This window comes from Myxine glutinosa, chromosome 4 (assembly GCF_964187855.1).
Source record: "Myxine glutinosa chromosome 4, kmMyxGlut1.1, whole genome shotgun sequence".
In the NCBI taxonomy this organism is placed as follows: Eukaryota; Metazoa; Chordata; class Myxini; order Myxiniformes; family Myxinidae; genus Myxine; species Myxine glutinosa.
In genome coordinates this window covers 98,691,515-98,763,603 of record NC_136264.1, presented here as the reverse complement: position 1 = coordinate 98,763,603, position 72,089 = coordinate 98,691,515, and the positions used below count along the sequence as shown (strand labels likewise).

The 72,089-nt window shown below is 42.2% G+C and overlaps 1 pseudogene; it reads left to right on the top strand.

The window, feature by feature from the left end:
* The first annotated feature begins 50,295 nt into the window (after positions 1–50,295).
* Positions 50,296–56,655, top strand: LOC144891637 (voltage-gated potassium channel subunit beta-2-like; annotated as a pseudogene).
* Positions 56,656–72,089: the final 15,434 nt, after the last annotated feature.

Here is a 72,089-nt window from a genome sequence, read left to right as displayed (position 1 = left end):
TTGAGCTAATTTTGCAGAAGAACTTTTTTTCTTGTGTTGGTGTTGCGTGACCACTTTCCACACTTCTCTTATTAGAAAAACCACTTTCCACAAATGTGCTGGCATTGAAAGCCAATATCCGCGCTTCCCCTCGTTTTGCAAAACCACTTTTTGCTCTTGTGCTGGTGTTGAAAACCACTTTCCGCACTTATGCTAGCATTGGAAACCACTTTCCACACTTAAGCTAGTGTTGCAGAACCACTTTTTGCACTCCTCTTAGTGTTGAGAAACACTTTTCGCAGTTGCGCTAGTGTTGCAGAACCACTTTTCTTTCGCACTCCTCTTAGTGTTGAAAAACACTTTTCGCACTCGCGCTGGTGTTGCAAAACCACTTTCCACACTCATGCTAGTGTTGAAAACCACTTTCCACACTTGTGCTGGTGTTGAAAAACACTTTTCACACTTGTGTTAGTGTTGCAAACCCACTTTTTGCACTTGTATTATTGTTGCAAAACCCACTTTCCGCACTTGTGCTTGCTTTGAAAAGAACTTTTCGCACTTGAGCTGAGGTTGAAAACCACTTTTCGCACTTGCGTTAGTGTTGCAGAATCACTTTTTGCACTCTTCTTAATGGTAATAACACTTTCCGCAATTGTGCTAGCGTTGAGTAGCACTTTCTGCTCTTGTGCTAGTGTTGCAGAACCACTTTTCGCACTTGTGTTAGTGTTGAAATCCACTTTTCACACATGTTTAGTGTTACAAAACCGCTATTCGCACATGAGCTAGTGTTGCAGAATAACTTTTTGCTCTTGTGCTAGTGTTGAAAACGACTTTCCGCACTAGAGCTGGCATTGCAGAACCACTTTCTGCACTTCTCTTATTGGTAAAAACACTTTCCGCACTTGTGCTGGCGTTGAAATCCATTTTCCACACTTGCGCGAGTGTTTCAAAACTATTTCTGCACCCGTGCTCATGTTGAAAACCACTTCCCACACTTGTGCTAGTGTTGAAAAACACTTTTCACACCTGTGCGAGTGTTGAGAAGCACTTTTTGCTCTTGTGCTAGTGTTGAAAACCACTTTCCGCACTTGTGTTATTGTTTGTAAAAAACACTTTCCGCACTAGTGCTGGCTTTGAAAACCACTTTCCACACTTGTGCTAGTGTTTCAAAACCACTTTCCACACACGTGTTGGCGTTGAAACTTTCCATCCGCGCTTGCGCTAGTGTGGCAAAATCACTTTTTGCCCTCATGTTAGTGTTGAAAAACACTTTTCGCACTTGCGCTAGTGTTGCAGAACCATTTTTCGCACTCCCCTTCATGTTTAAAAACACTCTTCGCACTTGTGTTATTGTTGAAAACCACTTTTCGCAATTGTGTTAGTGTTGCAAAACCACTGCTCGCAATTGTGTTCGTGTTGCAAAACTACTTTCCGTACGTATGCTGGCGTTGAAAACCACTTTCTGCACTTGAGCTAATTTTACAGAAGAACTTATTGCTCTTGTGTTAGTGTTGCGTCCCCACTTTCTTCGCTTCTCTTATTGGGAAAACCACTTTTCACACTTGTGCTCGTGTTGAAAAACACTTTTCACACTTCCGTTCGTGTTGCAAAACCAATGTTTGCACTTGTATTATTGTTGCAAAACCCACTTTCCGCACTTATGCTGGCTTTGAAAACCACTTTTCGCACTTGAGCTAGTGTTGCAGACCACTTTTTGCTCTTGTGCTGGTGTTGACAACCACTTTCCGCACTCAGGCTAGCATTGAAAACCACTTTCCACACTTAAGCTAGTGTTGCAGAACCACTTTTCGCACTCCTATTAGTGTTGAAAAACACTTTTCGCACTTGTATTAGTGTTGAAAACTACTTTCCACACTTGTGCTAGTGTTGAAAACCACTTTTCACACTTGTGTTCGTGTTACAAAACCACTTTCCACACATGTGCTGGCATTGAAAACCAATATCCGCGCTTGCAATCGTGTTGCAAAACCACTCTTTGCCTTCATGTTTGTGTTGGAAAACACTTTTCGCACTTGCACTGGTGTTGCAGAACCACTTTTCGCACTCCTCTTAGTGTTGAAAAACACTTTTCGCACTCCTCTTAGTGTTGAAAAAAACACTTTTCGCACTTGTGTTAGTGTTGAAAACCACTTTCCACATTTGTGCTCGTGTTGAAAACAACTTATCACACTTGTGTTCGTGTTACAAAACCACTTTCCGCACTTCTGCTGGCGTTGAAAACCACTTTTCGGACTTGTATTGGTGTTGAAAACCACTTTTCGCACTTGTGTTAGTGTTGCAAAACCACTTTTCGCACTTGTGTTCGTGTTGCAAAACTACTTTCTGTACGTATGGTGGCGTTGAAAACTACTCTCTGCACTTGAGCTAATTTTACAGACGAACTATTTGCTCTTGTGTTCGTGTTGTGTGACCACTTTCTGCACTTCTCTTATTGGTACAACCACTTTCCGCACTCGTGCTAGTGTTGATAACCACTTTGCACTCTTGTGCTCGTGTTGAAAAACACTTTTCACACGTGTGTTAGTGTTGCAAAACCACTTTTTACACTTGTGTTAGCGTTGCAAAACCACTTTTCGCACTTTTGTGCGTGTTGCAAATGTACTTTCCGCACATATGCTGGCGTTGAAAACCACTTTCTGCACCTGAGCTAATTTTGCAGAAGAACTTTTTCTTCTTGTGTTGGTGTTGCGTGACCACTTTCCACACTTCTCTTATTAGAAAAACCACTTTCCACAATTGCGCATGTGTTGCAAAACCACTTTTCGCACTCGTGCTAGTGTTGAAAACCACTTTCACACATGTGCTAGTGTTGAAAAACACTTTTCACACTTATGTTGTGTTGCAAAACCACTTTTTGCACATCGTGCTAGTGTTGAAAACCACTTTCCACACTTGTGCTGGTGTTGAAAAACACTTTTCACACTTGTGTTAGTGTTGCAAACCCACTTTTTGCACTTGTATTATTGTTGCAAAACCCACTTTCCGCACTTGTGCTTGCTTTGAAAAGAACTTTTCGCACTTGAGCTGAGGTTGAAAACCACTTTTCGCACTTGCGTTAGTGTTGCAGAATCACTTTTTGCACTCTTCTTAATGGTAATAACACTTTCCGCAATTGTGCTAGCGTTGAGTAGCACTTTCTGCTCTTGTGCTAGTGTTGCAGAACCACTTTTCGCACTTGTGTTAGTGTTGAAAACGACTTTCCGCACTAGAGCTGGCATTGCAGAACCACTTTCTGCACTTCTCTTATTGGTAAAAACACTTTCCGCACTTGTGCTGGCGTTGAAATCCATTTTCCACACTTGCGCGAGTGTTTCAAAACTATTTCTGCACCCGTGCTCATGTTGAAAACCACTTCCCACACTTGTGCTAGTGTTGAAAAACACTTTTCACACCTGTGCGAGTGTTGAGAAGCACTTTTTGCTCTTGTGCTGGTGTTGAAAACCACATTCCGCACTCGGGCTAGCATTTAAAACCACTTTACACACTTAAGCTAGTGTTGCAGAACCACTTTTCGCACTCCTCTTAGTGTTGAAAAACACTTTTCGCACTTGTGTTAGTGTTGCAAAACCACTTTTTACACTTGTGTTATTGTTGCAAAACCACTTTCCGCACTTCTGCTGGCGTTGAAAACCACTTTTCGGACTTGTTTTGGTGTTGAAAACCACTTTTCGCACTTGTGTTAATGTTGCAAAACCAATGCTCACACTTGTGTTCGTGTTGCAAAAGTACTTTCCGCACGTATGCTGCCGTTGAAAACCACTTTCTGCACTTGAGCTAATTTTGCAGAAGAACTTTTTTTCTTGTGTTGATGTTGCGTGACCACTTTCCACACTTCTCTTATTAGAAAAACCACTTTCCACAAATGTGCTGGCATTGAAAGCCAATATCCGCGCTTCCCCTCGTGTTGCAAAACCACTTTTTGCTCTTGTGCTGGTGTTGAAAACCACTTTCCGCACTTATGCTAGCATTGGAAACCACTTTCCACACTTAAGCTAGTGTTGCAGAACCACTTTTTGCACTCCTCTTAGTGTTGAGAAACACTTTTCGCAGTTGCGCTAGTGTTGCAGAACCACTTTTCTTTCGCACTCCTCTTAGTGTTGAAAAACACTTTTCGCACTCGCGCTGGTGTTGCAAAACCACTTTCCACACTCATGCTAGTGTTGAAAACCACTTTCCACACTTGTGCTGGTGTTGAAAAACACTTTTCACACTTGTGTTAGTGTTGCAAACCCACTTTTTGCACTTGTATTATTGTTGCAAAACCCACTTTCCGCACTTGTGCTTGCTTTGAAAAGAACTTTTCGCACTTGAGCTGAGGTTGAAAACCACTTTTCGCACTTGCGTTAGTGTTGCAGAATCACTTTTTGCACTCTTCTTAATGGTAATAACACTTTCCGCAATTGTGCTAGCGTTGAGTAGCACTTTCTGCTCTTGTGCTAGTGTTGCAGAACCACTTTTCGCACTTGTGTTAGTGTTGAAATCCACTTTTCACACATGTTTAGTGTTACAAAACCGCTATTCGCACATGAGCTAGTGTTGCAGAATAACTTTTTGCTCTTGTGCTAGTGTTGAAAACGACTTTCCGCACTAGAGCTGGCATTGCAGAACCACTTTCTGCACTTCTCTTATTGGTAAAAACACTTTCCGCACTTGTGCTGGCGTTGAAATCCATTTTCCACACTTGCGCGAGTGTTTCAAAACTATTTCTGCACCCGTGCTCATGTTGAAAACCACTTCCCACACTTGTGCTAGTGTTGAAAAACACTTTTCACACCTGTGCGAGTGTTGAGAAGCACTTTTTGCTCTTGTGCTAGTGTTGAAAACCACTTTCCGCACTTGTGTTATTGTTTGTAAAAAACACTTTCCGCACTAGTGCTGGCTTTGAAAACCACTTTCCACACTTGTGCTAGTGTTTCAAAACCACTTTCCACACACGTGTTGGCGTTGAAACTTTCCATCCGCGCTTGCGCTAGTGTGGCAAAATCACTTTTTGCCCTCATGTTAGTGTTGAAAAACACTTTTCGCACTTGCGCTAGTGTTGCAGAACCATTTTTCGCACTCCCCTTCATGTTTAAAAACACTCTTCGCACTTGTGTTATTGTTGAAAACCACTTTTCGCAATTGTGTTAGTGTTGCAAAACCACTGCTCGCAATTGTGTTCGTGTTGCAAAACTACTTTCCGTACGTATGCTGGCGTTGAAAACCACTTTCTGCACTTGAGCTAATTTTACAGAAGAACTTATTGCTCTTGTGTTAGTGTTGCGTCCCCACTTTCTTCGCTTCTCTTATTGGGAAAACCACTTTTCACACTTGTGCTCGTGTTGAAAAACACTTTTCACACTTCCGTTCGTGTTGCAAAACCAATGTTTGCACTTGTATTATTGTTGCAAAACCCACTTTCCGCACTTATGCTGGCTTTGAAAACCACTTTTCGCACTTGAGCTAGTGTTGCAGACCACTTTTTGCTCTTGTGCTGGTGTTGACAACCACTTTCCGCACTCAGGCTAGCATTGAAAACCACTTTCCACACTTAAGCTAGTGTTGCAGAACCACTTTTCGCACTCCTATTAGTGTTGAAAAACACTTTTCGCACTTGTATTAGTGTTGAAAACTACTTTCCACACTTGTGCTAGTGTTGAAAACCACTTTTCACACTTGTGTTCGTGTTACAAAACCACTTTCCACACATGTGCTGGCATTGAAAACCAATATCCGCGCTTGCAATCGTGTTGCAAAACCACTCTTTGCCTTCATGTTTGTGTTGGAAAACACTTTTCGCACTTGCACTGGTGTTGCAGAACCACTTTTCGCACTCCTCTTAGTGTTGAAAAACACTTTTCGCACTCCTCTTAGTGTTGAAAAAAACACTTTTCGCACTTGTGTTAGTGTTGAAAACCACTTTCCACATTTGTGCTCGTGTTGAAAACAACTTATCACACTTGTGTTCGTGTTACAAAACCACTTTCCGCACTTCTGCTGGCGTTGAAAACCACTTTTCGGACTTGTATTGGTGTTGAAAACCACTTTTCGCACTTGTGTTAGTGTTGCAAAACCACTTTTCGCACTTGTGTTCGTGTTGCAAAACTACTTTCTGTACGTATGGTGGCGTTGAAAACTACTCTCTGCACTTGAGCTAATTTTACAGACGAACTATTTGCTCTTGTGTTCGTGTTGTGTGACCACTTTCTGCACTTCTCTTATTGGTACAACCACTTTCCGCACTCGTGCTAGTGTTGATAACCACTTTGCACTCTTGTGCTCGTGTTGAAAAACACTTTTCACACGTGTGTTAGTGTTGCAAAACCACTTTTTACACTTGTGTTAGCGTTGCAAAACCACTTTTCGCACTTTTGTGCGTGTTGCAAATGTACTTTCCGCACATATGCTGGCGTTGAAAACCACTTTCTGCACCTGAGCTAATTTTGCAGAAGAACTTTTTCTTCTTGTGTTGGTGTTGCGTGACCACTTTCCACACTTCTCTTATTAGAAAAACCACTTTCCACAATTGCGCATGTGTTGCAAAACCACTTTTCGCACTCGTGCTAGTGTTGAAAACCACTTTCACACATGTGCTAGTGTTGAAAAACACTTTTCACACTTATGTTGTGTTGCAAAACCACTTTTTGCACATCGTGCTAGTGTTGAAAACCACTTTCCACACTTGTGCTGGTGTTGAAAAACACTTTTCACACTTGTGTTAGTGTTGCAAACCCACTTTTTGCACTTGTATTATTGTTGCAAAACCCACTTTCCGCACTTGTGCTTGCTTTGAAAAGAACTTTTCGCACTTGAGCTGAGGTTGAAAACCACTTTTCGCACTTGCGTTAGTGTTGCAGAATCACTTTTTGCACTCTTCTTAATGGTAATAACACTTTCCGCAATTGTGCTAGCGTTGAGTAGCACTTTCTGCTCTTGTGCTAGTGTTGCAGAACCACTTTTCGCACTTGTGTTAGTGTTGAAAACGACTTTCCGCACTAGAGCTGGCATTGCAGAACCACTTTCTGCACTTCTCTTATTGGTAAAAACACTTTCCGCACTTGTGCTGGCGTTGAAATCCATTTTCCACACTTGCGCGAGTGTTTCAAAACTATTTCTGCACCCGTGCTCATGTTGAAAACCACTTCCCACACTTGTGCTAGTGTTGAAAAACACTTTTCACACCTGTGCGAGTGTTGAGAAGCACTTTTTGCTCTTGTGCTGGTGTTGAAAACCACATTCCGCACTCGGGCTAGCATTTAAAACCACTTTACACACTTAAGCTAGTGTTGCAGAACCACTTTTCGCACTCCTCTTAGTGTTGAAAAACACTTTTCGCACTTGTGTTAGTGTTGCAAAACCACTTTTTACACTTGTGTTATTGTTGCAAAACCACTTTCCGCACTTCTGCTGGCGTTGAAAACCACTTTTCGGACTTGTTTTGGTGTTGAAAACCACTTTTCGCACTTGTGTTAATGTTGCAAAACCAATGCTCACACTTGTGTTCGTGTTGCAAAAGTACTTTCCGCACGTATGCTGCCGTTGAAAACCACTTTCTGCACTTGAGCTAATTTTGCAGAAGAACTTTTTTTCTTGTGTTGATGTTGCGTGACCACTTTCCACACTTCTCTTATTAGAAAAACCACTTTCCACAAATGTGCTGGCATTGAAAGCCAATATCCGCGCTTCCCCTCGTGTTGCAAAACCACTTTTTGCTCTTGTGCTGGTGTTGAAAACCACTTTCCGCACTTATGCTAGCATTGGAAACCACTTTCCACACTTAAGCTAGTGTTGCAGAACCACTTTTTGCACTCCTCTTAGTGTTGAGAAACACTTTTCGCAGTTGCGCTAGTGTTGCAGAACCACTTTTCTTTCGCACTCCTCTTAGTGTTGAAAAACACTTTTCGCACTCGCGCTGGTGTTGCAAAACCACTTTCCACACTCATGCTAGTGTTGAAAACCACTTTCCACACTTGTGCTGGTGTTGAAAAACACTTTTCACACTTGTGTTAGTGTTGCAAACCCACTTTTTGCACTTGTATTATTGTTGCAAAACCCACTTTCCGCACTTGTGCTTGCTTTGAAAAGAACTTTTCGCACTTGAGCTGAGGTTGAAAACCACTTTTCGCACTTGCGTTAGTGTTGCAGAATCACTTTTTGCACTCTTCTTAATGGTAATAACACTTTCCGCAATTGTGCTAGCGTTGAGTAGCACTTTCTGCTCTTGTGCTAGTGTTGCAGAACCACTTTTCGCACTTGTGTTAGTGTTGAAATCCACTTTTCACACATGTTTAGTGTTACAAAACCGCTATTCGCACATGAGCTAGTGTTGCAGAATAACTTTTTGCTCTTGTGCTAGTGTTGAAAACGACTTTCCGCACTAGAGCTGGCATTGCAGAACCACTTTCTGCACTTCTCTTATTGGTAAAAACACTTTCCGCACTTGTGCTGGCGTTGAAATCCATTTTCCACACTTGCGCGAGTGTTTCAAAACTATTTCTGCACCCGTGCTCATGTTGAAAACCACTTCCCACACTTGTGCTAGTGTTGAAAAACACTTTTCACACCTGTGCGAGTGTTGAGAAGCACTTTTTGCTCTTGTGCTAGTGTTGAAAACCACTTTCCGCACTTGTGTTATTGTTTGTAAAAAACACTTTCCGCACTAGTGCTGGCTTTGAAAACCACTTTCCACACTTGTGCTAGTGTTTCAAAACCACTTTCCACACACGTGTTGGCGTTGAAACTTTCCATCCGCGCTTGCGCTAGTGTGGCAAAATCACTTTTTGCCCTCATGTTAGTGTTGAAAAACACTTTTCGCACTTGCGCTAGTGTTGCAGAACCATTTTTCGCACTCCCCTTCATGTTTAAAAACACTCTTCGCACTTGTGTTATTGTTGAAAACCACTTTTCGCAATTGTGTTAGTGTTGCAAAACCACTGCTCGCAATTGTGTTCGTGTTGCAAAACTACTTTCCGTACGTATGCTGGCGTTGAAAACCACTTTCTGCACTTGAGCTAATTTTACAGAAGAACTTATTGCTCTTGTGTTAGTGTTGCGTCCCCACTTTCTTCGCTTCTCTTATTGGGAAAACCACTTTTCACACTTGTGCTCGTGTTGAAAAACACTTTTCACACTTCCGTTCGTGTTGCAAAACCAATGTTTGCACTTGTATTATTGTTGCAAAACCCACTTTCCGCACTTATGCTGGCTTTGAAAACCACTTTTCGCACTTGAGCTAGTGTTGCAGACCACTTTTTGCTCTTGTGCTGGTGTTGACAACCACTTTCCGCACTCAGGCTAGCATTGAAAACCACTTTCCACACTTAAGCTAGTGTTGCAGAACCACTTTTCGCACTCCTATTAGTGTTGAAAAACACTTTTCGCACTTGTATTAGTGTTGAAAACTACTTTCCACACTTGTGCTAGTGTTGAAAACCACTTTTCACACTTGTGTTCGTGTTACAAAACCACTTTCCACACATGTGCTGGCATTGAAAACCAATATCCGCGCTTGCAATCGTGTTGCAAAACCACTCTTTGCCTTCATGTTTGTGTTGGAAAACACTTTTCGCACTTGCACTGGTGTTGCAGAACCACTTTTCGCACTCCTCTTAGTGTTGAAAAACACTTTTCGCACTCCTCTTAGTGTTGAAAAAAACACTTTTCGCACTTGTGTTAGTGTTGAAAACCACTTTCCACATTTGTGCTCGTGTTGAAAACAACTTATCACACTTGTGTTCGTGTTACAAAACCACTTTCCGCACTTCTGCTGGCGTTGAAAACCACTTTTCGGACTTGTATTGGTGTTGAAAACCACTTTTCGCACTTGTGTTAGTGTTGCAAAACCACTTTTCGCACTTGTGTTCGTGTTGCAAAACTACTTTCTGTACGTATGGTGGCGTTGAAAACTACTCTCTGCACTTGAGCTAATTTTACAGACGAACTATTTGCTCTTGTGTTAGTGTTGTGTGACCACTTTCTGCACTTCTCTTATTGGTACAACCACTTTCCGCACTCGTGCTGGTGTTGAAAACCACTTTGCACTCTTGTGCTCGTGTTGAAAAACACTTTTCACACTTGTGTTAGTGTTGCAAAACCACTTTTTACACTTGTGTTAATGTTGCAAAACCAATGCTCACACTTGTGTTCGTGTTGCAAAAGTACTTTCCGCACGTATGCTGGCGTTGAAAACCACTTTCTGCACTTGAGCTAATTTTACAGAAGAACTTTTTCTTCTTGTGTTGGTGTTGCGTGACCACTTTCCACACTTCTCTTATTAGAAAAACCACTTTCCACAATTGCGCAAGTGTTGCAAAACCACTTTGCGCACTCGTGCTAGTGTTGAAAACCACTTTGCACACTTGTGCTAGTGTTGAAAACCACTTTCCACACACGTGTTGGCGTTGAAACTTTCCATCCGTGCTTGCGCTAGTGTGGCAAAATCACTTTTTGCCCTCATGTTAGTGTTGAAAAACACTTTTCGCACTTGCGCTAGTGTTGCAGAACCATTTTTCGCACTCCCCTTCATGTTTAAAAACACTCTTCGCACTTGTGTTATTGTTGAAAACCACTTTTCGCAATTGTGTTAGTGTTGCAAAACCACTGCTCGCAATTGTGTTCGTGTTGCAAAACTACTTTCCGTACGTATGCTGGCGTTGAAAACCACTTTCTGCACTTGAGCTAATTTTACAGAAGAACTTATTGCTCTTGTGTTAGTGTTGCGTCCCCACTTTCTTCGCTTCTCTTATTGGGAAAACCACTTTTCACACTTGTGCTCGTGTTGAAAAACACTTTTCACACTTCTGTTCGTGTTGCAAAACCAATGTTTGCACTTGTATTATTGTTGCAAAACCCACTTTCCGCACTTATGCTGGCTTTGAAAACCACTTTTCGCACTTGAGCTAGTGTTGCAGAACCACTTTTCGCACTCCTATTAGTGTTGAAAAACACTTTTCGCACTTGTATTAGTGTTGAAAACTACTTTCCACACTTGTGTTCGTGTTACAAAACCACTTTCCACACATGTGCTGGCATTGAAAACCAATATCCGCGCTTGCAATCGTGTTGCAAAACCACTCTTTGCCTTCATGTTTGTGTTGGAAAACACTTTTCGCACTTGCACTGGTGTTGCAGAACCACTTTTCGCTCTCCTCTTAGTGTTGAAAAACACTTTTCGCACTCCTCTTAGTGTTGAAAAAAACACTTTTCGCACTTGTGTTAGTGTTGAAAACCACTTTCCACATTTGTGCTCGTGTTGAAAACAACTTATCACACTTGTGTTCGTGTTACAAAACCACTTTCCGCACTTCTGCTGGCGTTGAAAACCACTTTTCGGACTTGTGTTGGTGTTGAAAACCACTTTTCGCACTTGTGTTAGTGTTGCAAAACCACTTTTCGCACTTGTGTTCGTGTTGCAAAACTACTTTCTGTACGTATGGTGGCGTTGAAAACTACTCTCTGCAATTGAGCTAATTTTACAGACGAACTATTTGCTCTTGTGTTAGTGTTGTGTGACCACTTTCTGCACTTCTCTTATTGGTACAACCACTTTCCGCACTCGTGCTAGTGTTGAAAACCACATTGCACTCTTGTGCTCGTGTTGAAAAACACTTTTCACACTTGTGTTAGTGTTGCAAAACCACTTTTTACACTTGTGTTATTGTTGCAAAACCACTTTCCGCACTTCTGCTGGCGTTGAAAACCACTTTTCGGACTTGTTTTGGTGTTGAAAACCACTTTTCGCACTTGTGTTAATGTTGCAAAACCAATGCTCACACTTGTGTTCGTGTTGCAAAAGTACTTTCTGCACGTATGCTGGCGTTGAAAACCACTTTCTGCACTTGAGCTAATTTTGCAGAAGAACTTTTTCTTCTTGTGTTGGTGTTGCATGACCAATTTCCACACTTCTCTTATTAGAAAAACCACTTTCCACAATTGCGCAAGTGTTGCAAAACCACTTTGCGCACTCGTGCTAGTGTTGAAAACCACTTTGCACACTTGTGCTAGTGTTGAAAACCACTTTGCGCACTCGTGCTAGTGTTGAAAACCACTTTGCGCACTCCTGCTAGTGTTGAAAACCACTTTCACACTTGTGCTAGTGTTGAAAAACACTTTTCACACTTATGTTAGTGTTGCAAAACCACTTTTTGTACTTGAGCTAGTGTTGCAGAACCACTTTCCACACTTTTGCTGGCATTGAAAACCACTTTCCACGCATAAGCTAGTGTTGCAGACCACTTTTTGCACTACTCTTAGTGTTGAAAACCAATTTCCGCACACGGTCCAGTGTTGAAAACCACTTTCCAATCTTGTGCTCGTGTTGAAAACTACTTTCAGCAATCGTGCTAGTGTTGGAAACCACTTTCCACACTTGTGCTAGTGTTGAATAACACTTTTCACACTTGTGTTACTGTTGCAAAACCACTTTCCACACATGTGCTGGTGTTGAAAGCCAATATCTGCGCTTCCACTCGTGTTGCATAACCACTTTTTGCTTTTGTGCTGGTGTTGAAAACCACTTTCCGCACTTGTGCTAGCATTGGAAACCACTTTCCACACTTAAGCTAGTGTTGCAGAACCACATTTTGCACTCCTCTTAGTGTTGAGAAACACTTTTCGCAGTTGCGCTAGTGTTGCAGAACCACTTTTCTTTCGCACTCCTCTTAGTGTTGAAAAACACTTTTCGCACTCGCGATGGTGTTGCAAAACACTTTTCACACTTGTGTTAGTGTTGCAGAACCATTTTTCGCACTCCTCTTCATGTTTAAAAACACTCTTCGCACTTGTGTTATTGTTGAAAACAACTTTTCGCAATTGTGTTAGTGTTGCAAAACCACTGCTCGCACTTGTGTTCGTGTTGCAAAACTACTTTCCGTACCAATGCTGGCGTTGAAAACCACTTTCTGCACTTGAGCTAATTTTACAGAAGAACTTCTTGCTCTTGTGTTAGTGTTGCGTAACCACTTTCTGCGCTTCTCTTATTTGGAAAACCACTTTTCACACTTGTGCTCGTGTTGAAAAACACTTTTCACACTTCTGTTAGTGTTGCAAAACCAATGTTTGCACTTGTATTATTGTTGCAAAACCCACTTTCCGCACTTATGCTGGCTTTGAAAACCACTTTTCGCACTTGAGCTAGTGTTGCAGACCACTTTTTGCTCTTGTGCTGGTGTTGAAAACCACATTCCGCACTCGGGCTAGCATTTAAAACCACTTTACACACTTAAGCTAGTGTTGCAGAACCACTTTTCGCACTCCTCTTAGTGTTGAAAAACACTTTTCGCACTTGTGTTAGTGTTGCAAAACCACTTTTTACACTTGTGTTCGTGTTGCAAAAGTACTTTCCTCACGTATGCTGCCGTTGAAAACCACTTTCTGCACTTGAGCTAATTTTGCAGAAGAACTTTTTTTCTTGTGTTGGTGTTGCGTGACCACTTTCCACACTTCTCTTATTAGAAAAACCACTTTCCACAAATGTGCTGGCGTTGAAAGCCAATATCCGCGCTTCCCCTCGTGTTGCAAAACCACTTTTTGCTCTTGTGCTGGTGTTGAAAACCACTTTCCGCACTTATGCTAGCATTGGAAACCACTTTCCACACTTAAGCTAGTGTTGCAGAACCACTTTTTGCACTCCTCTTAGTGTTGAGAAACACTTTTCGCAGTTGCGCTAGTGTTGCAGAACCACTTTTCTTTCGCACTCCTCTTAGTGTTGAAAAACACTTTTCGCACTCGCGCTGGTGTTGCAAAACCACTTTCCACACTCATGCTAGTGTTGAAAACCACTTTCCACACTTGTGCTGGTGTTGAAAAACACTTTTCACACTTGTGTTAGTGTTGCAAACCCACTTTTTGCACTTGTATTATTGTTGCAAAACCCACTTTCCGCACTTGTGCTTGCTTTGAAAAGAACTTTTCGCACTTGAGCTGAGGTTGAAAAACACTTTTCGCACTTGCGTTAGTGTTGCAGAATCACTTTTTGCACTCTTCTTAATGGTAATAACACTTTCTGCAATTGTGCTAGTGTTGAGTAGCACTTTTTGCTCTTGTGCTAGTGTTGAAATCCACTTTTCACACGTGTGTTAGTGTTGCAAAACCGCTATTCGCACACGAGCTAGTGTTGCAGAATAACTTTTTGCTCTTGTGCTAGTGTTAAAAACCACTTTCCGCACTTGTGCTGGCATGAAAACGACTTTACGCACTTGAGCTGGCATTGCAGAACCACTTTCCGCACTTCTCTTATTGGTAAAAACACTTTTCGCACTTGTGCTGGCGTTGAAATCCATTTTCCACACTTGCGCGAGTGTTGCAAAACCACTTCTGCACCCGTGCTCGTGTTGAAAACCACTTCCCACACTTGTGTTCGTGTTACAAAACCACTTTCCGCACTTCTGCTGCCGTTGAAAACCACTTTTCGGACTTGTGTTGGTGTTGAAAACCACTTTTCGCACTTGTGTTAGTGTTGCAAAACCACTTGTCGCACTTGTGTACGTGTTGCAAAACTACTTTCTGTACGTATGGTGGCGTTGAAAACTACTCTCTGCACTTGAGCTAATTTTACAGACGAACTTTTTGCTCTTGTGTTCGTGTTGTGTGACCACTTTCTGCACTTCTCTTATTGGTACAACCACTTTCCGCACTCGTGCTAGTGTTGAAAAACACTTTTCACACGTGTGTTAGTGTTGCAAAACCACTTTTTACACTTGTGTTAGTGTTGCAAAACCACTTTTCGCACTTTTGTGCGTGTTGCAAATGTACTTTCCGCACATATGCTGGCGTTGAAAACCACTTTCTGCACCTGAGCTAATTTTGCAGAAGAACTTTTTTTTCTTGTGTTGGTGTTGCGTGACCACTTTCCACACTTCTCTTATTAGAAAAACCACTTTCCACAATTGCGCAAGTGTTGCAAAACCACTTTTCGCACTCGTGCTAGTGTTGAAAACCACTTTCACACATGTGCTAGTGTTGAAAAACACTTTTCACACTTATGTTAGTGTTGCAAAACCACTTTTCGCACTCGTGCTAGTGTTGAAAACCACTTTCCACACTTGTGCTGGTGTTGAAAAACACTTTTCACACTTGTGTTAGTGTTGCAAACCCACTTTTTGCACTTGTATTATTGTTGCAAACCCCACTTTCCGCACTTGTGCTTGCTTTGAAAAGAACTTTTCGCACTTGAGCTGAGGTTGAAAACCACTTTTCGCACTTGCGTTAGTGTTGCAGAATCACTTTTTGCACTCTTCTTAATGGTAATAACACTTTCCGCAATTGTGCTAGCGTTGAGTAGCACTTTCTGCTCTTGTGCTAGTGTTGCAGAACCACTTTTCGCACTTGTGCTGAGGTTGAAAACCACTTTTCGCACTTGCGTTAGTGTTGCAGAACCACTTTCTGCACTTCTCTTATTGGTAAAAACACTTTCCGCACTTGTGCTGGCGTTGAAATCCATTTTCCACACTTGCGCGAGTGTTGCAAAACTATTTCTGCACCCGTGCTCATGTTGAAAACCACTTCCCACACTTGTGCTCGTGTTGAAACACACTTTTCACACCTGTGCGAGTGTTGAGAAGCACTTTTTGCTCTTGTGCTAGTGTTGAAAACTACTTTCCGCACTTGTGTTATTGTTTGTAAAAAACACTTTCTGCACTAGTGCTGGCTTTGAAAACCACTTTCCACACTTGTGCTAGTGTTTCAAAACCACTTTCCACACACGTGTTGGCGTTGAAACTTTCCATCCGTGCTTGCGCTAGTGTGGCAAAATCACTTTTTGCCCTCATGTTAGTGTTGAAAAACACTTTTCGCACTTGCGCTAGTGTTGCAGAACCATTTTTCGCACTCCCCTTCATGTTTAAAAACACTCTTCGCACTTGTGTTATTGTTGAAAACCACTTTTCGCAATTGTGTTAGTGTTGCAAAACCACTGCTCGCAATTGTGTTCGTGTTGCAAAACTACTTTCCGTACGTATGCTGGCGTTGAAAACCACTTTCTGCACTTGAGCTAATTTTACAGAAGAACTTATTGCTCTTGTGTTAGTGTTGCGTCCCCACTTTCTTCGCTTCTCTTATTGGGAAAACCACTTTTCACACTTGTGCTCGTGTTGAAAAACACTTTTCACACTTCTGTTCGTGTTGCAAAACCAATGTTTGCACTTGTATTATTGTTGCAAAACCCACTTTCCGCACTTATGCTGGCTTTGAAAACCACTTTTCGCACTTGAGCTAGTGTTGCAGAACCACTTTTCGCACTCCTATTAGTGTTGAAAAACACTTTTCGCACTTGTATTAGTGTTGAAAACTACTTTCCACACTTGTGTTCGTGTTACAAAACCACTTTCCACACATGTGCTGGCATTGAAAACCAATATCCGCGCTTGCAATCGTGTTGCAAAACCACTCTTTGCCTTCATGTTTGTGTTGGAAAACACTTTTCGCACTTGCACTGGTGTTGCAGAACCACTTTTCGCTCTCCTCTTAGTGTTGAAAAACACTTTTCGCACTCCTCTTAGTGTTGAAAAAAACACTTTTCGCACTTGTGTTAGTGTTGAAAACCACTTTCCACATTTGTGCTCGTGTTGAAAACAACTTATCACACTTGTGTTCGTGTTACAAAACCACTTTCCGCACTTCTGCTGGCGTTGAAAACCACTTTTCGGACTTGTGTTGGTGTTGAAAACCACTTTTCGCACTTGTGTTAGTGTTGCAAAACCACTTTTCGCACTTGTGTTCGTGTTGCAAAACTACTTTCTGTACGTATGGTGGCGTTGAAAACTACTCTCTGCAATTGAGCTAATTTTACAGACGAACTATTTGCTCTTGTGTTAGTGTTGTGTGACCACTTTCTGCACTTCTCTTATTGGTACAACCACTTTCCGCACTCGTGCTAGTGTTGAAAACCACATTGCACTCTTGTGCTCGTGTTGAAAAACACTTTTCACACTTGTGTTAGTGTTGCAAAACCACTTTTTACACTTGTGTTATTGTTGCAAAACCACTTTCCGCACTTCTGCTGGCGTTGAAAACCACTTTTCGGACTTGTTTTGGTGTTGAAAACCACTTTTCGCACTTGTGTTAATGTTGCAAAACCAATGCTCACACTTGTGTTCGTGTTGCAAAAGTACTTTCTGCACGTATGCTGGCGTTGAAAACCACTTTCTGCACTTGAGCTAATTTTGCAGAAGAACTTTTTCTTCTTGTGTTGGTGTTGCATGACCAATTTCCACACTTCTCTTATTAGAAAAACCACTTTCCACAATTGCGCAAGTGTTGCAAAACCACTTTGCGCACTCGTGCTAGTGTTGAAAACCACTTTGCACACTTGTGCTAGTGTTGAAAACCACTTTGCGCACTCGTGCTAGTGTTGAAAACCACTTTGCGCACTCCTGCTAGTGTTGAAAACCACTTTCACACTTGTGCTAGTGTTGAAAAACACTTTTCACACTTATGTTAGTGTTGCAAAACCACTTTTTGTACTTGAGCTAGTGTTGCAGAACCACTTTCCACACTTTTGCTGGCATTGAAAACCACTTTCCACGCATAAGCTAGTGTTGCAGACCACTTTTTGCACTACTCTTAGTGTTGAAAACCAATTTCCGCACACGGTCCAGTGTTGAAAACCACTTTCCAATCTTGTGCTCGTGTTGAAAACTACTTTCAGCAATCGTGCTAGTGTTGGAAACCACTTTCCACACTTGTGCTAGTGTTGAATAACACTTTTCACACTTGTGTTACTGTTGCAAAACCACTTTCCACACATGTGCTGGTGTTGAAAGCCAATATCTGCGCTTCCACTCGTGTTGCATAACCACTTTTTGCTTTTGTGCTGGTGTTGAAAACCACTTTCCGCACTTGTGCTAGCATTGGAAACCACTTTCCACACTTAAGCTAGTGTTGCAGAACCACATTTTGCACTCCTCTTAGTGTTGAGAAACACTTTTCGCAGTTGCGCTAGTGTTGCAGAACCACTTTTCTTTCGCACTCCTCTTAGTGTTGAAAAACACTTTTCGCACTCGCGATGGTGTTGCAAAACACTTTTCACACTTGTGTTAGTGTTGCAGAACCATTTTTCGCACTCCTCTTCATGTTTAAAAACACTCTTCGCACTTGTGTTATTGTTGAAAACAACTTTTCGCAATTGTGTTAGTGTTGCAAAACCACTGCTCGCACTTGTGTTCGTGTTGCAAAACTACTTTCCGTACCAATGCTGGCGTTGAAAACCACTTTCTGCACTTGAGCTAATTTTACAGAAGAACTTCTTGCTCTTGTGTTAGTGTTGCGTAACCACTTTCTGCGCTTCTCTTATTTGGAAAACCACTTTTCACACTTGTGCTCGTGTTGAAAAACACTTTTCACACTTCTGTTAGTGTTGCAAAACCAATGTTTGCACTTGTATTATTGTTGCAAAACCCACTTTCCGCACTTATGCTGGCTTTGAAAACCACTTTTCGCACTTGAGCTAGTGTTGCAGACCACTTTTTGCTCTTGTGCTGGTGTTGAAAACCACATTCCGCACTCGGGCTAGCATTTAAAACCACTTTACACACTTAAGCTAGTGTTGCAGAACCACTTTTCGCACTCCTCTTAGTGTTGAAAAACACTTTTCGCACTTGTGTTAGTGTTGCAAAACCACTTTTTACACTTGTGTTATTGTTGCAAAACCACTTTCCGCACTTCTGCTGGCGTTGAAAACCACTTTTCGGACTTGTTTTGGTGTTGAAAACCACTTTTCGCACTTGTGTTAATGTTGCAAAACCAATGCTCACACTTGTGTTCGTGTTGCAAAAGTACTTTCCTCACGTATGCTGCCGTTGAAAACCACTTTCTGCACTTGAGCTAATTTTGCAGAAGAACTTTTTTTCTTGTGTTGGTGTTGCTTGACCACTTTCCACACTTCTCTTATTAGAAAAACCACTTTCCACAAATGTGCTGGCGTTGAAAGCCAATATCCGCGCTTCCCCTCGTGTTGCAAAACCACTTTTTGCTCTTGTGCTGGTGTTGAAAACCACTTTCCGCACTTATGCTAGCATTGGAAACCACTTTCCACACTTAAGCTAGTGTTGCAGAACCACTTTTTGCACTCCTCTTAGTGTTGAGAAACACTTTTCGCAGTTGCGCTAGTGTTGCAGAACCACTTTTCTTTCGCACTCCTCTTAGTGTTGAAAAACACTTTTCGCACTCGCGCTGGTGTTGCAAAACCACTTTCCACACTCATGCTAGTGTTGAAAACCACTTTCCACACTTGTGCTGGTGTTGAAAAACACTTTTCACACTTGTGTTAGTGTTGCAAACCCACTTTTTGCACTTGTATTATTCTTGCAAAACCCACTTTCCGCACTTGTGCTTGCTTTGAAAAGAACTTTTCGCACTTGAGCTGAGGTTGAAAAACACTTTTCGCACTTGCGTTAGTGTTGCAGAATCACTTTTTGCACTCTTCTTAATGGTAATAACACTTTCTGCAATTGTGCTAGTGTTGAGTAGCACTTTTTGCTCTTGTGCTAGTGTTAAAATCCACTTTTCACACGTGTGTTAGTGTTGCAAAACCGCTATTCGCACATGAGCTAGTGTTGCAGAATAACTTTTTGCTCTTGTGCTAGTGTTAAAAACCACTTTCCGCACTTGTGCTGGCATGAAAACGACTTTATGCACGTGAGCTGGCATTGCAGAACCACTTTCGGCACTTCTCTTATTGGTAAAAACACTTTTCGCACTTGTGCTGGCGTTGAAATCCATTTTCCACACTTGCGCGAGTGTTGCAAAACCACTTCTGCACCCGTGCTCGTGTTGAAAACCACTTCCCACACTTGTGTTCGTGTTACAAAACCACTTTCCGCACTTCTGCTGGCGTTGAAAACCACTTTTCGGACTTGTGTTGGTGTTGAAAACCACTTTTCGCACTTGTGTTAGTGTTGCAAAACCACTTGTCGCACTTGTGTACGTGTTGCAAAACTACTTTCTGTACGTATGGTGGCGTTGAAAACTACTCTCTGCACTTGAGCTAATTTTACAGACGAACTTTTTGCTCTTGTGTTCGTGTTGTGTGACCACTTTCTGCACTTCTCTTATTGGTACAACCACTTTCCGCACTCGTGCTAGTGTTGATAACCACTTTGCACTCTTGTGCTCGTGTTGAAAAACACTTTTCACACGTGTGTTAGTGTTGCAAAACCACTTTTTACACTTGTGTTAGCGTTGCAAAACCACTTTTCGCACTTTTGTGCGTGTTGCAAATGTACTTTCCGCACATATGCTGGCGTTGAAAACCACTTTCTGCACCTGAGCTAATTTTGCAGAAGAACTTTTTCTTCTTGTGTTGGTGTTGCGTGACCACTTTCCACACTTCTCTTATTAGAAAAACCACTTTCCACAATTGCGCATGTGTTGCAAAACCACTTTTCGCACTCGTGCTAGTGTTGAAAACCACTTTCACACATGTGCTAGTGTTGAAAAACACTTTTCACACTTATGTTAGTGTTGCAAAACCACTTTTTGCACATCGTGCTAGTGTTGAAAACCACTTTCCACACTTGTGCTGGTGTTGAAAAACACTTTTCACACTTGTGTTAGTGTTGCAAACCCACTTTTTGCACTTGTATTATTGTTGCAAAACCCACTTTCCGCACTTGTGCTTGCTTTGAAAAGAACTTTTCGCACTTGAGCTGAGGTTGAAAACCACTTTTCGCACTTGCGTTAGTGTTGCAGAATCACTTTTTGCACTCTTCTTAATGGTAATAACACTTTCCGCAATTGTGCTAGCGTTGAGTAGCACTTTCTGCTCTTGTGCTAGTGTTGCAGAACCACTTTTCGCACTTGTGTTAGTGTTGAAAACGACTTTCCGCACTAGACCTGGCATTGCAGAACCACTTTCTGCACTTCTCTTATTGGTAAAAACACTTTCCGCACTTGTGCTGGCGTTGAAATCCATTTTCCACACTTGCGCGAGTGTTTCAAAACTATTTCTGCACCCGTGCTCATGTTGAAAACCACTTCCCACACTTGTGCTAGTGTTGAAAAACACTTTTCACACCTGTGCGAGTGTTGAGAAGCACTTTTTGCTCTTGTGCTGGTGTTGAAAACCACATTCCGCACTCGGGCTAGCATTTAAAACCACTTTACACACTTAAGCTAGTGTTGCAGAACCACTTTTCGCACTCCTCTTAGTGTTGAAAAACACTTTTCGCACTTGTGTTAGTGTTGCAAAACCACTTTTTACACTTGTGTTATTGTTGCAAAACCACTTTCCGCACTTCTGCTGGCGTTGAAAACCACTTTTCGGACTTGTTTTGGTGTTGAAAACCACTTTTCGCACTTGTGTTAATGTTGCAAAACCAATGCTCACACTTGTGTTCGTGTTGCAAAAGTACTTTCCGCACGTATGCTGCCGTTGAAAACCACTTTCTGCACTTGAGCTAATTTTGCAGAAGAACTTTTTTTCTTGTGTTGGTGTTGCGTGACCACTTTCCACACTTCTCTTATTAGAAAAACCACTTTCCACAAATGTGCTGGCATTGAAAGCCAATATCCGCGCTTCCCCTCGTGTTGCAAAACCACTTTTTGCTCTTGTGCTGGTGTTGAAAACCACTTTCCGCACTTATGCTAGCATTGGAAACCACTTTCCACACTTAAGCTAGTGTTGCAGAACCACTTTTTGCACTCCTCTTAGTGTTGAGAAACACTTTTCGCAGTTGCGCTAGTGTTGCAGAACCACTTTTCTTTCGCACTCCTCTTAGTGTTGAAAAACACTTTTCGCACTCGCGCTGGTGTTGCAAAACCACTTTCCACACTCATGCTAGTGTTGAAAACCACTTTCCACACTTGTGCTGGTGTTGAAAAACACTTTTCACACTTGTGTTAGTGTTGCAAACCCACTTTTTGCACTTGTATTATTGTTGCAAAACCCACTTTCCGCACTTGTGCTTGCTTTGAAAAGAACTTTTCGCACTTGAGCTGAGGTTGAAAACCACTTTTCGCACTTGCGTTAGTGTTGCAGAATCACTTTTTGCACTCTTCTTAATGGTAATAACACTTTCCGCAATTGCGCTAGCGTTGAGTAGCACTTTCTGCTCTTGTGCTAGTGTTGCAGAACCACTTTTCGCACTTGTGTTAGTGTTGAAATCCACTTTTCACACATGTTTAGTGTTACAAAACCGCTATTCGCACATGAGCTAGTGTTGCAGAATAACTTTTTGCTCTTGTGCTAGTGTTGAAAACGACTTTCCGCACTAGAGCTGGCATTGCAGAACCACTTTCTGCACTTCTCTTATTGGTAAAAACACTTTCCGCACTTGTGCTGGCGTTGAAATCCATTTTCCACACTTGCGCGAGTGTTTCAAAACTATTTCTGCACCCGTGCTCATGTTGAAAACCACTTCCCACACTTGTGCTAGTGTTGAAAAACACTTTTCACACCTGTGCGAGTGTTGAGAAGCACTTTTTGCTCTTGTGCTAGTGTTGAAAACCACTTTCCGCACTTGTGTTATTGTTTGTAAAAAACACTTTCCGCACTAGTGCTGGCTTTGAAAACCACTTTCCACACTTGTGCTAGTGTTTCAAAACCACTTTCCACACACGTGTTGGCGTTGAAACTTTCCATCCGCGCTTGCGCTAGTGTGGCAAAATCACTTTTTGCCCTCATGTTAGTGTTGAAAAACACTTTTCGCACTTGCGCTAGTGTTGCAGAACCATTTTTCGCACTCCCCTTCATGTTTAAAAACACTCTTCGCACTTGTGTTATTGTTGAAAACCACTTTTCGCAATTGTGTTAGTGTTGCAAAACCACTGCTCGCAATTGTGTTCGTGTTGCAAAACTACTTTCCGTACGTATGCTGGCGTTGAAAACCACTTTCTGCACTTGAGCTAATTTTACAGAAGAACTTATTGCTCTTGTGTTAGTGTTGCGTCCCCACTTTCTTCGCTTCTCTTATTGGGAAAACCACTTTTCACACTTGTGCTCGTGTTGAAAAACACTTTTCACACTTCCGTTCGTGTTGCAAAACCAATGTTTGCACTTGTATTATTGTTGCAAAACCCACTTTCCGCACTTATGCTGGCTTTGAAAACCACTTTTCGCACTTGAGCTAGTGTTGCAGACCACTTTTTGCTCTTGTGCTGGTGTTGACAACCACTTTCCGCACTCAGGCTAGCATTGAAAACCACTTTCCACACTTAAGCTAGTGTTGCAGAACCACTTTTCGCACTCCTATTAGTGTTGAAAAACACTTTTCGCACTTGTATTAGTGTTGAAAACTACTTTCCACACTTGTGCTAGTGTTGAAAACCACTTTTCACACTTGTGTTCGTGTTACAAAACCACTTTCCACACATGTGCTGGCATTGAAAACCAATATCCGCGCTTGCAATCGTGTTGCAAAACCACTCTTTGCCTTCATGTTTGTGTTGGAAAACACTTTTCGCACTTGCACTGGTGTTGCAGAACCACTTTTCGCACTCCTCTTAGTGTTGAAAAACACTTTTCGCACTCCTCTTAGTGTTGAAAAAAACACTTTTCGCACTTGTGTTAGTGTTGAAAACCACTTTCCACATTTGTGCTCGTGTTGAAAACAACTTATCACACTTGTGTCGTGTTACAAAACCACTTTCCGCACTTCTGCTGGCGTTGAAAACCACTTTTCGGACTTGTATTGGTGTTGAAAACCACTTTTCGCACTTGTGTTAGTGTTGCAAAACCACTTTTCGCACTTGTGTTCGTGTTGCAAAACTACTTTCTGTACGTATGGTGGCGTTGAAAACTACTCTCTGCACTTGAGCTAATTTTACAGACGAACTATTTGCTCTTGTGTTAGTGTTGTGTGACCACTTTCTGCACTTCTCTTATTGGTACAACCACTTTCCGCACTCGTGCTGGTGTTGAAAACCACTTTGCACTCTTGTGCTCGTGTTGAAAAACACTTTTCACACTTGTGTTAGTGTTGCAAAACCACTTTTTACACTTGTGTTAATGTTGCAAAACCAATGCTCACACTTGTGTTCGTGTTGCAAAAGTACTTTCCGCACGTATGCTGGCGTTGAAAACCACTTTCTGCACTTGAGCTAATTTTACAGAAGAACTTTTTCTTCTTGTGTTGGTGTTGCGTGACCACTTTCCACACTTCTCTTATTAGAAAAACCACTTTCCACAATTGCGCAAGTGTTGCAAAACCACTTTGCGCACTCGTGCTAGTGTTGAAAACCACTTTGCACACTTGTGCTAGTGTTGAAAACCACTTTGCGCACTCGTGCTAGTGTTGAAAACCACTTTGCGCACTCCTGCTAGTGTTGAAAACCACTTTCACACTTGTGCTAGTGTTGAAAAACACTTTTCACACTTATGTTAGTGTTGCAAAACCACTTTTTGTACTCGAGCTAGTGTTGCAGAACCACTTTCCACACTTTTGCTGGCATTGAAAACCACTTTCCACGCATAAGCTAGTGTTGCAGACCACTTTTTGCACTACTCTTAGTGTTGAAAACCAATTTCCGCACTCGGTCCAGTGTTGAAAACCACTTTCCAATCTTGTGCTCGTGTTGAAAACTACTTTCAGCACTCGTGCTAGTGTTGGAAACCACTTTCCACACTTGTGCTAGTGTTGAATAACACTTTTCACACTTGTGTTACTGTTGCAAAACCACTTTCCACACATGTGCTGGCATTGAAAGCCAATATCCGCGCTTCCACTTGTGTTGCATAACCACTTTTTGCTCTTGTGCTGGTGTTGAAAACCACTTTCCGCACTTGTGCTAGCATTGGAAACCACTTTCCACACTTAAGCTAGTGTTGCAGAACCACATTTTGCACGTCTCTTAGTGTTGAGAAACACTTTTCGCAGTTGTGCTAGTGTTGCAGAACCACTTTTCTTTCGCACTCCTCTTAGTGTTGAAAAACACTTTTCGCACTCGCGATGGTGTTGCAAAACCACTTTCCACACTCATGCTAGTGTTGAAAACCACTTTCCACACTTGTGCTGGTGTTGAAAAACACTTTTCACACTTGTGTTAGTGTTGCAGAACCATTTTTCGCACTCCTCTTCATGTTTAAAAACACTCTTCGCACTGGTGTTATTGTTGAAAACAACTTTTCGCAATTGTGTTAGTGTTGCAAAACTACTGCTCGCACTTGTGTTCGTGTTGCAAAACTACTTTCCGTACGAATGCTGGCGTTGAAAACCACTTTCTGCACTTGAGCTAATTTTACAGAAGAACTTCTTGCTCTTGTGTTAGTGTTGCGTAACCACTTTCTGTGCTTCTCTTATTGGGAAAACCACTTTTCACATTTGTGCTCGTGTTGAAAAACACTTTTCACACTTCTGTTAGTGTTGCAAAACCAATGTTTGCACTTGTATTATTGTTGCAAAACCCACTTTCCGCACTTATGCTGGCTTTGAAAACCACTTTTCGCACTTGAGCTAGTGTTGCAGACCACTTTTTGCTCTTGTGCTGGTGTTGAAAACCACTTTCCGCACTCGGGCTAGCATTGAAAACCACTTTACACACTTAAGCTAGTGTTGCAGAACCACTTTTCGCACTCCTCTTAGTGTTGAAAAACACTTTTCGCACTTGTATTCGTGTTGAAAACTACTTTCCACACTTGTGCTAGTGTTGAAAACAACTTATCACACTTGTGTTCGTGTTACAAAACCACTTTCCGCACTTCTGCTGGCGTTGAAAACCACTTTTCGGACTTGTGTTGGTGTTGAAAACTATTTTCCACACTTGTGCTCGTGTTGAAAACCACTTTTCACACTTGTGTTCGTGTTACAAAACCACTTTCCACACATGTGCTGGCATTGAAAACCAATATCCGCGCTTGCAATCGTGTGCAAAACCACTCTTCGCCCTCATGTTTGTGTTGGAAAACACTTTTCGCACTTGCACTGGTGTTGCAGAACCACTTTTTGCACTCCTCTTAGTGTTGAAAAACACTTTTCGCACTCCTCTTAGTGTTGAAAAAAACAATTTTCGCACTTGTGTTAGTGTTGAAAACCACTTTCCACATTTGTGCTCGTGTTGAAAACAACTTATCACACTTGTGTTCGTGTTGCAAAACCACTTTCCACACTCATGCTCGTGTTGAAAACCACTTTCCACACTTGTGCTGGTGTTGAAAAACACTTTTCACACTTGTGTTAGTGTTGCAAACCCACTTTTTGCACTTGTATTATTGTTGCAAAACCCACTTTCTGCACTTGTGCTTGCTTTGAAAAGAACTTTTCGCACTTGAGCTGAGGTTGAAAACCACTTTTCGCACTTGCGTTAGTGTTGCAGAATCACTTTTTGCACTCTTCTTAATGGTAATAACACTTTCCGCAATTGTGCTAGTGTTGAGTAGCACTTTTTGCTCTTGTGCTAGTGTTGAAATCCACTTTTCACACGTGTGTTAGTGTGGCAAAACCGCTATTCGCACATGAGCTAGTGTTGCAGAATAACTTTTTGCTCTTGTGCTAGTGTTGAAAACCACTTTCCGCACTTGTGCTGGCATGAAAACGACTTTCCGCACTTGAGCTGGCATTGCAGAACCACTTTCCGCACTTCTCTTATTGGTAAAAACACTTTTCGCACTTGTGCTGGCGTTGAAATCCATTTTCCACACTTGCGCGAGTGTTGCAAAACCACTTCTGTAACCGTGCTCGTGTTGACAACCACTTCCCACACTTGTGTTCGCGTTACAAAACCACTTTCCGCACTTCTGCTGGCGTTGAAAACCACTTTTCGGACTTGTGTTGGTGTTGAAAACCTCGCACTTGTGTTAGTGTTGCAAAACCACTTTTCGCACTTGTGTACGTGTTGCAAAACTTCTTTCTGTACGTATGGTGGCGTTGAAAACTACTCTCTGCACTTGAGCTAATTTTACAGACGAACTTTTTGCTCTTGTGTTCGTGTTGTGTGACCACTTTCTGCAATTCTCTTATTGGTACAACCACTTTCCGCACTCGTGCTAGTGTTGAAAACCACTTTGCACTCTTGTGCTCGTGTTGAAAAACACTTTTCACACGTGTGTTAGTGTTGCAAAACCACTTTTTACACTTGTGTTAGTGTTGCAAAACCACTTTTCGCACTTTTGTACGTGTTGCAAATGTACTTTCCGCACGTATGCTGGCGTTGAAAACCACTTTCTGCACCTGAGCTAATTTTGCAGAAGAACTTTTTCTTCTTGTGTTGGTGTTGCGTGACCACTTTCCACACTTCTCTTATTAGAAAAACCACTTTCCACAATTGCGCAAGTGTTGAAAAACCACTTTTCGCACTCGTGCTAGTGTTGAAAACCACTTTCACACATGTGCTAGTGTTGAAAAACACTTTTCACACTTATGTTAGTGTTGCAAAACCACTTTTCGCACTCGTGCTAGTGTTGAAAACCACTTTCCACATTTGTGCTGGTGTTGAAAAACACTTTTCACACTTGTGTTAGTGTTGCAAACCCACTTTTTGCACTTGTATTATTGTTGCAAAACCCACTTTCCGCACTTGTGCTTGCTTTGAAAAGAACTTTTCGCACTTGAGCTGAGGTTGAAAACCACTTTTCGCACTTGCGTTAGTGTTGCAGAATCACTTTTTGCACTCTTCTTAATGGTAATAACACTTTCCGCAATTGTGCTAGCATTGAGTAGCACTTTCTGCTCTTGTGCTAGTGTTGCAGAACCACTTTTCGCACTTGTGTTAGTGTTGAAATCCACTTTTCACACATGTGTTAGTGTTACAAAACCGCTATTCGCACATGAGCTCGTGTTGCAGAATAACTTTTTGCTCTTGTGCTAGTGTTGAAAACGACTTTCCGCACTAGAGCTGGCATTGCAGAACCACTTTCTGCACTTCTCTTATTGGTAAAAACACTTTCCGCACTTGTGCTGGCGTTGAAATCCATTTTCCACACTTGCGCGAGTGTTGCAAAACTATTTCTGCACCCACGCTCATGTTGAAAACCACTTCCTACACTTGTGCTAGTGTTGAAAAACACTTTTTACACCTGTGCGAGTGTTGAGAAGCACTTTTTGCTCTTGTGCTAGTGTTGAAAACCACTTTCCGCACTTGTGTTATTGTTTGTAAAAAACACTTTCCGCACTAGTGCTGGCTTTGAAAACCACTTTCCACACTTGTGCTAGTGTTTCAAAACCACTTTCCACACACATGTTGGCGTTGAAACTTTCCATCCGCGCTTGCGCTAGTGTGGCAAAATCACTTTTTGCCCTCATGTTAGTGTTGAAAACACTTTTCGCATTTGCGCTAGTGTTGCAGAACCATTTTTCGCACTCCCGTTCATGTTTAAAAACACTCTTCGCACTTGTGTTATTGTTGAAAACCACTTTTCGCAATTGTGTTCGTGTTGCAAAACTACTTTCCGTACGTATGCTGGCGTTGAAAACCACTTTCTGCACTTGAGCTAATTTTACAGAAGAACTTATTGCTCTTGTGTTAGTGTTGCGTCCCCACTTTCTTCGCTTCTCTTATTGGGAAAACCACTTTTCACACTTGTGCTCGTGTTGAAAAACACTTTTCACACTTCTGTTCGTGTTGCAAAACCAATGTTTGCACTTGTATTATTGTTGCAAAACCCACTTTCCGCACTTATGCTGGCTTTGAAAACCACTTTTCGCACTTGAGCTAGTGTTGCAGACCACTTTTTGCTCTTGTGCTGGTGTTGACAACCACTTTCCGCACTCGGGCTAGCATTGAAAACCACTTTCCACACTTAAGCTAGTGTTGCAGAACCACTTTTCGCACTCCTATTAGTGTTGAAAAACACTTTTCGCACTTGTATTAGTGTTGAAAACTACTTTCCACACTTGTGCTAGTGTTGAAAACAACTTATCACACTTGTGTTCGTGTTACAAAACCACTTTCCGCACTTCTGCTGGCGTTGAAAACCACTTTTCGGACTTGTGTTGGTGTTGAAAACCACTTTTCGCACTTGTGTTAGTGTTGCAAAACCACTTTTCGCACTTGTGTTCGTGTTGCAAAACTACTTTCTGTACGTATGGTGGCGTTGAAAACTACTCTCTGCACTTGAGCTAATTTTACAGACGAACTTTTTGCTCTTGTGTTAGTGTTGTGTGACCACTTTCTGCACTTCTCTTATTGGTACAACCACTTTCCGCACTCGTGCTAGTGTTGAAAACCACTTTGCACTCTTGTGCTCGTGTTGAAAAACACTTTTTACACTTGTGTTAGTGTTGCAAAACCACTTTTTACACTTGTGTTATTGTTGCAAAACCACTTTCCGCACTTCTGCTGGCGTTGAAAACCACTGTTCGGACTTGTTTTGGTGTTGAAAACCACTTTTCACACTTGTGTTAATGTTGCAAAACCAATGCTCACACTTGTGTTCGTGTTGCAAAAGTACTTTCCGCACGTATGCTGGCGTTGAAAACCACTTTCTGCACTTGAGCTAATTTTGCAGAAGAACTTTTTCTTCTTGTGTTGGTGTTGCGTGACCACTTTCCACACTTCTCTTATTAGAAAAACCACTTTCCACAATTGCGCAAGTGTTGCAAAACCACTTTTCGCACTCGTGCTAGTGTTGAAAACCACTTTGCACACTTGTGCTAGTTTTGAAAAACACTTTTCACACTTATGATAGCGTTGGAAAACCACTTTTTGCACTTGAGCTGGTGTTGAAAACCACTTTCCGCACTTTTGCTGGCATTGAAAACCACTTTGCACGCATAAGCTAGTGTTGCAGAACCACTTTTTGCACTCCTCTTAGTGTTGAGAAACACTTTTCGCACTTGTGTTAGTGTTGAAAACCACTTTCCACACTTGTGCAAGTGTTGAAAACCACTTTCACACTTGTATTCGTGTTACAAAACCACATTCCGCACTTGTGCTGGCGTTGAAAACCACTTTTCGGACTTGTGTTAATGTTTCAAAACCACTTTCCACACATGTGCTGGCATTGAAAACCATTATCCACGCTTGCAATCGTGTTGCAAAACCACTTTTCGCCCTCATGTTAGTGTTGAAAAACACTTTTCGCACTTGCGCTGGAGATGCAAAACCACTTTTTGCACTTGAGCTAGTGTTGCAGAACCACTTTTTGCTCTTGTGCTGGTGTTGAAAACCACTTTTTGCTCTTTTGTTATTCTTGAAAACCACTTTTCGCACTTGTGTTCGTGTTGCAAAACTACTTTCCGCACGTATGCTGGCGTTGAAAACCACTTTCTGCACTTGAGCTAATTTTGCAGAAGAACTTTTTGTTCTTGTGTTGATGTTGCGTGACCACTTTCAACACTTCTCTTATTACAAAAAAAACACTTTCCACAATTGCGCAAGTGTTGCAGAACTACGTTTTGCTCTTCTGCTGGTGTTGAAAACCACTTTTCGCACTCGTGCTAGTGTTGAAAACCACTTTCCACACTTCAGCTAGTGTTGCAGAAAAACTTTCCGCACTTGTGTTCGTGTCAAAAACCACTTTCCGCCCTCGTGCCCGTGTTGAAAACCACTTTCCACTCTTGTGCTGGTGTTGAAAACCACTTTCCGCACTCGTGCTGGTGTTAAAAACTACTTTCCACACTTGTGTTAGTGTTGCAAAACTACTTTTTGCACTTGTGTTGTTGTTGCAATACTTGTGTTTTCACCACAGTGTAGTCACACGACAATATATACACTTAGTTATAAAAAATCTCTAGATATGGTAAATTTTGTCAGATTTCACTGCAGATTTGGACATTTATTTAGTTTACAAGATCCAATCCTCATATCCGAATCCAGATTTTGATGATAACCTTCAAATATGTAATGGTAAATCGATCGTGTTTCCAAGGCAAGGCACGTTTGAATAAGCCGAGAAAATGGTGGCTTAAGAACCCAGTGAGTGGCAGTGGGCTGACCAAGATGATGGGCCGCCATATTGGTAAGGCTTTTTGAGGTTTTTTCTTATGAGCACCTTGTTAATCATCTTCGAAAAGGGTGTTGTAATACACCCAAACACCCAGTATTCATCATTGCAATCTGTCGGAGGTTCAGGTGTATGCACGCAAAGTTTGGGGCCACTAGGTTTCATGGATTTGGAGTTACGGAGGAGACTGACAGATGGACGGATGGACACTTCCTTTTATTATTAAATATATCCCTGCAAATGTCTGCTGTTCTTCATCTGCTCCAATCGGTTAATTTGATCATTTGCTTGTTAAAGTGGACAATTTTCTGGCCATTCTCAGAGAGCCTCCTAAGTGTCGACGAGTCTGGTATATCACTCAGGCGGACTGGAATGGTCTTCAAGCAGCCCTCAAATATCTGGACTAGTCTCCCATCTCTACTGCCTCTGACATCAACTCATCCTGGGAATTTTTCCAAAGTAAATTGCTCTCTCTCTCTCATGCACAGATTTATCCCATCATGTCTTCAGTTTTCATTCCTGTCCTACCATCCATGGTACACTGAATCTTGTGGTGAGGCAGTTGCCCTGAAACAACTTCCCTTCAACTCATGGAAGGCAAATCCAAATGAAGGTTATCTCAGTTCCTTTCACAGCCAGGAAACAATGTCTTTCCACTCTCAAGACTGAACTCTCAAATCTGTCTCCCTCCTGCAAATCCTGGTGGCGTCTGATCAAATCTGTTTCTGGAGTTTATTCCCCTTCCATCTTCTCCTTTACCTCAAATAGACCATGGGCCGAACCTAATTTTTCTGCTTAGTTTTTGAGTTTCATAGTCTCCTCCTGGGGACTACTTGAAACCTTCCTTAATATATTCGTCATATGTGCCTGAACCCAAAATCAAATGTTCCCAAGCTTGAAAATTGAGTGTTACTGAGAATTTCACAAAAAAAACAAAGAAATACATAGAAATGGTTGCTAAGGTATTTTCACACTAGCAACGGTGACACATAGGCATTTTCTGTGGGTTTAGAGCACAGAAATGTAACAAATGGGCAGAAGAAATACTTGTAAAAGACTCCATTTATATAAACACATCCATAACATGATGTTAAATGTTGATGAGAGGGACTTTGTAGTGTCTTACACAATGAATTACGGGAGACATCAATGGCTAAATTAGTACAGTTCATAGCGGGTAGTAAACTAACTTGGAACACCACTGCCATCATCTTTTCACCAAACAGAATAGTTTAAAATGCAAACATCTCACAACCACGTGTTTAAATGAAGAAAAAACATACCCCTTATTTATTTTATATCTCTGTTCATCCAGTTTAATGTTTGCTTGAAAAACTTACACCCAGTACCATCCTCGCTTGTGCTCATACTTTATTACAAAATATTTCCCTCTTTTTACAGTTTTCAATTACTAAATTTTGTTTCTCCTATTTCATACCTCGTACACAGGCACTTTCTTTTCCCTTCCACTCCCTCCCCCCCCCCCGCCCCCCCCTCTTTCTCTTCCTTTTCCTTTTGTCCTTTCTCTCCGTAACTCTCCTCTCACATCTAAGTATTCGTACATGTAATGTTACAAACGAACTGCGTGCAGTGCAATGAGTAACTTGTGTCTTGGTTGGTGTCTTTAATACAAGCTGAAGACATAATAAAAATCATCAATTCGTGATAATGTCAATCACTGAAAAGAAGCATACATCATAATATTATGTTAAAACCTGCAAAGTATTTATAATGATGTAGCATTATATATTTCTCAGAACATTTAAAAGCAAGGTTTGGGTTGTAACTGGTCATCATTTACGCAATGAAGCAATCTTTGTCAATTTCATTAAGTCATGATGAAATGAATCCAGTAATGATGAAATGATCTTCAAGTCTTTTTTTTTTTTTTTTTTTTTTTTTTTTGTATACAATATCGAGGCTCGTGAAAGAGCGAACATTAATCACACAGAAAGACAAACCGACACATAAAACATATAACATAGGGAGCGGTAGACAAGATGGGGAGAGAGGGGGAAGGACACAAACACAACATTTGAGAGCAGGGACCGAGAGACATGGAGACATCGAGAGATCTGAGAGAGGGCGAGGGCTTTGGGGGGGGGGGGGCGTGGGAAGGGGGCAGTGGGAGAGGTATAAAACATATGGACACTGCCAGGACTTCCAGGAAAGAAGTTGGAATTTCAAACAAGGTGGATCTGGGGTGAATTAGCGGGGGTAGAAAAGATCAAGGTTTTGGATGGGGGAAGATAAGAGATGGTGGTGAACAGCTGTTTTAAAGACCTGGAGGGAGGAGTGGGATTGAAGGGAGTGAGGGAGTTTGTTCCAGAGGCGGGAGAAAAGAGGAATGAAAGAGTGAAGGTGAGCGGAGAGCCGAGATTTCGGCAGTTTAACCATCAGAGGGTTGCTGGCAGATCTTGTGCGACCTGTAGGAATATTTGGGGGACAGAGCACAGAGAGAGCTGGGGGTGCAAGGCCGGAGAGGAGTCGGTAGAAGACAGAAAGACCACCTACCTGCCTGCGGTGAGTGAGTGAAAGGCCCTCAGAGATAGCTTCATCGCGGGAGATTCCAATAATTCTGAAAGCTTTGGTTTCAACAGCGTGAAGCCGAGCTAGGTGTGAGGCAGGAGCACCGGCCCATAGGGGAGAACAGTATTCCATTGAGCTGCGGATGAAAGCCTTGTATGTGGTGAGGAGCTCAGGTGTGCCGAGGAAGGACTTCGCACGACGGAGGATGCCCAGTCGGCGACTGGCTTTGGAGGCCAGCTTGGAAATGTGGTTTTCCCAAGAAAGATCATGGCAGATAGTGAGACCCAAAATCTTGAGCGACAGAACTTCTTGGAGAGGATTGTTGAGAAAGTAGATGGGAGGGTTGTCCAGTCGATCTTTTCGGAGAGACATAGTAAGAGTGTGAGATTTGTCAGGATTGAAAGACATGTTCCACTTGTTTGACCAGTCTGTGATTTTGTCCAGGTCTTCAGAGAGTGAGGAGGCAGCAGACTGCCGATCTGAGGGAAGAGGAATGGAGCGGCAGAGAGTGGAGTCATCAGCAAAGAGATAGAGAGGATTTTCGAGAGAGTCAGAGAGATCATTGATGAAGACCAGAAAAAGCACGGGGCCCAGAACACTGCCTTGGGGAACTCCAGCCTGAACAGGAAGAGGAGATGAGAGAAACCTATTCAGGGCCACACGTTGACGACGACTAGAGAGGAAGTCCGCCAGCCATGCATGGAGATTTCCATGGATACCAAAAGAGGAGAGTTTGGTGAGCAGAGCGGGGTGCCAGACCGTGTCGAAGGCACGTGATATGTCGAGGGAGACAGCTCTAATTTCCTGTTTGGCATTGAGGACCTCCATCCATTGTTGAGACAGCAGAAGCAGCATGTCCAGAGTAGAGTGACCTGGTCTGAAACCAAATTGATGATCAGAGATCAAGCCATTGGAGAAGAGGAAAGATTTCATATCCCCTTAAAACAATTTTTAACACTATTGGTCTATTTTAACATACACTTGTTAACATACACTTAACACTATAACATACACATTTATTTAACATACACTATTTAACACTATTACGAGGAAATCAATAACACAAGTCTATTATTTTTGTTTCTACCAATCATTAACATAGTACATGTAGCTTAAATGTTTCCACAAAAACATTGCGTACAAAGTTGGTCACAGAACAAAGTGTTACAAATCATATACTGCTAGGAATATCATTTTTCAAGGTTTTCAATAGAATAGTACAAAATCAAATGATGAATAATAACTGAGAAAAAAATGATGTGCATAATTCATATTTTGTGTGGAACAACCAGTATGTATTAACTTTGATATTCTATTAAAAATAGCAAAAAGGAAACACCTACATGGGGCTATGCTAAATCACCTTCCTCCCTTATTTCTTTTCCCTCAGACAAAACGAAACAAAATAACAAAAGCAGTCATTGCACGGTGAAGGATGATGAAGACAAATCAAACAAACTATATCTCATCCTCTGAGTCAGGGGTGTCAGTTTCATAGTGTTCAAGTTCCTCTGCTGAAACTGAAACATTTTCACACCCTACACAAGAACAAAGGTCTGTGCAAGGAAGCTTGTTGGCCAAACAAGAACATCGCCGTTGTGAACACTGCATCTTCTTGCATGAGCAGTGTGACAACTCCATAACACTTGCAGGTGCAGGGGGAAGCCCCATCCAATCGACCACTAGCTCATCACCATCTGCTTTCCATCCATGATTTTTTGGAGATGGAATGTTTGGCATGGTCTCAAGACATTGCTTATGGATTGCTGCCTGATAGTTTGCACGTTGTATATGTTTGTGCAATGAATCCTTATTAGGTGGCAAACATTTCTCTACACATCTTCCTGTCTTGAACATCTGACACCTGGCCTGATTCACATCTTTGCAGTTAGTCTGGCCATAGAGTGCACAAGTGAACATCTCAAGTCCTGCATAGAGAGTTTCAGGAATCTCAAAAGCTGTTCCCAACTTCTCAAATGTGGAACAGTGCTCTTTACTTGCTATTAAGATTTTGGCAGCCTTCACTTTCCCCATACCATACAGGGCACTCACTGAGTCGCATCCAGAAAAGCAGTGAAATCCCACAAGAGCAGAGCACACCTCCTTTTTTCTTTTTTTCTTTTTTTTGTATACTGAATCGAGGCTCGTGAAAGAGCTAACATTTACTTCACAAACAAATCAACCAGACTAACAAAATATACAAAAAGAGGGAGCGGAAAACAAGATGGGGAGAGAAGGGGAAGTGATGGAAGATTTGCTGGATGTCAATGGTACGTTTGCTCTTTCCTTTTCCAGTGTGGAAATATAGCTTAGCATCAATATCTTGGCAGAATGCAACGCACAACACAAACACATCTGTTTCTGGGCTGTTGATGATCACATGATCACTTGATCTGGCTGCAAATGCACTATGCAATAAAAGTCGCGTGTCCGCTTCTTTTTGATTTGTGAAGAGAAATTGAATGGCGACAACTTCGAGGTCTGTTTTCTTTTTATTCTGACGAAGAGCGTGGCATTCACCCCCGTGTCCTACAATGAGTCTTACATCATCGATGACTTCCATTGCATTCTTGCACCAGTATTCAAAGAGGAACTGTAACAGATTCTCCTTATTCTGACCGCATGACAAAAACTTTGACCATTGTTTTGGTATCTTCTGTTCAGGAGAGAAAATTTTCATGACTTGCGTTCCTCCTACTGACCGTCTACTTCTCTCACCACATTTGATACTTTTGGTATGGTATCTGTCAGGGACAAAGTGCACCACTTTTGACTTATACGCTTTGGCTTGTCTCACTAGGCATGAAAGTACCTGAACAGCAAACTGGCCAAATGTTGATGGTGGCTTGAGAACTTGAATCAGTGCCATGGCATCCCAAACCCATGTTAAACCACTTGGGATAGCATTGATGGTAGGAAGTGGGTCTACTGCTTTCTCCATGAAGTGTAAGAGCTTTGCTTTGTTGGTCTTGATGAGCGATCCATCATAGTTCGCAAGAGGCAATGGTAATGGGCCCAGTGAATGAGTTAGCATCTCCTCAATATCAAGCTTCCTAACAGTATCAATCACGATTAACCTAGCAAAAAGATTCCTGTCAGCCTTAAGAGCAATCTCCTTCCCCTTCACGTTTGATACTGTAGGCTTGCCTGTGTCTTTGAATGTCTTCAATTTCATCTTCTTGACGGGATCGTGAAAGCTGATGTCTGAGGCTTGAAGTCGTTTCTCACAAAAGGTCTGAAATGCTTCTTCTCCTTTCTCATAGGCTTTTTGGAGATCTTTCACCACCTGGGTTGATGCAACCTTCCCCGAGGTAATATGATATAGCTGATCACATTCCAGAGAAGTATCAAAGGGATTTACTATGTTAATAATAGTATCCATGACACTTCTTACATCTTTCTCATCTCGTATTTTCCTTGTTTCATCCATAGTCAGGTTCACGATGTTTTTTCGTTCAAAATTTTGGTAGATTAGCAAAACTATACATTTTTGGAATATTCAGAGCATGAGGAATCCAAAAATTAATGTTGACATTTGCGTAGACACCTTTGCGAAAATGACACTCAGGACAGTGATGAAGATCTGTAAAAGCATATTCCTGAACGGTGTAGTCCTCGTAGATCCTGTGTATAGGACTTATAGTTCAATCTGATACTACCTATAACTTCCTATAACAACCTATAACTTCAAAGGACTTGCAATATCATGTATAATGTAATACAGTCATATCACAAATATAAAGACAATGGTTTTCAATTACCTTTGTTTGTTGCTTTTCTATAATCCTGAGCACTATTTTGAGGCCTTTATTGGATTCCTTGACCCAGAAAACATAGGATTAGCATATTTAATTAAGTCTCTAGGTTGACTAGAAGCCGAGATCGCGCAAAATATGTATTTTATGGCGGCCATTTTCAAAATCCAAAATGGCGGCCATGCAGGTGTCTGTGCAAATGCCAACATTGATTTTCAGATTCTCCATGCTCTGAAGATTACAAAAATGTACAGGTTTGCTAATCCCAAAATTTTGAAAGAAATTATATTTGTTAACATAGTGAACCTGACTATCTTCATCACTGTCCTGAGTGTCATTTTCGCAAAGGTGTCTACGCAAATGTCAACATTAATTTTTGGATTCCTCATGCTCTGAATATTCCAAAAATGTATAGTTTGGCTAATCTACCAAAATTTTGAAAGAAATTATATTTGTTAACATAGTGAACCTGACTACCAGGTCAATACGGGTCCTTGCAGACATTCTATGACCAGCCATCTCTGTACACTGCCTGCTAATTCCAGCTCTCTCATGTTGGGTCAAAGTCCATCTTTGAGCGGCACCCTTGTTGACAGTAAATCCAGTCAGACCTTCTTTGGTTTTGGAATCACGGTTGGCTGTCTGTTCTATCACCTGGTAGCAGGCAACCTGAGCAAAGCCATATTCCTGTTGCCTCTGAACCACAAACTTTCCATTCTGCAACTCACCATGAATGTCTGGATGATCGTCGCATAGGCTATTCATTTCAAGCCAATATGCAGAAAGATACCGTGCATATTTGACGCGGTCATAGGAGAAAAACCATGGCATCATAGAGCGAACACTTGATAGGTGAAGATTCCAACAAGCAACTCTGGTTGCTCTGATGAACAGTAGTAGTTGTTGCACCATGTCAATGTATCTACTCCAGTACTGGAATGTCAGGTTCTGTTTGCTGTTCTTCTCCACAAAATCTGCATACCTCTGGAGGAGACAACTGATTCCTTCAGACTTCACAACGGTGTCAAACTCCCTCGGAAATGCAGCTTGCAGCTCTGTAGCATTGCAAAACACAAGGTCTTGCTCTTCATCTGGCAGAGTTTCGATGAAAGCTTGCCATCGTAATCTGTGCAATGCCTCGCAAATGATCTTGTGACTCCTCACACTGCGATTGTAGTGATGGCCACTGCACACTCCATTAACAGAACCTGCTGCAACTAGCTCAGATTCAATGAGGATGTCCTGTAGACCAGCATCGTTAAATCGTTTCCCAATACAGACCATGAATGTCATGGCTGTATGAAACTCTCCCATTCGAAGTACAAGTCTTTGCATGAAAACAGGATTTTGCCAACGGATCTCCTGAGCTTTAGCGTAAATTGCCTGGTCCATGACTACGACAATCTGCTCTAAGCCAAGCTTGTTCGCGATGCTAATACTTCGTTGCAGAATTGTATTCACTGTGCTGAGGTTAGTAGGACTAGCATCGATTACTGGAAGATATCCAATGCTTGGTGTTGATGGGATAGTATCTCTCTGTAGAATGGTATTAAAGCCTGTCCATCCAGGTAGGGTGTCAATATTGGAATCTGGTACCTTGCAAAGAAAGTAGGCATCATCCAATGTTCGTGCATCTTCCTGCATCTGCACATAATGTGTGAGCTCTACCAATACACCCTCACCATACGGCTCTGGACCTGCCCTCTGTCCTCCAGTGTACAATTCAATATTTGGAGTGGGTGGCTGAAGGGATCTCTTTCTCGATCTTGCTAGAGAATGCTGTTCTGGTTCTTCTGCAGCAGGCTGGTTTCCATGCTGAATAATTATTCCATTGGTATTATGAGTAGTGCCCTTTCCTGACAAAGTCTCCTCCCCAAAATCGTTATTGTCCCAAACTAATGTAGTATGTATGTGGGGTTTGATTTTCGGTGGGATGTACTCCTCTCCTCGTTTGAGCTGCAACTCAGCAAGGGCTGTATCGTGTTCTATGACTGCTGAATTTGAGGTACAATGTCCCAGGCCATTCAACAGCCCAATTAACTGAGCTGAACCGGTAAGATAACGCACAGACATTGCCAAAGCTGAATGTTTTGGCATTAATTGCTTTCCTTTCATTCCAAGATTGATGATATCCTGACACACAGATACAATTTTTTTTACTGCTGGAATCATCTACATTTACACGCGAATCGTGTGGGGGGAAATCACTTGTGATGCCTGTCGTCCATGCCAGGAAATTGAACAGCTCATCTGGAACTATGTTGTGTGCTGCCTGTAGAGTCAATTCCTTGGAACTTGGTGGCCACTTCAGTGGAGGGGGATGGCATCACATTTGTCTTTAATGGAATTCTTCAGTGCCAGAGCAGCGTGGTACATGGGGTCTACATTTCATCTGAGTTGTAATCCTGCTGGTTGTAGCACCCATTCTGACATCAGTGTCAGTGTCTGTATCGTCAGCACTTTCCGATGAGTCGTTCACTGCTTCCCCTGCAATCTCTGCTGTGGAAAGATCCTCAACAAACACAAGATCACTTTCATTACTTTTTGATGACTTGACAAATTTGAGGAATGGATATGACTGTAGTAATCTTCCTTTAAGGCTGTATGTCTTGTAGGATGGGATTTTCATGCCCTCCTCTTCTTCTACACACTTCTTGAACAAGTAATTTAACTTTGTTAACCTCAAAATTCCTCTATTTTTGACAATTCTCTCTTCAACAACTCTTTGGCAAAAACATTTATACCCCTTGTCATACAAAAAAACCTCTTAGGGGTTTTTCACATTGTTTTTGCATCTAGTGTAAGACTTAAAACAGCTCTTATGATACCTAGCTTCTATGGCTACTAGGCCTTTCCCTCTGATGTTAATGAGGAGGGCCTCATCTTTCCTCATCTCAGCTGCAGTGACCAGCTTACCAGCTGTTATAGTCTCACAATGAACCAACTGTTCCTTTCTTCTTTTTCTGCTGTGTGGTTCTACAATGTTCTTGTCTTTCTTGCAAATGAGACAGCATACTGGCAGTAGATGGGAGGATCTTGAGCCCGCCGCCCTGGAATGGGATGTCTTTGACCGCAGAAGTCTGATCTTGGGAGCCACTTCGTCTTGTCCCTGGTCATGTTCAGCAGATGCATCAGCTGCATTAAAGAAAGGGGACCAGTAGGGAGAGCAGTGGGAAAACAAGAAAAATATGAGGAATGAGAAACAAAAAGAAATACACAGTTTACAACTTTACACACCCTTCAAAAATAATTAAATCATTTTTAGTTGTATGATAGGAAATTCTGACATCTACAGGTCTAGATTATCTAAGGCAAACAAGCGTCCTGTATCCAGATAATATTGTCAGTATGAATAATGAGGTGTACAGGAAGGTCCGTGGAGCTACCTAACATGACTCGTGACAAAATTCATATTTCATTGCAGTCAGACATAGAGGTGACAGTTACCAGCCTCCGTAAACATTCTATGGGTTACCAGCCACCTGAAAATTTGTTCAGCTTGTTCTTTTATTGCTGCATGTATGATGTCAACAATATGTGATATAAACTTCTCTATAAATACAAATTGATATGACTATTGTTGATTTCATACATGGAGGAATAAGAGAACAAGCTGAACAAATTTTCAGGTGGCTGGTAACCCATAGAATGTTCACGATACGGTGGCTGGTAACTGTAAACTCTATTCTCTAGCTTAACTTATGCCGTACCTAGTTAGCCATGAAATTTAAACGTAACGGGAACTAAAATTAAAATCTCCAGGGTATATCCCATAAATCTTGGTAGGAACCAAAATATTTCTGAAAGAGAATTTTAAAAACTAGCACAGAAGTAAGTGGGGCAGCAAAACTAAATAATCTAGGCTAGCAGTAGCACTGATATGAACTGTACGATCAAAATAAACACTACACAGATCTCAGTACATGGGGCATGTGGGTGGATTGTGCTTTTGCATTTTGTAGACCAAACAAACCAACACTCAAAGTGGTGATATAATGCTGGATAAGCTCATTTTATTGAAAATATAACACAATCACATATCAGAATATATTTACTTACATTGGTCACTACTTTGAGGCACGAGTGCAGGCTTCTTCCTCGCTCTCTCGATCTTGCACTTGTCAGTGTATGGCATGTAGCACTTGCGATGATACCCGGCTTGACAGGGAACGGCATCGAGTATTTCTGGTGCTCTAACCAGCTCCAATCCAAAAGTATTGATTGCATTTTGTGGAATTTCAACTTCTCTGGTATCTGTAGATTTCCACTGATGAACACTTGTGATGAATTTTTGCCAACTAACTTCCGAAAACAAAGTAATCTTTTCTCTTGCACCAGTAATAATGTGCATGCAACATGCCATTGCTATGCCCAGGTAGCTCAGCTGCATGGGTCAAGGGCTGTGATTGGCCAATTCTGTGACACTTGCAGATACAGAATCTGTGATTGGTCTGTCAAGGCATTCAGTATGACATCATCATGCTAGATTCTGGCTGGGGAAGTGTATATTTTTGCGTGCAAATTTCTCAAAAATGCTCAGTTTTTAGTGATGGGAACATTAAAAATAGTAATTAATGACCTAATATCTATTGCTCTTGCAAATATCCAGTACCCCCAAGTGGGGACTACGGAAAAGTGGATTTTTGAGTCTTGGCCCATGGTCTAAAATGGCTACACAGCTGATACTGCATGTGAAAAAGCCGAATGCCTCAACTCTGTGTTTGCCTCAAAATCTTGTGTCCCAACCCCATCTCTCCCTGTCTCTCCCAACCCCACCTTACCCAGTCATACCCAGCTGCTCCTGGACTCTGTGTCCGTCTCTCCCGACAAGGGGGAGAAGTTTCTGTCAAATTGGAAAAACAATATACGATATAGCCTATTTTACTCCCAGGGGTCCCAGGAATATCCACCGAAAATATCGCGATCGGTTGAGCCGATTTTGCGGTACCTTCGAACGGACAGACGGACATTTGGTGGATTATAGTAAGATGATGACGGATACTTTGGATCCCGAGAGTACCTGGTTCACCTTTCCGATACGTGATACCTCCCAAAGAGTTACTACAAGTTGGATTGCGATTTTGAAAACACCAAAAAAATTGATTCTCACAATTTATTATCACAACATGTTCATTTCAACATATGAAAAGTCAAATGTAATTTTGGGGAATTGCGATTAGAACATTTTCATCAAAGTTTTTGTAAAATAGAAAACGGTACAACAAACACGTTTAGAGGTAAAACAAAGTTATTTTTTGCAAACACAGGTGATCGCACACCTGTTGCCACGAATGGCAAACTCATTGGGGATGTCCCGACGAGGTGTACCACTAGAACGGTTTGGAGGACCGTCCCGACGAGCGAGGTGTACCACTGGAACAGTTTGGAGGACCGTCGCGACGAGGTGCACCACTGGAACGGTTTGGAGGACCCTCCCGACGATGTGTACCACTGGAACGGTTTGGAGGACCATCACGTCGAGGTGCACCACTGGAACAGTTTGGAGGACCGTCCCGATGAGGTGCACCATGGAACGGTTTGGAGGACCGTCGCGACGAGGTGCACCACTGGAACGGTTTGGAGGACCTTCCCATCTGCATGAGCGCCGGACAGTAATGCTCGGTATGCGCGTTGTCCCCAGTGGCTTTACAGGTGGGACACGTGTACGCACGCAGGATGGGACACGTGACGCGGCCGTACACATCCTTGAGCGCGTGCTCCTCGCACGTTTCGTACGCAGATCCGTTCTTTAAACAGAGGACGCACGGAGGTCTGCTGTGTTGAGGGGTCCTCTCCAACGACCTGCTGTAGCTTGCGTGGAACCTCCGATGGTCCGAGGAGCTCGACGTTTTCAGGTGACCTCTCGGGTCCACGGCGTTGAAAGGGACGGCTTGAGGTCCACGGGACTCCGCTCTGACAAGCGACGAGGAGTTTGATCCCATCGGGAATCTGCCACGAGTGTGCGCTGCCTCTGAATCTGCCACCTCTGACCCGAGTGCACCCGACGGGGTCATGATCTCGCTCCAATACGACCTCATTTCGTCAAGAAAATGTGTGTAAAAAGGAGAATCACTGAAAGGTCCGAATCCACTTATCACAGAAGGTCTTTCTGAGTTCGATCGATTTCTGAGTCCGAGCTGAGGAGTCCGTTCGATCTCCAAATTGTTGACGCCTCCAGGGTCCGCGTACCATGTGCGTTTCTCCGGAACTTCCCGGATGGTCGCAAGGCAAGGGTGGACATGGGATGACCTCGCGCTGCCGTCTGGGTCAGGAAGGACCGATGGGGATTCCCCGTCGTCGTCATAGAATGGAAAGCGTCCGCCGGCACTGGATCTCGGGACACCACCGGGTCTTCGGTTCTCCATGAAGACGGGTTCACTTGGATCAGCTCGTACCGAATACCGGCTTTCAATAAAGTGGAATGATCACAGGTAGACACCTAAATAGGTTTTCATTTCCCAAAGTGCATTGGGAGGGGTAATTCCCCCAAATAGGGAACCAATGAACCCCTCCCGTTATGATACGTTGATGAAGTTGTGACGTAATCATCTAAGTGTGAGATGATGATCAAGTCGAGCTGTGAATTGAAATAATTAAAAACGAGCGGTGATCAATAAATCCACAGCCTGGAAATAATACAATGCGACGTTGTGTATACCTGATTGTGGAAGTTATTAGCGAAGGGAGTTGATGTTTCGATTTATATGATCATTATAAGTGTTAATCATATGGGGAGAGGAGGGTCCACAATGTACGGACTCAGAACGGGATAATGATAACGTGGAGCCCAATAAAGGTGAACGCTTTTCAAATATTTTATCGTCTCTGGACTATGTTGAGTTTGATATCTGGATTATGGTGAGTTTGATATCTGGATTATCGTGGGTTTGAATCTCTGCACATCCATCTGCATTCCTGAATATTGACTGTGTGGGCAGCACGAGGGTCGGGGCTCGTGTGTCTGTCTGACAAATGGTCGATAACTCCCGCACCACAAGTTGATCTGACATTCTGATTCTACTCAGACTTCAATGGATGGAGGCCATCCTGGTGTGCTGGTGTTGATATAAATGCGGATAAACAACCCAGAATTTTTGATTCTTTTCTGGAATAACCACATCTCTTCCCACCGCCTCTCCCCCCTCCCCCCTCCCCCTCCACTCACCCCCCTTCCCCCTTCCCCCTCCCCTCTCCCCTCTCCCTCTCCCTCTAGTTTCACTGATCCCAACAAACACATAAAGCAACCGATCTGATCGAGGACGTGAATGGGCGGAATTTCATTATTCTTCCACAAAGTATTTAATAATATCCGACTTATCTCTCACTTTATGTAATTCTTCATTGATTTTTTTAAATTCGTTCGAATACCAAATGCGATGCTCACTGAGCAGTTACATCAAGTATCGATTAAAGAGTTTTTCATAAACTCTCAACATTTGGACCTGGTATCGTGCACCTGACATTGTTAAAGTGGAATTAATGAATTGTCAACAATTGTGAATGAGTGCCCATAACCTGTTTACCTGTACACGAATGCAGGTTACCAATGCAAACAAATCTGATTAAAAATACACCTGTGGCCTTGAATTACAGAACTATTGTTAAAGTCGTGAATATTTGATGGTTAAAGTAGTCTTACTTCGTGATCGACCATTTGACGTGGCCTCCTGTGCCTGAAATCACCTTGTGACGTCATCAATAGGTGTTTCCGTCAATTAATCGATTCGCGTCTATTTTTACCGGTTCCACCTGTGACGGTCTTTGTTCACCAATGGCCTCAGGGCGCTTGCGACGTATTTTGAACGGTTCAGATTAAACACGAAGGTTACACGTGATCGTTTGCATCAATGATTGTTTACAGATATTCTTATCAATTGAGCGACAAAAAAGGTCCACGAAACGTCTACAATAGCTCAGGAACGTCAAGACGTCAACCTTTTGTTTTCAGATTTACAGGTAGATCTGCATTTGTTTTCAATCACGTTGTCGTAATTAAACATTTTGTAAACATTCAAAATACGTTGCAGTTCACCGAATTGTTGCCCTGCCACAAAAGGTGGATGGAGGTTATGTTTTCAGCCCCGTCTATCTGTTTGTCCGTTTGTCTCTCCCGACACCGAGTTGTGCACCGCGTTGGGGTCCTGCGAGCGACAATCAGAGCTCATATTGAAGTGTATTGATGGAGTATGTATGAAACATTATGAGTTTCTGTATAATTGAAAGAACACCTTCCCTACGGTATCCATGTCGAGTGTCGTAACTTTATGGATGTCGTGGAGATGGAGGTCGTGGAGACCTGGAAACACTCTTCCTTCACTCTAATCCTGGGACTAACAAGGAACATGAAGGACCCTCGACGCAGAAGGAGACCATCGGGAGAAGAAAGCCTGCGTTGTCATTACCAACCTATGGTTATTTGTCAGTGCTCTATCCTTTAATAAATAGTGAACGTCATGCAAGGAAGCAGCGCGTAACATTTTAAAATCTTTGGTAAACAAGAGGTAAAATACAACAAGAGGTTTGAACACATCGTGTACTTACCCATATATGTACATATATATATATATATATTATATATATATATCGATATCAAATATATATATAGCTACAGACTTGGCATTTAATATGGAATATTTTTTTTGTGGGGGTGAACTTACTGTTTTCAAGATGACTTAGAACCAAAAGTTCATTGGAATTATGTTGAAATTATTCTAGATTTTGTTAATGTGACCTTTCAAAGAAACAAAAACCACATTTGACATTTCGAAGCAAATAAATTGATCCTTGAAAGTGATGTAAACTGATGTCGAACTCAATTCACGGACAGTACTGTGTTAAACTTCTGTACGTTTTCCAGAAGTATCTCTTTATTTTGCACATTAGCCCAAATTTTTTTTAACAAAAACAAAAGTTAAATTACGACTGGGATTAAGGACAGTAAAATTACAGTTCAGTACTTCGTGTAACCCCCACGAGCATTCAGGAGGGCACGTACACGTTGAGGCATGCTGTTCACGAGATTTGCCAAGGTTTGGACAGTAATCGCTTGCCATGCAGTTACAATAGCCTGCTGCAATTCACGCACAGAGGCAGGCTGCTGGTCCAAGTTGTCGATTTGACGCGTTAATTCTGCCCACAAGTTCTCTATCGGATTCATATCCGGGGACATGGCAGGCCACTCCATATGCTCTACACCACGGTCAGCAAGAAAGTGTTGGATCATGCGAACACGATGAGGCCGTGCATTGTCATCTTGGAAGACAAAGTTTCCTCGAAAGGCTGCACGAGCAAATGGAAGCAATGTTTCGTCCAGAATGGCCCTGTACTTGAACTGGTTCATGTTTCCATTCAGAACAACCAGGTCAATTTTTCCCCCTGCATGAAAAGCAGCCCAAACGGTCACCCCACCACCTCCAGCTTTGACTCTTGGCACTATACAATCTTCGTTGTAGGTTTCATGCACTTGTCTGCGCACTCGGACGCGGCCATCTTGACGATAGACCAGAAATCTAGACTCGTCGCTGAAGATCACGTGATTCCAGTGTCCTGGCTGCCATTGACGGCGCTCTCTGGCCCACTGCAATCGGCGCTGGCGGTGTTGTCTGGTCAGACGTGGCTTTCTCAGGCGACGCCTGGCACGATAGACTGCTTGAACCAGTCGTTGGTTGACTAGCCTTCTGGATACAGGCACATTTGTCAGTTGCTGCCACTCAGCCCCAAGCCGATTAGCTGACTTGGTACGGCCATTGCGGACTAACCGGTGCAGATGGCGATCATCCCTCCTTGTGCTTCTGCGGGGACGTCCTGGCCTCGGTATTGGAGTAGGGACACCCCTCTGAGCATTTCGTTTCAGGATCTTTGACACCTGATCTTGATTGATGCCATACTCCCAAGCAATAGCACGCTGTTTCATGCCGTAATTTCGTAAAGCCACCACTCCATGACAAACAGCATTGTTGAGTTGACGGACCATCTCCAGGGGAAGCGGCAATAACTTTTGTAGACGTGCAGCAGTTGTTTTCCACTAATACAGAACACAACAACCCTTTTTTACCCGATTGTGAAGCCAATCGTCAAATGTACCTGTCCGTACATTTTGTCACGCCACCTGTGATATAATCCTGTATTGACTAATTCTTGCTGCGAAAGACAATCAGTGACATGGTTCTTTCAACAAAGAAACCACCGAAGCGTAAAAGAAACTCACCAGATTGATATACTGAGTTCAGAAATTAAACTCAAGTCAAGAAGAAAAAAAAATTCCATATTAAATGCCAAGTCTGTATATATATATATATATATATATATATATATATATATATATATATATATATATATATATATATATGAAATATATAAACATATACACACACACACACACACACATACACACACACACACACACACACACACACACACACACACACACACACACACACACACACACACAAACACACAAACCTCAAAATCAAGATCAGACAGCTCAACATAAGCAGGTTACGAATTGAGCTATCCTGCATTTGACGACAACACCCGGGCCTCCCATCTCAGTAATAGCCGAGTTCGATTCTCCTTAACTTCCGAGATCCGACAGAACCGGCTGCATTCAAGTTGAAAAGTCATCCCTGGAGAGTCTGACTTGTTTTGCGTTAGTTGTGGATTTATAATTCAGTCTTTCTTGGAAGACATGGTGGATACAGAGGAGCTTCTTGGTTTCATGCTTCGGACCATAATTTGCTTTTATTACATTTGTTGATGGAAAGGTTGAGTTTATAGGCCGTGCCTTCTGTTAGAGCCAATCCATCTGAGGCAAAGGGAAGGAGAGAAGAAAACACATCAGATGTACTTAGATAAAAATTGTTAAATATTTACACTTGTTTGTCACACATCAACTTTTTCTTTTTGTAAATGGGTGAATATCAAATTGCGGTAGATTTTGGATATTTAAAATCCAAAAAAAAAACATGTTAAATTAAGAAAAAAAAATTCTTATAATGATGCAAAAATGATTAAGAAGAAACACTATACCCATGCGAAAACTGTTTGAAGTAAATTTATTAAATGCCAGAGATAATAAGAAGCAATGCGCAATACATTTTGTCCCCTCTGTTACGGACAAGGGTGATATTGCAACTTATACTAAAATACTTGCTCATTTCTACAATTGTGCACAAACATGAGGCAATAAGTCCTCTTATCATATGTGGAACTTTTCGTTGTAATAATAATCATTGATGGTGGTGTATAATATTGCAATTAATATCTAGCGTATCCTGTCTGTACCACACAGTGCTAGCTATATTCAAAATTTGGTCCTTAAATACAAGAACAGTTTTAATTATGTGAATACATCCAAAACTTGTATAGTTGCAGGAGTGGAATAGAACAGATGCAATGGTAGAAATGAGTGCAGGTTCAGAAATATATCCATTTTTGCATGCAGTAACAGAGGGGACACCAAGTAACAGTGGGGACCAACAGTAACAGAAGGGACAACAAATTGATCCACATGACAATAGAAAGAAATGAAATGCATAATGTGGACAAGAATCATTATTGTAGTTGATGGAACTCTTCATGAGAAGTGGCATTGAATTGCATGCCAAATTGAGGGATTGATTTGGAGATGTCTGAGGGTCACTTTTTCCGGTGGTGGTATTTCACATATGAAGTTATCCTTATTGTAACAACATATATCATCCAACATGAGCCAAAAAAATCTGTTCTTGCCGACTTTATGCATGCATTTCACTTCAAGATCTTCATGGTCTTCATCAATGACAATTCCAGGATATGGTCGACCATCATAGCTCACCACAACATACTTGTTAAGTAGTGAGATATCAGTTGAATCAGTAAGACTCTTCAGCACACCATCTGGCACACTCTCTGATTCAGGATCTGGCACACTCTCTGATTCAGGATCTGGCACACTCTCTGATTCAGGATCTGGCATCCGCTCTGGTTCAGGATCTGGTACATCATCTTCCATGGCACATTGCAGGTGGTTCGGGAAAGTGAATGTTTTTGGTTTAAAACATAGACATATTTCTCCTTTGGTGCACAAGCAACTGAGATCTCGAAACTGTATGCATCCATGTTTTGTTGTTAAGATTTGATGGATTTTCATTGTGCCTGGGACACTCGGAAGGTGCAGTTTTGCTGATTTGGTCACTGCAGAGTCAATATCCTTTACGTCTACCAAGTGCAGCTCAATGCGACAGTGTGCCTCCTCTAACAGATTAATCATTGTCACCGCATCTGGGCAATCTTTCCCTCTCTGTACCAGGTTGTCGGCCATTCGTTTCACAGTTGCGCCAACTCCATCAGGTGCCCCCTTCCCATGGCCTGCCTCATGGAAATTCCATGTCCCTGTAAAACAACATTCCAAAAAATTATTGATGAAATGATTGGTTAAGGGTCATCCATAATTCCTCTCCCTGTAGTACAAGCATCTAAAACATAATCTAAATAGTCAGATGGAAGGGATTGTAATAAATCATATGTACATGTGCTGTTTGAGGACAGCTAAAATTGTATACAGATTATTTGACATGGTTATTTATGAGATCACCATAGCTTACCAAAAGTAATCTTCCTTTGTGCCAGTTCTTTGGTGAACAGAAAGAAATTTAATTTCTGCCTGTACTGGGTCGTGGGCCCATCACTGAAGAAGTGCATGGTGTCCACTTCGTGCTTCTCCTGCAAGCTGTTGAGATTTGGCTTCAGGTGCTCCCATATGGCTGCTGGACCATGGTACAAGTTTTCTGAGATTGTGCAGACTGGTGCAGGGTTTGCATTTGGACCTACATAATACACACCAGTGTGTAAGCTGAGTTGTTTCTTTGATGCACCAAAGTGCATGCTCTGACTTTCACTGGACAATTTGCAGACATGGTCCTTAATTATGTCCCCACTGTTAGGCTTGGTCCCCCCCGTTACCGAAAATCAAGTAACAGAGAGGACAGTAACAGCGGGGACATTTCATGCACACAAATCTCACTGATTCCATTATTAATTCCCAAATTATCGCCCCATCACTCCCATGCCTCAAGGAACTATTCTGTAATATAGTTGCGTGATTAGTGTTTTCGAATGTTTTATATTTATAAATGATGAATGTATAACAGTGTGGACAATTTCTGTTTGACGTGCAATACTCACCAACTTATTATTGAAAAAAATTTCCTCAATCACTTCTTTGTTCAACTTTTTTCTTCCATGCTGGAAATGAGAACTTATATGCTGCAAACTGTACTGGACACATTAATGAAATATGGTAAAATCAGACACAGGCTGGCTTTATTGGACAGGGTAACAGGGGGGACTTCAAATCAGGGACATGTGCATTTCGGTTCAGTGATGAATATAAGGAGGTCACAAATTCGCTTATTTCGTCAGCACATTGTACAATACAAATCACTTGATGAAACAGGGGCTTAATATTTTCTCAACACATTGTTTACTGCGGATAAATGATGTAACTTTCTGAAAATGTTCGTCTCGGACAGAGATATTTCATAGGTACACAGACTTTGAAATTTTTTTTCACACAAAAAATTAAATCCCAGATGTGAATTTCAACCATCATATCGTTAACTAATGTTTAATTAACCTGTACACAACAAAAAATAAGGACAATATTATCAGTAACAGCATTTAAACGGAAGATTAGTCCTTCGGACACAAAATCTACCGCAATTTGATATTCACCCAAATAACTTCCTCAATTGTACTCCATAATGCAGGTCCCGTCCTCGGCAACGCTTCCCTCCTCAGATGTGTGCCACACAAGGTGGTGCGTACGTGCCCAGATTTGATTTCTTGGCTGTTTGCAGGAGGCCTACTCAGTTGCACAGCAGTTCAGCCTGATCCGCCTGTGTGCGAGCAAGCAGAGTACAACCTATTCCATCGAGACAAAGTCGAGTTGCAGCTGCCTGAACTTTACCACAAAATCGGTGAGGTCACACTTGCCTGACTGCCATGTTGAATGCAAAATAGAAACGATATCAGGGAAAGAAGCACACTGAAAATGTAAACTTGATGAAGGGATTCTTTTGTATTCATGGCACTGATTTAAATCTTTTTTGTACCTTTTGAACCGAGTCTTGCCTGGGTAATGAGAAAAGGGTTGTTTACTTCCTGGTGCAGGCATCGGGGCCATCACGTGGTCCCCACTAGCCTGTGGGTTATTGACAGGGAAATATGATCATCGCATACCGGAAGACTCCCGGGCTTCTCTCAAGGTGCGTCCGAGGACAACCTTTGGTTTTTATTTTGCTTTGCCCAAAACCTTAAGAGAGCAATCATCTTTGGAACCCCATGAATATATCCATTCCACCCAAAAGCACAAATGAATGATAAAGAGGGCTTTGTATTCCTGCTCTTTCTTGCTCAGAGTAAGGTGGGGCAAATGCCCCTGGCATGAAAGGTGGGACGAGCTGTCACCCTTCTATATATATATATATATATCCTCCTCTTTCATTTCATTGAATGTACAGTGCTAACAACCATCAATCAGAGGGACTTTTGCTGCAGACATTCAGGAACATGTGATCAGAACCAATGAGGTCATACAGGGTGGTTGGGGGGGGGGGGGGGGGTGTTCTGGAGGGAACAGAGAGTATCTTTCACCTACTTTTCCCAAAAGGGGAATCCTTATTAAATATTAATCCATTGTATTAATAATATTTATTTGAGAAATATCTCAATTTATTTCACACAGGAGCAAATACACAACATTATTGCCATCGGCGTGATTTTAGTCTCCCCCGCCTTGCCCTCCTTCCCCCATCTCGCATGCTTCCACACCTCCACCTTCCCACCTTGCCTTTTACAGCTATCTTCTCCTAACATCCTGCATCTTTTTTCCTTGTCCATCCCTCTTCCATTATTTTTCTGCAATATTTTCTTCTCAATTTATTCCCTTCACACACCTTGCGTATATAATGTGGAAGGTCGGGTCATTATTTGAATTGAGATATAGACCACCGTTTTTACCCCATAGAGTATAGGACTTTTCTCCTTGTATTAAGGACATGTGGATAGGGACAGTCGTCCTGTTTTTTGTCTGCCACTGCAAGACCGTGTTTAACCTTCAGTACTCTTGATTAGCAACGAGAAAGGAGGCACACAATTGGACTGCACTACTCAATGTCCACGGCACCAATAGGGTCAGGATCGACTCCACTGATTGGATCGCGATGCTGTCACTAGGTGTGAGGCAGCCCATGATCGGTAAGGAGGGATGTCGTGGATCTCTTCAGGGGTGCAAGAGGTACATGAGGTGGCGTGCTCTCTCGCTGCTGAGTCTGAGAAGCACAGAATGAGACAGTCTGAAGGAGAGATGCTCTCCTGTCGTATGCGTGGCTGGCAAAACTCAAGGCGTATCCTGCTGTTCGCTCGCTGCTGCTACTTTGGAGACGTGGCAGTTTCATGCCTGCCTAATCATTTTCTATCTCGCCCGGTTTTAGTGTACGTGGTCCCTTAGGGGGTTTGAGTTTCACTGTCTGTAAAGTGTAGCTATTTATCACCCCATGAAGTGAAAAGCTGTTCATTTGTCTAAGTACAGTTCAGCAGTATTTTGAGAAAATATTACTGCTTTTTAGGTCATCACATCACAACCAATCAAATTTGCCGCTTGCAGAACTCATACATGTCCTTGTTTCTCAGTTTCTCAAGACTGCATGGGTTAATGTGTCGCATGAAGTCTCTAGAGTCTCGTTCATTGTGTCCGCAATTTTCGTTTGTGCTGTCTTGTGCTAAGTTTTTATTTCCCCCCTAAGTCCTGTGTGTATCTGCCTGCTATCCATCCTGCGAAAATGTTTCGGTGATTGGTAGTCCCTGGAGGTTAAATTGGTTTAATTGTATGGGAAGACACGCTTGTTACATCAAGCACCAACTCGACTTGCGGTGTTCCATGTCAAAATCAGCCTCAGACGGCCATCTTCGAGGAGAATGACCTCAACATGTACGATTCCCACACAACATTGCTTGCGGTCTTGGGAAGGGGTCATCTGTGACAACGATTTCCACACAACGTTGCTTGCGGTCTTGGGAGGGGGGGCATCTGTGACCACGATTCCCACACAACATTGCTTGCGGTCTTGGGTGGGGGTCATCTGTGACCCCTCCATAACTTACATGATATTCCTAAAAAGCATGCTTTCAGAGGTCCTTTTGTGCTGTGAGATTGATGTCCACATGTCTACACCTCCTCTTACTCAAATGAGCCTGAGCTTGAAAGGTCATTTTCTCTTTTTGACCACCGCTTGAAAGGTCATTTTCTATTTTTGACCACCTTGATTGCCTCATACTTTTCCTGAATGAACATGCGTATAGGAACCATCTTTAGAGGCCAGTTTTCCCCTCAGAGCAGGTGTTGGCCTTTTTTGGACACCATAGGCCCCTTTTTGAAGCAATGTTTTATGGCCGGATGCCCTTCCTGCCGCAAACCCTGTTACCCACCTCTTGCGACACACAGGGAATTACCAGTGAGCTGGTACTCAATTTGTCAACCTCAGAAGGATGACAGGCTGAGTCAACCCCCCTGGCGTTAATTCAGCGATCGACCAGGATTTGAACCCAGGATCTTAGGATCCCAAGCCGGCACCCTAACCGCTAAGCCAACACAAGGCTTGAATGAACATGCGTATGAGGCGTATAAAGTATTTTTTTATATGTTGCTTAAATCAGAGTTCAAGCCACAATCACTGGGATACCAGCCCAGAGTCCTCACAACAAAGCCACCACTTCACCTACTTAATGGTTCACACATATCATATTTTTAAAGAGAATCACTGTGGTAATGCAGAAAACTGTTAGCAGCTGTTAGCAAAGTTTGAAATCACTACCATGATAAACCTTTATCTGAAGCATTGCTATGAAATAGTGTGATTTCAAATTTGTCCCCTCTTACTTGTTCGTGTCAGTGCTTCCTCCCATATTGTGTCTCTCTTCCTTTTCTGGGTGTTTATTCCCTTCCTTTTTGTGCCCAATTGTTCCCCCACTACCCAACTGTCAGTTCATCCTTACTCTTCCATGAGCCTCGCTCTTGATGTGCATGGTTGTGATGAACTATCCAGTACAATTAAAAGTATTGTTACAGACGCGGTTGTGGATGTTAGTTTACCGAGCGGTTTGGTATGACCACGTCTGCACAGTTTACCCGATTATGCTCGAACGTTGACTAGTCGCGCTACGCTAGATCAATGAAGGAAAAGGACACAACGGCTGGGATTCAAAGGACACGACACCAGGGATACGGTTCTCAAGACCCCCGGAGGAGGTTATATTATGGCGGAAGGTTAGACTACAGAGACGAGAGGTACAGCATAGTAAGATAGGCACTAAGACACACTCTTATATTAACCCCAACAGACGACAGATAAACGGGACAAAAGGCTGACTCACACGGGGATTGATGGCAAGGAAAGGCAGAATCGATTGCTCCAGGTGCACCTGGGCTCAGGGCAGAATCGACCCGGTTCGGTCCGGTCCAAAGATGCGGGGAGGTATCGTCGCGCTGGGGGTGGCGGTGGCTTCCTCTGCTCTCCGTAGTTCAGGCGCATCTGACCTCACATCCGGTAAGTCGCCGTGTATATCCGGCGGGGAGTGACACGCCCTCGGCTCGTTAGCTCCGCCCCAGATGGAATCGGCTCGTTGCTTCTCATTGGGTGCGTGCGGGGGGGTTACCGGCTCCGCCCTTGACGAGGGGCTGACAGGGAGCCCCTTCGTGGTAACCCCGTCGGAGCGCATGGTCATGGCGGCTAACCGAGCCGGTGTGAGGACGCACACTCCCCCTGCGCCGCGCCGCGCCCCTCTGTTGTTGTAGTTGTTGTTGTTCGGGGAAGAAGATGGGAGGAGGTATGGGAAGGTCCTAAACTCACTACTGGTGCCATATAATCACATTCTGGTGCAACGAAGAGTCAGAATTAATGGAAACGAGTCCTTAACTGACATAGACTAAGAATAACTAGCAAGATGTCCGAAAGTTGTCTACGTGAGATGCGGTGGACCTGGGCACGACATTTAATGGGGGAAAAAGGGGAAGGTCGGTTCTACAGAGTGTTGTTTACAGACAATGGGACTAGGGAATGGGGGATTGGGGATAGTTGGGGAGTATTGGGGAAATAGGGGAATATTTACAAGCGGATATGGAGGCCAAATTCCATATTCGCAACAGTATTGTTGATCTGGTACAGCAAATAAGAGGCAATGGTTATCCCATGACTTACAAAAAGGATGCTGAAGGGAATTTGGGTTTTCGACATGAATATGTCATACATGTTCGTTTAAACTCTTCACTCGATGCAGGGATATCAGTGGCTGAAGGAAAAACTGCTCAGTGAGGAGGGAAAGAGGCAGCAGGGACGTCTCAAGGAACTACAAAGCATCACTGAAAGGCTGGAGTGCACAATGTCACAGCTTGCCATTGGTTTGTTGTGTGTGTGTGTGTGTGTGTGTGTGTGTGTGTGTGTGTGTGTGTGTGTGTGTGTGTGTGTGTGTGTGTGTGTGCGTGCGCGCTTCCAAAGGCTCATCTAGGAATGAATATTCCATTGCATTATTCATAGTTTTGAGGTTAGTGCTGTTTGCAGCCGTTGTTACTCATTCGCTGGCACGAATAATGCCAATCACAGCAGACGTTAGCGAGCTAATACAACGCAGTAACTCGGAATTTGACACAGGTACCTACACTCCGTGAGATACCCTGGCATCTTAGGCTACACAAGTGTACATCTTAGCATCAACACATCTGAGCCGACCTGAGAAGTTAACCCTCGGGCATGACGTAAGTGACTCAACTTGTTACCATAGTAAAGCGATGTTCTCATTTTATGGATGTCATACAGAGCCATCATTACATTGTGTGACAATTACACGAAGTCAAAAGTCTCATCTGATGCTCAATGTCTGGTTCTATTAGCATGGTGCCTGCTCAATGTCTGGTTCTATTAGCATGGTGCCTGCTCAATGTCTGGTTCTATTAGCATGGTGCTTCACAATGTCTGGTTCTATTAGCATGGTGCCTGCTCAATGTCTGGTTCTATTAACATGGTGCTTCACAATGTCTGGTTCTATTAGCATGGTGCCTGCTCAATGTCTGGTTCTATTAACATGGTGCTTCACAATGTCTGGTTCTATTAGCATGGTGCCTGCTCAATGTCTGGTTCTATTAACATGGTGCTTCACAATGTCTGGTTCTATTAGCATGGTGCCTTCACAATGAAGGTGTGAGTTCGGTGCTCCTGGGGGCCACCAAGGTGGAGCAACTCATCGAGAACCTCGGAGCTATACAGGTAGCGTAACAACCAAATATTATGGCCCTGATACGTATTGTTTTCATTCTGCTTGTTCAATTTGTAAATTTGAAGATGTAAATTTCAATTTCCCGTTCAATTATCTCAACATTTTCCCCAATATATCGAAATGCACAATTATTTAAATTTCTTCCAGGAAGTTAACTTGAAAATTGTTGATTGACCTACACAGGTGCTTCCTAAGTTGACAGCTGCGCTGCTAGCGGAGATGGACAACATTCTTGGAAACAAGCCAGCCGGACGGAAGGAATGCCGTCCTTAGGAAAGTTTTTCTCGACTTTGTCTCCTGAAACATTGGCTCAACATCACCCTTTCTCTCAGGCTTGGGTACCCAAGTTGGCCAAATGTATTATGTTCAGCCAATGGGAAAGGCAAGGAAATTTAGCAATAGCTAAAAAAATGGAAGTGTACAAGAATGAATATCAAGTCAAGGTCAAGGGTGACCTACAGTGGTCCCGGAATATTTACAAATGAACATATTTTCCAGGAAAACTTACCATGGAGGTACCTTTTATCTGTAGTACTTTTTCTACAGTTTCCTGGCATTACCTGGCTCCAGTTATACACAAGGAAAAAAACAACAACAAAAAGAGTATGAACTTCCTTTCAAAGCGATAATGGAATAATTACTTTTCCTCATTCGCTGGCGAATCATTCCGACAATACGTTGTAATTGGTCATCGAGGAACATATGTGACGTTAGCATGATTTGCATGTCATGCTGAGCTACTACTTCTGAAGCGGTCAAGCGGGAGCCAATAACCTCAGAGGTGTTTGGCTCAGTGGTATACTTGTCACTGATTGGCTAGAATGGAGTTGCAGAATTAAAATCACTTGCAAAGTTGATCATACATTTGTTACACACCACCAAAGTCAGCGAATTTGTTTTTACGAGTGAGCTTCGGTCTTGAGGTGAAAACGAGGTGTTTCAAAGCATTAAAATGCTCTGTGGAAGACTTTCGTGACGTATTTAATTGGAATCAATAATCCTACTTTTTAAAGCCTTACTAACCTTAATAAAGAAATGCCCATGGATTATATAGCTTGTGCAGTTCTTTCATTAGGACAAATACTCAATAAGATGATTTCAATAAGGCAAATGCCCAAAAAATGTATCAATAAGTAAGTCGGTCGGTGTAATGGGGATTTCAATTCTGATTTGCCTAAATATAACACCTCGGCTCAGCCAATCATAGTGTATCCCCACCATACTGTGCATTTATTTATCTTTGTACTTCACACGGATATGTTTCATCTATATAGTGAAGTAGCCAGATTTGTCAGTCTGTCCGTCTGCCATGGCCTTTTCCATGCACGTGTTACGTTTAGCTCCCGGTTAGGCCTCTACGGACATGCACGTCATCCCGGCATCCAGCACTCAACCCGTCCCATTGCTTTGTTGATGGCAGTTGAACAACATAACCCATAGATGTGACTCTACCTGATATCCATAGGAGACGGGCTGAATGCCAGACGCCAGCTCGCCTTCTGTATGACGGATTTAGTAAGATGATGTTATGTCTGGGAAATTATTACGGTGTTACGTCGAGCGTTAGGTTTGGCTCGGCCTTTACTGCAGTGACTAAAATTCAGCGGACATTCATGACTCAATAAGAATTCAGCGATGTATAATTTCAGAAACCACTTCTGATAACTGCTAGCAAGCCACAACCTATTAGTCTACGTTTCTTCATAATATCGTTTTCATAATATTGTTTTTTTGATGAATTAGTTTGCGTATTACTAAAATTAACACTGGGTTGTTGGCAATAAACCAAATGTTTATGGAATACTTTTTTTTGCAAATATTGACTGTCAATGAACTAAAATATCACATTGGTTGGGGACATGTATTGCAAAGCAATTCTCCCTCTTGGTATCTCTGGGTTTTATGGACTAAATCGATTTATCAACTTTCAAGCAAGCAACAACCTCAATAATCTTTCACGGTTTGCTTCCTATCTTGACGAACTTTTGAAAGACCCCTAAAAGGCACGGATGAGGGCCAATGCGGAGAAGCGTGGCATGCTTGGATTCAAGGTGAACAAATACATTGTGACGCGTCTTTGTTACACCTGTACTACAAATGGTAGAGGTACAAGCTCATCAAGGAGCCTTAGAGAATTCCAAAAAACTTTGTAAATAATGCAGAACTTATGATATCAAGTTATTTTGTGGATACTTGTTAAAACAAGTGGTCTCCAGAAGAAAAAAAAATCATTCCAATTCATTGAAATTCATTTTAAAACCTTCAGATGTGAAAAAACTTAAAATGTGAAAAACCCGCTTTAGAACGTTGAAACAAACTGATTTGTCCACTGTGACAGAAACTTGCACAAATAAAATTTCTGAGGCTTCACTGGAGGCTCATGCATTTTTCCATTTCATGGTTCTTTCTGAGATGAAAGCCTCTCATCGGAGCTCTTGCGTCGAAGTAATTGCGAACGCGAATGATTTCTGGTCGATAAAGCCTCACTCAACCTCTCTATTTGTGAATGGTCAGAAGCTAAATGATGGCTGAATTTGTCTGCTAGCATCACTTGGGGTTACAATTGCGTGAGACCCATGAGAATGTGCTTCCAGCCCACGAGTCCTCGAAAAATGAAAAAAGTTCACCTGAGTCTCATGGGGTAAACCATGAGATTCGACGTGCGTGGAAGTCCATTGATCCGAACAAGGTTTATTGGGTATTTGAATCTTTGTATGGATAGTTCAGATCAATGCAGAGCATGACTAAGCTGTGCAAATCGCATTTTCTTTTTCTTTTTTTTGTTTCGAAAATTTCAGAGATTGTGAGAAATTTATAGTCTGGCGGAATGGTGCATAAAATCAACCGAATAGCGCTTTTTGTGTTAAATGCATATAACTTGGCATGTGATAGAGCAAAATCTGAGAATTAATTTTGGATCTGGGGCCACTTGAAAAAAATCCAAGATGGCCACCATTTTCAAGATGGCCGCTACATAGTGAAAATGATAATTTTAACAGATATGAGTTGTTTTGTTGTCATTTTTATATTTCTGACTTGTGTCCACAATGTATGATGAATTACATAAACAAAACTAAAATACTGAGGTTTTAAAATTTATAATACCTGTTTAGCAGAAATTTGATGCCTTATTTGCATATTTTTGTTTGAATACCAGTATCTTTTTTCATACCTTACTGGTATTTGTCTATTTATTAAACAAACACGTGGATATTCTGTTTGCAAATAATTTATAGTTATTATTCCTTTATCTCTTTACAGTACTCAAGTGTGTCTTCATGGTTACTACATGTTATTTAATAATTTTTGAAGTAGCTTATGAAGGACCTCCATAAGTCGAAGTGGAAAAGTCCAACTATTCCATGACACTCTTTCACAGTCAGCACCGCACTTGTATAATGCAGTATGCAGTATACCGTAAATTACTTTTGACATATTTCCAGTGTCCTCTGCAGCCTCTGTCTGGAGTACACGAACATCTGATCAGCTGTCGATCGGACTTTTATGCCTCAGAAATACTTGTCCAGAGAGGTCCCCATGTTCTTGTTGGTGACCCTTTCAATCCCAAATCACTGGGACCTCGAGGTTTTAGAGTTGCTGTTATGTCCCCAAACGTATCCAGCCTGGTATGCCACTCTCTTTGTGTGTTGGATAAGAACTGCTGACATTGGAGGTAATGCCTCCATGGATCTGGCTTTCTTGGTGAACCGTTCTTCATGTGCCTTTTTGATACAGGTACTTGCATGATCATACATGAGAACAACAAAGCGTTCAAACACATGGGATTTATCAGCCAAGACTTGTGCCTCCAGTTCCTCACGAAGTGCCACAAATGCTGTTGTGACTTTGTCATACATCTTCCATGTCTCCCTTGCACTATTCGTCCCTCTGCCAACAAAGAAAGATGTTTGGTCACATCTTATCAAGGCGTAGAATAATGGTCGTGCTTTGGATTTCTCAGGGTCGAAAGACGTTTCTATTTCATGCACAGCTATGTACCTGAAGTGCTTTCCCATGCTGAATGTTAGCCAAAACTCTGTTGTTGGAACATAGCTATGGCTAGGGCAACTATATCTGTGTCCACCATCCTCATCAAGATTCTAGTATGTCCTTCCCTGACGCAATCAGCGGCATGAATTACCAATCTATTATCTGCCTCTTCATGCGTGCATGGGGATAGGAGTCCAGATTACATTCACGTGTGGCTAGCTACTTAGTATGAAGTTCCCATAGCCATGTACAACTTCTTTATTCTTGCTCTCTATTGTGATGGACTGTTAGGCAAGGTACAGGAGCTGTTTGGTCTATTTATTGTCTGAAGAAAAAGCTACAATAATTATTCCTAGTTTCTCGGAAGCTTTGTTGTTGCCTCGACACAGCGCATGACACATTTGTTTAATTTACACTTTGGTGCTGCTTTCAGGCTGTCTTTGATGTATTCATCCCACACAATATTTCTTCTGTTGACATTTTGCAACCTGGTTCCCAAAACCTTCATGAACATGGTCTGGGCAGACTCACAAAATGTTTTGGCAACACCTGCTTTGAACATGTTTATGATCGCTGCACCGTCTGTAATTGTGGCCTCAACATCAGGTGAGTTTTTTGGCTTAGGACCCAGCTTTTCCAGACATGAAACCAAACTTTATTTGGCACCTGATCTAAGTGTCCCAAATTGTGAAAGTGCTGGTGCGTATGACTGATTCTTATGACAAAATAACTCATCGAGATCACACCCATGTACCTGGCAAGAGATACCTACAGATGAGAGAAGAGAGAACAATTCTTCCCTGGATTAATCAATCTGTTGCTTCTCCTTTTTTGCAACTCTCGGTGGAAGACAACTAATCAATGGAAACTTGTTTCTCTTTAAGGGGACAAAGAGTGTTTCGGTTCTCTGGACTATTCTGCTTTCCACAAAGTCATCAAACTGTTCTTACTCTTTCAATGTTTCTATGTTGCTGCCACCTCTTCATCTGCAATGTCTCTGGTAACAGGTACAATTAAGTCCATGCTTTATTTCAAGAAAAGGTCTCCCATTCTATCTATCACAATAAAAAGTGATGTTATAATGTCGCTGAACGTACCATAAGCAGATTTGGTTTGTTCGTGAAGCTGGATACTCGAACTCCTGTTTCTAGTAAGTTGAATTCTACTTCTGTTGTAGCTGTGGTCCATACACTGTCTTCTATCGAGTCACTGATAGTCTTTCATACTGTAATCTCTATATGGAGTCCTCCAAACAACAACAACAACAACAATAGTAGGGTCAATATACGAAAAAAACTCACCTAACCCCACAAAAATTGATACAAAAGGTTTTTCAATGGATTCTGGTACCATTGGGCATGCTAAATAACATACTAAAAATCTAGTAACATCTGACTTCCGGAAAGGGGTCATTTTCAAGATGGCGTCCAAGATGGCCGCCGGGAGCTTAAATGGCCATATCTCAATTACGAGTACCCGACTGCAAAGCCGCAATGAGCCGGCGAAGCCAAAGCCTCTTGCCACAATTTACCCATCACTATGGCATCAGTAGGTTAGGTAGTTGGTAGTAGGTAGGTGTAGTAGGTGTAGTAGGTACCATTTGCATTCTGGATGAGATTAAAATTGATAAAATTTACTTCTTGATTAATTCGGTGAATTCCATCTCAACTTCTGATATTTCCGCCGTGAAAAACTATCCCCGACGGCCGCGAGATTTCTAAAAAATAATTCTTCGTCAATTTTAGATTATTTGACGCCGTTTTCACCCTCCGAAACGCGTAATAAGCTTTAAAAATATATTTTTCAAATGCTCGAATCTCATTGGTGATGTTTGGTGACGATTTTCGTTGAAGATAACGAGGTTGGTCTTAACGTATTTTAATTACAAATTAGAGGTGCATTAGATTGTGAATCAAAGAAAGACGGGTGAAACAAACTCCTATTGAACTTTTTCGCAATTGTTTCATGCAAACTTCCGCATCCGGTCGATGGCGGCCTCCATTGCGTGATTTGGTTTTAGAAATATTTTTTGAAATGCTCGAATCTCATTGGTTCCGGTGTTTGGTGACGCTTTTCGTTGTAGATAACCAGGCCCGTGCGGGCCGAGGTTGGTCTTAAAGTATTTTAATTATAAATTAGAGGTGCATAAGATTGTGAATCAAACAAAGACGGGTGAAAGAAACTCCTATTGAACGTTTTTCAATTTGTTATGCATACTTCCGCATCTGCAAGATGGCGGTCTCCATTGCGCTTCGGAATTCTCAAGCTAAGGGATACAGCATAATCTGGTTTTCGACATAAAACGTACGCGTTTATTGACAACACCGGCTGCGCCGGCTACTAGTACCCAACTGCAAAGCCGCAATGAGCCGGCGAAGCCAAAGCCTCTTGCCACTATTTTACCCATCACGATGGCATCAGTAGGTTAGGTAGTTGATAGTAGGTCGGTGTAGGTACCGTACCTGGTAAGACTTGGTAAAAGAGAAGAGCAGACAGTCCTCCCCAATACCTACATACAATAAATGTCACAAGAAGCTTAAGGAAGTAACGATACGATGTGCTAGCTTGGGGCCTATTTTAGGAAATTTTAACTGGGCTTAACATACGTTTTCACAGTATGTGTGTAGTCTTCCAACTTCAGTCTGTCAGGGCTGGTTCTCTCCGGGCACAGCAGCTTCCTCAACCAGAAGAAGTTAGCTTGCAGTAAGATCATTGCCGACAGATCAGACGATTGTGCCGTTTCAACGGCAATGTGTGACTGTCATTAATCAAACCGAGCTTTCTTTCTTCATGTAAACCGCTTGTACCGTATTTCTGGCCATGAAAAACTATCCCCTACGGCCGCGAGATTTCTAAAAAATAATTCTTCGTCAATTTTAGAATATTTGACGCTGTTTTCAGCGTCCGAAACGCGTAATAAGCTTTTGAAAAATATTTTTCAAATGCTCGAATCTCATTGGTTCCGGTGTTTGGTGACGATTTTCGTTGAAGATAACGAGGTTGGTCTTAACGTATTTTAATTACAAATTAGAGGTGCATTAGATTGTGAATCAAAGAACGACGGGTGAAACAAACTCCTATTGAACTTTTTCGCAATTGTTTTATGCAAACTTCCGCATCCGGTCGATGGCAGCCTCCATTGCATGATTTGGTTTTAGAAATATTTTTTCAAATGTTCGAATCTCATTGGTTCCGGTGTTTGGTGACGCTTTTCGTTGAAGATAACCAGGCCCGTGCGGGCCGAGGTTGGTCTTAAAGTATTTTAATTATAAATTAGAGGTGCATAAGATTGTGAATCAAACAAAGACGGGTGAAAGAAACTCCTTTTGAACGTTTTTCAATTTGTTATGCATACTTCCGCATCCGCAAGATGGCGGCCTCCATTGAGCTTCGGAATTCTCAAGCCAAGGCATAATCTGGTTTTCGACATAATACGTACGCGTTTATTGACAACACCGGCTTCGCCGGCTATTATTCAACCTAGAAAGGTGGTTTTGGTGTCTAACCCTAGGTTTTAGGGCCCAAGGAATCCAAATGAATCAATAAAATTACCATCAGTTATTTATTTATTGACAAGTCCAAGATGACATCCCAAGGTGACATCCTGATCCACTAAAATGGCTCATTGACATCCCAAGGTGATCCACGAATAGTAGTCAACCTAGAGAGATTTTTTCAGTGTGTATACCTAGATTTAAGGCACCCAGGAAATCATCAAAATTACTTAAATAAGCACAAAGTAATCAGGTAATCCAGTAAGCCAGGTTTACCAGCCCATTAGGCATTTGTTGTCTTATACAGTTAGTCGCTATTCATTGTCATCCTCCGACTCCTCTGGAAGAAACTTGTTATGTGGATTGTCACATTCTTCAAGTTGGCACGGTCCACAGGCAGTAGTACATGGTAGTCCATATCGTCTACAAGAACAGCGGAGTGTCTTGCAGGCAGTGGAGCAGTTACAATGAATGACCTTCAAGAGACTGTCTGGAGCAGCGTTCATTCTTGACATAAGTGGGACAAACTGATTATCCTGCAGGCTCCACCCCCATTTCATGGCATCCATACCCTCTTCTTTTCCCATCCACACCATGATCTGGTAGTACGCTATACGACAGTGAAGTTTGGTAGCAGATTCAGTTGGGGGCAGACGTTCGGGTGTTACAAAAGACGAAGCAGAGACAACCTTCTTGCTGAAGGTGTTATATCGCATTGTTGCAAGGGAATCTTTGCACTTGCCACCAAAGAGGATAGCCATTACTCGGCATCCAAGGTCATCGATCACCTCTGTGGTCTGGTTTGGGATGGTGAATGTGTTGGCACAAGACCGAAGGACAGGGTCTCCTTTTACAAGCTTCTGGAAAGCAGTCTTTTTGCCAACACCAAAAATCCGAGAAGTCGTGTCACAACCAGTCATGGCATGGATGAATATCAACTGAGAACACATGTCATGTCCGAGGATTTCTTTTAGACGGTTGATGTCATACACTTTAAAACTGCCATCAGCTTTGGACTTGTCTATGACTTGTTTATGAGCCTTGCAGCTGTCTCAAGTATTGCTCTCTTCTGCGACTCTTCATCACCTTCTTGGTTTGTGCTGTTGAAGTATGATCTGAGGATGTGTGACGTTTTCTCTCTCATTGTCACTATGTCATCTAAACCTTCTCCTTCTGCAATATATATGCAGTTCCCATTCCGTTCCTTCAGCTGTCTTTTTAGGTATTGATTACCATAGGGGAGGGAATCGGCCTTAGACAAATACTCTTTCATTTTACACCTAAGGTCAGAAACAGTCAGCTGTTCTTCATCATTCGCTGCAAGGTATGCACACATCTTTGACATGGCTTGTTCTTGGTCCTCATATTTTGGCCTTCCAGATTTCCTCCGCTTTGGATCAGGATCTGTCTGAAATTGCAGGGGTATATGACGGCCACACCTGAAATGGCTGCTACAATCTTGATGATACACGCAGTCTGCAGCGTGTAGATCCCCATGATCGTATTCAATTCTACCTTTGACCTTGAAAGACCACTCATCTTGCCGGTTATCACAGCATAGCAATATTTTCTTTGCAAAGATATCAGTTTTCACATAACTATAGTCTGCACTTCCTTCCTGAACACTAGTGCCGCAGAAAAGGCAATCAGTTTTGCTATTGAACGGACCTTCAGAAACCCTAGTACTCCTTTTTGTGGTACTGGATTCACCACTCTGTTTCCTCTTTAAATGAAGATCAATTTCAATACTGTTTGTGTACATTTTGCGACAGTTCAAACGCACTTTACAGCCAGCAGTCACAGCAATGGTGTCACCTCTCCGAACACTGGCTTCATTGATCCCATCAGCACCCTTTTGGCGAATCTTGCCTACATCACCTCCATCTTCCAATTTGCCTTGACAAATGGGACAGATCTGGTCACTGCAGGATGCACTCATCTTGTACCTTGAAGAAAAAAAGAAGAAATTAATACACGTATGATTAGTGCCTTTACAAAATCATAACGAAATGCAAATAGCCTCTAGAATGGTCAATATATGGAAAGTAACCACCGAACCCCCCAAAATTAGTCCTGAAGATGCCACTGACAGTTAACTGAGAGTTAACTGTGACAAAATTTGAATATACAACACATGGAATTTTCCACACCCTTGAATATACTCAAATTGCCAAAAAGCCACCCTTTTGGGTGGCACACTGACACAGTCCTACTACCCTGGACACATGGAGTGCCCCCCCCCCCCCCAGGCTATAGCTGGGAAAAGTTGGGTACATTTCTTTTGGAAATGTCTAAAAAATATGGATTTTGTTTATGCATACATGTACCAAATAATATACTTATTCCTTTTGAGATGAAAATAAATTGTTTGTCAGATTTTTCAGTCCCCCCACACATTACACTCTTATCTCCAATCTGAAACACACACTTGGTTCATTAGCTGGTGAGTCGGAGGATGACGATGAATAGCGACTAACTGTATAAGACAACAAATACCTAATGGGCTGGTAAACCTGGCTTACTGGATTACCTGATTACTTTCTGCTTATTTAAGTAATTTTGATGATTTCCTGGGTGCCTTAAACCTAGGTATACACACTGAAAAAATCTCTCTAGGTTGACTACTATTCGACAGAGCCATTTTAGTGGATCAGGATGTCACCTTGGGATGCCATCTTGGACTTGTCAATAAATAATTAACTGATGGTAATTTTATTGATTCAATTGAATTCCTTGGGCCCTAAAACCTAGGATTAGACACCAAAACCAACTTTGTAGGTTGAATAATAATTGAGATATGGCCATTTTAAGCTCCGGGCGGCCATCTTGGATGCCATCTTGAAAATGACCCCTTTCCGGAGGTCAGATGTTACTAGATTTTTAGTATGTTATTTAGCATGCCCAATGGTACCAGAATCCATTGAAAAACCTTTTGTATCAATTTCTTTGGGGTTCAACCATATATTGACCCCTCTACAACAGGCATTTAAGGCCATTTTCCCTGCTAGAGCAGGGGTTAGCCATGCGTTCCCCATGACAATCTTCTCCATTTTGCCCTATTTTCTGCATCTCCCCTTGTTAACCCCCTTGCCCGCATTTCTTCTTCCACCATCTTTAGCCAAGTCTTTTTCAGTCTTCCCCATCCTCTACTTCCTTCTACATTCATTTCCATCACTCTTCTCAACCAGTCACTTTCATCCTTCCTCAACACATGACCAAACCATCTCAACCTGTTCCTCTTCACATAATCAATCACAGGCTCTATTCCCATCATCTTTTGCAATTCATCATTTGTCTTCCTCTCTCTCAACGATACTCCGCACATCCACCGAACCATTCACATTTCCACCCCTTCCAGCCTTCGTTGCTGCTCTACGTTCATTACTCATGTCTCGCTCCCATAAATCATAACACTTCTCACACATGCAGCATACACCTTTCCCTTCAGCTTCAACGACACTACCCTCCTCGTCAGCACGCCACTCAGTTCCCGAAACTTCTTCCATGCACATCTCACTCCAGCAACCGTTGCCGAGTCTGATCCACCTTCTCCATTCAGCATGTCTCCAAGGTAGCAAAATGTTTTCACACCTTCCAGCTTCACGCCGTCTCCAAGATCCAACTCAACATTTCCTCCATCTGCAGCTCCCTCTGTGCACACCTTACATTTGAATGTAGCTGCCACACTGGTTAATGACCCTCTCAGACCACTACATTTTTGATGAACCCACTCATCTTTATTATTATCTTTATCCTTAATTCATATTTATTTGAATTATGGAGTCCTCCAAAGATGATCACAAATTTATACTCTTTGCAAATTAAATTGTATCATCTTTTGCAAAATTCACAGAGGTTAGTCAAAGGAAATAACAAGAGTTTAACCTGTGTTGAGAGAAATTCACATTTTGTCATATGATATTCATGGCCAGTCTTACCATTGCAGGGGATTTTGATGATAAAATGGAATGTTATTTATATCATAAAAAAGTGTCATCAATAACTTCGAAGAATCAAGTTGTTGATCATATCTTTTACATGTCAACAAACATGCCTAATTATATAAAGTTGGTTTGTTTAATTGGTTATTTTGATATTACAAAATGTCCCCAATTGCGTAATTGTGTGTAATATGTGTAAATAAGCAAATATAATGAAAAACTGCAAGCTGCATTGTCAAAATAATGTCACTATATCAGAAATTTAAACCAATGGCTGCCATCTTGGAAATGGCTGCCATTTTGAATTTTTTTGAGTGGCCCCATGTCCAAAATTAATCAGTATGCGGTGGTCAACCACTGTGTCAAATTTGCTACTTTAAAAAACCCCACAACGGTTTCACCTATTCTGCCGGACTATTATGCCTCTGGGGCCACAGAAAGGAATTTTACACAGTTGCTGCCGATTGGTCCATAGTTTATTGTCACCCAGGAATCCAACTGCGGAACCTCCAAATGATAGGGTTTTGACCACATGAGTAAAAGTTTATACTGGACTACCAAAAGCCTTCCGTGCTTATAGAAGGAGGTGATTTGGTTTTTATAAATTTAAAAGTTCTAAGTTTTTTTGTTCAATTTTGTGTATTTAATTCATTAGGAGATTGAAGGCCCTTTAAGAAAATAACAAGGTTGTTGATTGATCATTGTAAGTGACCACATCATGTAACAATGTTGCAACAGGTAATGTGAGTCTGTGTTTTCACTAAATGATGAATGACAATCAGAAATGTAGTCAGACAAAGCCATAAGTTGTTAGGTACTTGTAAAGTATGATAATAAACCCTGACAACTGTGAATAGCAGTATCAGACAGAGAGCACCTCACCGCTGCTTGGGCAATTTCGACCAAAATCTATTATCTGAGAAAAGAAGTATCAACTGATAATTTCTGATCAGTGTTGTTTTACCTGTATTATTTATTTTATTTTCAGGCACATGGGGGAATTATTGTAGTTCTTCTGTTAGAAAATATGTTTGGGAGTTTTGTTTGTCGTTGTTTGTTTGTTTTTGGATAAAATGACTCCATGGACATAGTTTGAGTGGGAGTTTGAGAAAACAAATTACGTAGATTGTACACATGGTTTATACTCTTATTTATGCATTGAAGAGATTGATTGTGAGATTTTGTTGACTCAACATGAGCACTGTATTTTTGCTGCAGCGTACGCGCCGCACAGCCTGTATTAAATAAGTCATTACATACAAAATAAACAGATGAGGCTCCTGAAAAAGGTACTGCACTTGTTTTTATTTCATGTGAAAATATTTTAATTTCTATTTTATGTGAAATTGCTGAAATTCACCCAACTGGCACCATGAGTGTACCAGAATGGATTTTCATGCACAACGCAAATGCACTGTACAACATGACGAAACCATCACAGGCCTTGTGAAGATAGGCCTCATCGATCGATGCAGCAGTATGTTGTTTATACACTGCCCAAATAATTATGTGGCATTCTTTCAAGCAGAGATTTTACCGTGGAGGTTACGCAGGTCCTAGCTATTATTTCCAACTATTTTTTCTTAATCAGTATTTATAAAACCCATGTCATTATAAAGGTATTTGTTGACGAATTCTGGGAATATCGCGACAATTTGAAAGAAAACACCCGTCGTTATTTATTTGGAAAGATGTGTACACAGCATAAAGTTGTGGCTAAAACTATTGGCACCCTTGCACTTTTTTCAAATAATGCACCATTTCTTCCAGAAAATTGTTGAAATAAAAAAATATTTGGTCTCCACATATGTATTTCTTTGTTTGCAGTGGAACAAAACAAAAAAGCTGAAAAAATTACTAAATCTTAGCTTATTCCGCACAGGCATCCTAAAATGGCCCGGACAATATTATTGCCATCTTTTAGAGGTTGTTAAAAATAATTAGATTTCAAGCAGGTGATTCTCCTTTACTTTGGGATTGAACACACATATGCTGAGTTGCAGGTGCCTGCAAAATAAAAATCACTCATTCAACCAGTTTGAATGGAGTAAAGGAGTCATTCTGCTATTTTGTGTCACTGTGTGTACCGCAAAGAGCATGGAGAAAAGAAAGAAAACCAGAGAATTGTCTGAGGAAGTCAGACACAAGATTGTAGCCAAGAAGGGACAATCGCAAGGCTACAAGTCCATCTCCAGAGACCTTTATGTTCCTGTGTCCACCATATGCAATGTTATCAGGAAGTTTAAGGCCCATGGCACTGTAGCCAACCTCGCTGGACGTGGTCGCAAGAGAAAACTTGATCGAAGATTGCAGCGAAGGATTGTTCGAATGCTGGAGGAAGCACCTCGATCAACTGCCAAACATATTCAAGCTGACCTTCAGACACAAGGTACGACAGTTTCAACTCACACTATCCGTCGCCAACTCAATGAAAGGGGTTCTATAGTAGGAGACCCAGGAAGATCCCACTGCTGAGAAAGCCAAACTGGAGTTTGCCAAAACACACCTAAACAAGCCAAAATCCTTCTGGGAGAATATCCTGTGGACAGATGAGACCAAATTAGAGCTTTTTGGTGAAGCACATCATCTCTATGTTTACAGGAAACAAAGTGAAGCCTTCAAAGAAAAGAACACCTTCCCTACAGTTAAACATGGAGGAGGTTCAGTGATGTTTTGGAGTTGCTGTGCTGCCTCTGGCACTGGGTACCTTGAATATGTGCATGGCATCATGAAATCAGGAGATTACCAAGGCATTTTGGAGTGCAATGTTCAACCAACCCAGTGTAAGACATCTGGGTCTCCGTCGAAGGTCATGAGTCTTACAGCAGGACAATGACCCCCAAACACACTTCAAAAATCACCCAGGAATGGTTCAAGTCAAAACGTTGGACTGTTCTGAAGTGGCCAGAAATGAGTCCAGATCTAAACCCATTGAACACATGTGGGGAGATCTGAAAACAGCAGTTGGGAGAAGGCTCCCTTCAAATCTGGGAGAACTGGAGCAGTTTGCACAAGAAGAGTGGGCAAAACTGCCAGTAGAGAGCTGTCGAAAGCTCATTCATGGCCAGAGGAAGTGCTTGACTGCAGTTATTTTGTCCAAAGGATGTGCTACCAAATATTAAGTCCACGGTGTCAATCATTTTGTCAATGCCATTTCTATTTATTTTCTGATTAAAAGGATATATTTAGTTCTGAATCAAAAACAAAGGTTCTGTAATATTAACAGTGAAATAAAGAATTGTGGAGACCAAATACTTTAGACAATTTCAACTTATTTTTAGAGAAAATTGTGAGTTATTTGAAAAAAAGTGCAAGTGTGCCAATATTTTTGGCCACGACTGTATGCAACACGAAGAAGATAACTGGTCTCGGGCCTCATTGTCACATGACCGCTGCAATTCCATGAGGTTTCCACACTTCTCGTGGGATTGAGAACTAGACATGCGACAGTGACGGGCCATAACACGTATGAGCCATTCCAATCGTGCTTTCTGTGACATCAGTGATGTCATGAAATAGGGGTAGGGGTGGGGGGTGGAGGTGAGGTCGTTAAATATTCCACTGTTTCGATGTGGGAATGCACGTTTGCTTTTAAGAGTGGGGTGAGGAGCGGAGGACAGTATTGAGGTTGGAGGGGGGGGGGGGGGGCGAAGAAAGGACAGAGTTGGGAGGGAGAGGTCGAGGCTTTGCAGTTGTGGTGGGGGGGGGGGGTGGTGATTGAGGAGTAATGGTGAAGAGGTGAGAGGGGGGTTGAAGGCTTGGAGTGGGGAGGGTATTGACACCTTATCGTTGAGAGTGGGAGTGTGAGGACTTGAGGTTTGGGAGTTGGAGAGTGGGGGGAGGGGGGGTGCGTTGAGGAGTAATGGTGAAGAGGTGAGAGGGGGGTTGAAGGCTAGGAGTGGGGAGGGTATGGACACCTTATGGTTGAGAGTGGGAGTGTGAGGACTTGAGGTTTGGGAGTGGGGGGGTTGGGGGGTGGGGTGGGGAGAGTTGACGACTTGTAGTCACATTTCACATTGCGGACTGGTGGGACGGACTTCCCCAGGACCGCATCAGACGCCTGGTACAGATCATGCGTCGGAGGTGTACAGCCTGCATCACAGCTCAGGGAGGACACACACGATATTGAGGACTGCTGTCATTCTGTCCTTGCCTATTAGGAGTGTTGCGTCCATTCCTCTGTCATTTTGTTTTGACTGTATTCAGGTGCGTGCCTTTGTGTTGCAGTGCTGTGACTTTTGTTGCACCACCCCTTGTGATGTTCATGCTTTTTGCTTCTTTG